The sequence below is a fragment of the Tuber melanosporum genome, assembly GCF_000151645.1.
Source record: "Tuber melanosporum whole genome shotgun sequence assembly, scaffold_35, strain Mel28".
Taxonomy (NCBI): domain Eukaryota; kingdom Fungi; phylum Ascomycota; class Pezizomycetes; order Pezizales; family Tuberaceae; genus Tuber; species Tuber melanosporum.
The window spans coordinates 636,756-704,903 of record NW_003299030.1 but is presented as its reverse complement, the minus strand read 5'-3'; the positions used below and the strand labels follow the sequence as shown (position 1 = coordinate 704,903).

At 48.6% G+C, this 68,148-nt stretch overlaps 10 protein-coding genes; 3 read left to right on the top strand and 7 right to left on the bottom strand.

The window, feature by feature from the left end:
* The window catches only part of GSTUM_00007387001 (uncharacterized protein), a gene marked incomplete at its 5' end in the record, with an annotated part of 3,970 nt that extends 1,601 nt beyond the window's left edge, over window positions 1-2,369 (bottom strand). The window contains 3 exons of the mRNA XM_002839382.2: window positions 1-1,833; window positions 1,891-2,269; window positions 2,327-2,369. The exon at window positions 1-1,833 is cut by the window's left edge and continues 790 nt beyond it. Of these exons, the coding sequence (XP_002839428.1) occupies window positions 1-1,833; window positions 1,891-2,269; window positions 2,327-2,369 (2,255 nt within the window). The remainder of the gene's footprint in view (window positions 1,834-1,890; window positions 2,270-2,326) is intronic.
* Window positions 2,370-7,507: 5,138 nt separating this feature from the next.
* Window positions 7,508-9,984, bottom strand: GSTUM_00007386001 (uncharacterized protein). XM_002839381.2 has 9 exons: window positions 9,685-9,984; window positions 9,568-9,595; window positions 9,102-9,447; window positions 8,555-9,037; window positions 8,384-8,472; window positions 8,115-8,243; window positions 8,037-8,056; window positions 7,835-7,959; window positions 7,508-7,786 (listed from the first exon to the last, which is right to left on the bottom strand). Exons 1-9 carry the CDS (start codon window positions 9,789-9,791, stop codon window positions 7,635-7,637), a joined length of 1,479 nt encoding a protein of 492 aa, XP_002839427.1. The 5' UTR covers window positions 9,792-9,984; the 3' UTR covers window positions 7,508-7,634.
* A 5,627-nt stretch (window positions 9,985-15,611) lies between these two features.
* Window positions 15,612-19,102, top strand: GSTUM_00007385001 (uncharacterized protein). XM_002839380.2 has 3 exons: window positions 15,612-15,777; window positions 15,985-17,504; window positions 17,718-19,102. Exons 2-3 carry the CDS (start codon window positions 16,489-16,491, stop codon window positions 18,835-18,837), a joined length of 2,136 nt encoding a protein of 711 aa, XP_002839426.1. The 5' UTR covers window positions 15,612-15,777; window positions 15,985-16,488; the 3' UTR covers window positions 18,838-19,102.
* A 7,352-nt stretch (window positions 19,103-26,454) lies between these two features.
* GSTUM_00007384001 (uncharacterized protein) lies at window positions 26,455-29,115 on the top strand (the record flags this gene model as incomplete). XM_002839379.2 has 3 exons in its annotated part: window positions 26,455-26,584; window positions 26,681-26,811; window positions 26,904-29,115. Exon 3 carries the CDS (start codon window positions 27,151-27,153, stop codon window positions 29,113-29,115), a length of 1,965 nt encoding a protein of 654 aa, XP_002839425.1. The 5' UTR covers window positions 26,455-26,584; window positions 26,681-26,811; window positions 26,904-27,150.
* Window positions 29,116-33,095: 3,980 nt separating this feature from the next.
* Window positions 33,096-33,652, bottom strand: GSTUM_00007383001 (uncharacterized protein; the record flags this gene model as incomplete). XM_002839378.2 has 1 exon in its annotated part: window positions 33,096-33,652. One exon carries the CDS (start codon window positions 33,650-33,652, stop codon window positions 33,470-33,472), a length of 183 nt encoding a protein of 60 aa, XP_002839424.1. The 3' UTR covers window positions 33,096-33,469.
* Window positions 33,653-37,913: 4,261 nt separating this feature from the next.
* On the bottom strand, window positions 37,914-40,146 carry GSTUM_00007381001 (uncharacterized protein; the record flags this gene model as incomplete). XM_002839377.2 has 4 exons in its annotated part: window positions 37,914-38,599; window positions 38,658-39,150; window positions 39,223-40,063; window positions 40,126-40,146. The coding sequence occupies 4 exons, from the start codon at window positions 40,144-40,146 to the stop codon at window positions 38,026-38,028; spliced, it is 1,929 nt and encodes a 642-aa protein (XP_002839423.1). The 3' UTR covers window positions 37,914-38,025.
* Window positions 40,147-41,382: 1,236 nt separating this feature from the next.
* GSTUM_00007380001 (uncharacterized protein) lies at window positions 41,383-43,614 on the bottom strand. XM_002839376.2 has 5 exons: window positions 43,477-43,614; window positions 42,715-43,409; window positions 42,415-42,635; window positions 42,164-42,357; window positions 41,383-42,109 (listed from the first exon to the last, which is right to left on the bottom strand). Exons 2-5 carry the CDS (start codon window positions 42,941-42,943, stop codon window positions 41,710-41,712), a joined length of 1,044 nt encoding a protein of 347 aa, XP_002839422.1. The 5' UTR covers window positions 42,944-43,409; window positions 43,477-43,614; the 3' UTR covers window positions 41,383-41,709.
* Window positions 43,615-47,209: 3,595 nt separating this feature from the next.
* On the top strand, window positions 47,210-48,439 carry GSTUM_00007379001 (uncharacterized protein). XM_002839375.2 has 3 exons: window positions 47,210-47,355; window positions 47,424-47,508; window positions 47,581-48,439. Exons 1-3 carry the CDS (start codon window positions 47,274-47,276, stop codon window positions 48,368-48,370), a joined length of 957 nt encoding a protein of 318 aa, XP_002839421.1. The 5' UTR covers window positions 47,210-47,273; the 3' UTR covers window positions 48,371-48,439.
* A 188-nt stretch (window positions 48,440-48,627) lies between these two features.
* GSTUM_00007378001 (uncharacterized protein) lies at window positions 48,628-50,117 on the bottom strand. XM_002839374.2 has 4 exons: window positions 49,781-50,117; window positions 49,096-49,704; window positions 48,969-49,036; window positions 48,628-48,933 (listed from the first exon to the last, which is right to left on the bottom strand). The coding sequence occupies exons 1-4, from the start codon at window positions 49,809-49,811 to the stop codon at window positions 48,898-48,900; spliced, it is 744 nt and encodes a 247-aa protein (XP_002839420.1). The 5' UTR covers window positions 49,812-50,117; the 3' UTR covers window positions 48,628-48,897.
* A 573-nt stretch (window positions 50,118-50,690) lies between these two features.
* GSTUM_00007377001 (uncharacterized protein) lies at window positions 50,691-55,206 on the bottom strand. XM_002839373.2 has 6 exons: window positions 54,501-55,206; window positions 52,388-53,934; window positions 51,977-52,330; window positions 51,650-51,907; window positions 51,477-51,588; window positions 50,691-51,422 (listed from the first exon to the last, which is right to left on the bottom strand). The coding sequence occupies exons 1-6, from the start codon at window positions 54,569-54,571 to the stop codon at window positions 51,335-51,337; spliced, it is 2,430 nt and encodes an 809-aa protein (XP_002839419.1). The 5' UTR covers window positions 54,572-55,206; the 3' UTR covers window positions 50,691-51,334.
* Window positions 55,207-68,148: the final 12,942 nt, after the last annotated feature.

Genomic DNA, 68,148 nt, shown 5'->3' with positions numbered 1-68,148 from the left:
CCAGTCTCCATACCACTTGGGTCCCACATAGCACTGAGAGATGCCGAACTGCCCGCTCTGCTCCGGCTTCCGAAGTGGCCCTCGGATGAAGTTGAGCTGGCACGGCTCTGGTGTCGGGAGCGAGTATCACGTTGTGATCTTCCCCTCGAAGACCCCTGTTTGAAGGCAAGATCTATCGCGGTATCTCCATTTCTAGTCTGCAAGTTGGGATTCGCATTGTGACGCAAAAGCCTTCTGTAAATCTCAAGGTGACGGTGCAGTGCAGCAAAATGTAAAGGTGTGTATCCATTAGCATCAGCAGCTTGGACCGACGCCCCCCTCGCCAAGAGGGCGGCAGCAAACCGCCCCATATTAAGCATAGACGCCAAATGAAGCATGGTTTGGCCCGCCTTGTTCGTCAGATCGAGGCGGAAGGGATAAGGGCTCTCATCGAGATCCATTGCGTCCAAGAATTTCAGCAGAGTCCCCTCAAGTCCGTGGCGTCCAAAGCCACTCTCGCCCGCTAAACGTCGGAGGTATTGGTGATGCTGCTGGGAGCCGCTAGTCCCATCTTGCGAGGCACGTGGGGATCCCTGGCTGAAGGCGGACCCTGTATCACCCTCAATAATACTCCGTGCAATATCCTGGGGGTTAGACATCGTCCCCCGCATTTTCATTCCAACAATTTGCAGCGCAAGCTCCATCAAAGACTTGTCAGCATCATTAATGTACGTAAAGAATCGAACTTTGTCCGCGCCTGTCCCAAGTTGAACATTCCTGATTGACACAACTACTGGCCCGGGGGAAGCATTGGGAGGCAATAAGCAGACCATGGTTGTTGGGCTAAAGAAAAAGTTGTAACTTGCTGGTGTCCCACCAAAAAGGACTGTTAACCCTGGTACAAAACTCCGCCCTAGTACAGTCACTTCGATTCCGCCTCTACATGTCCCTTCCTGGGGGACCAGTCGGCTAACTTCTGGAAGCTGGCTGGCCTCAGACTCTGGAGGGACAGCCTGGAAATTGTGTGTTTGGACATGCCTCACTTGACTCTGTGGATGCATAGGAACTCGAGATGCAGCCTGCTGAGCCCGTAGGAAGGCTTCTTGTGGAGATGGGCTAGGGGCACGGCTAGGGCGGGCAGATTGGGGTGAGGCGAATTGACTTCTGTTATCAAGTCCATTGAAATTGGTACTCGGGGTTGAATCGAACTGGAATCCCGCATGATCACTCATCCCAGATGGAGTCATAGGCTCGTCGGCCCAAAATGCTTGGGGGGATTGGGCTACCGAGAAAGGGTTGAGAGCAGGTGCTTGAAGTTGGGTTGGCTGGTTGTTCGCGATCAGGGGCCCATTCTGTTGTTGGAACGAAGGGCATGGGTTGTCCATTCGAGTCATAGTCAAACCAACTGGCACTTTAGGAACGGAGTTCATTCTCCTCTTTTTGGTGGAGGGGTTTCCGCTGGGCAGCTGAGGTGGAGGCGACTGCTGATGTGATCCAGTGGATGCCATGGGGGACGTGGGAGACATATTGCGGCCAAAAGGAGGGGGAGGGGAAAACGAGCTTTGTGAGAAAAGTGGCGACTGAGGGGTCGACCCGTGAGCCCCGGAGCCCATGGCACCGAAGCTTTGCTGGTTGTCGTGGGATGAAATGCTGCCTACGGGAGTGCCGAAAATGTTTGGAGGTAGTTGATTCTGGGGAGGCTGATATCCAGTTCCTACAAGTTTGATATCCTGAGATCCGCCATTTATCGAAGGGGTCGAAGCACTGGACTTGTGGTCATCTGTAATCAGTATGGAGCTAGTGATTTGCTGTGCAATCACTACATCTTCATGGTTCTTGATGGTAAAGATAACCCTTCAAAAATATGTCAGCCCTCCTAGCTAAACTGTAAATGAGATGTGCAAATCTCACCTAAATCCCTCCTTTTCGCCCTGGTGCCGACAATAGCAGGCAAGCCTCATGTGAAGTTCCATAATCATGCCATCTTCCCACGAACCCAACACACCACTTCCATCCATGCCACCATTCAGAGATTGAATTCCAGAAGTTGGCAACCATTCCCGGACTTCATGGTTATTAAATACTACAGCCCTCTTCGGCTCGTCCATCATCCATTCCTCTTCCTCTTTGATTTGCTTGGGCTTCTTCCTTGCGGCCCGTTTCCTCTCCCTTGAAATACACCCCACACATATCTTCACTTCACCACCCATCAAAGGGCTCTCCTCGTCTGACGGAGATTCGTCAGACCTCGGGATTGAGTCCTTGTTATCAGAATCCTCCCCACTTGACCCTTCGGCTCCTTCGGCCCGCTGCGGTTCCGTCTTAAATGGTTGTGATCCTTCGCCACGAGCCCGGGCCAAGGCTCTCTGGAGCAACTCCGGTTTCCTCATAGCGCTGGCACAAACTAGGCTTGCATGTAGCTCCAATATGTCGGGTGATTTCTTCACAGATGGCTTTGCGTATAACTTTGGTTTCGAGATACAATGACGAGGAAGGTGTAGTTTAGTCACTGATTTCGGAAAAGGAGACAGGTGTAGCTTAACGAGAATCTGAGTTTCGACTCGAGACTTTGCAGGAATTTGATCGACACTAAGGGTCAATGGCAGCTGAACTTGTTGTACTCCGAAAGGTTGAATAGGTTCAAATGAAAGTCCAGTTTGCTGAGGAAGTGCGAGATACCCAAAATTTGTAAAACCAAACGATCCTGAAGCTGGACTAGTTGCCACCTTTCTCTGTCTTAAACGTTAGCCCTCCGAAAACGTCTAGAAAAAACCACTTGATGCCCGCATTATCCTGTCGATCAAGCATCAAAGGAAATGTGCAGCACAAATATATCACATACCGCTGGGGGTGAGATGTTGGCCGGCCTAGATCCTTCATCTGATGCATCCCGCGAATTATCAAAGCTTCCCCCGGGAAGAGCTCGTTTCCTCCTATTGACCCTATTCGGTGAAGGCCGCGCCGGAGTGACCCCATTACTATTGTTATCGAGCCCTTTGTCACCCGCATAATTCATCCCCGAACGCCAGTTGGTGATAGACTGTGCACCTGCTGAGAAGGTATGTTGAAAAGGTTGCAGCTGCGGACTAAGACTTCCGTGAAGTGGAGAACAAGGTTGAAATTTTGAATTTGGGTTAGGCGAAACCAATTGACTCGTAGTGTTAAGTGGTGAACTAGCCGCACTCTCAAAGTCGAAAAATTCTGTCATCGTCTTGCCAAACTGTTGGCACCCTTCCCCATATCCTTGAGTTGCCATTTCGTCCGTAAAACCCATCAAATCTATTCCCGATTCGCCTTTGGTATTAGATACATTGTCCAGCTCAAGGTCCATCATTTTGACATCCCCTTCGGGAAAAATAGCTTCGGGGGTTGGTACGCTGGATCCCGGCGAGGGCCCGTCGGAGTCTCGACTCCCTCCTGAAAATCGGGAAGGGGATTTGTGCAGTGTGGGTGAAGGTTCGACTCTTGGGGGCGTGGGAGGCTGTCGGATACCAGGGGCCTCGAAAGGATGGGTGGAATTCAGTTCTAGCTGTCCAGCCGAATATATAGAACTTTGGCAATCCAGGTATAACTCGCCGGGGTCTAAAGATTCTGGAGGCGGCGTCAAACCGTGCGGGAAATCGTTGGCCCAAAGCGGCTCTAACGGCACTAGTGAGTGTTTGAAGGTAGGGGAAGCAGGTTGATCAGACGAAGGCGAGTCACAATGGGGGTATGCGAGGGAAGCGGCTGATTCGGTGTCGTCCCTCATCACCGACAATAGCCTAGGGAAAAGGGTAGATTTTTTTTCTGATCGGGGGTTAATTCTCTCGTCTACCAGCGGAAAATAAATGTGGAGCAAAGGCTCAGGAAGGTCCCCCCCAAAAGCTAGCTACAAGCACAATCAGATATTTGCCCGTTAGCAACCAATGTGCCCGCGTGATTTCAACACCAAGGAGATCTCTCGCTCCTGGAGCCAGCAGTGAGGCGGACCAGGTTCCTCACCTAGAGAAAAACAAGATCTAGCCCCGCCCTGTTGCCTTCTGTAGTTCGGAAAGCAAGAGACAACTGAGATTAACCTATGGTTGTTGCGTAGGGAGCCAAAGCTATTGGCGAGAAGGGAGGGTAAAGCTATCGTATGAATTGTATTGAGGAGAGGTACGGGTGGTGTCGGATGAGAACCTTTGGGTGGAGCAGGAGCGTAGGAGTGGGAACAGGGCTCGTCACGGGAAAAAAAAAAAAGTTCTGCGAGTATTTCTTTCCCGTTGGCGGCGGAGGCAGTCAATGGCTTGTGCTGGAACCGGAAGAGGGCAAGAAGGCTGAGAAAACAAACAATTAGTAAAATTTGCCGTGCACTTTTGATGGGTCAAGAGAACTCAACCCTTACAAAGAATCGGCACACTGGTTTATCCCTTGTGTGCTCTCTTGTCGCGGTGGAATGGGGTTGAAGATGGTAGATGGGCGGGTTCCTCTACCGTATCTTTTTTCTGCCTGAGCTGACCGCGGACTACAGAGAACCAACGGTCTTTTGATGCTCAGGGCGAGATCTGATTTGGTGGGGTGGAAGGGAAACGAGGGAAATGAAAGATTGTGAGAGGCTGCGTGCTTGGTACCGGTATTTCTCTTTGCAGCAGTTATCCCGTTACCCCTGCCCGGGTTTGTGATGCAAAAGCGAGTGAAGCACGAATACAACATTAGTCTATGTACAGTACTCGAGTACCGTACTCGAAGGAGAGTGGAGGAGGGCTTGCCGCAGTGTGTCCATCAGTCGTCGCCCTCATTCTGTAGTGTACACCTTGCCGTACTGTGCTGTGCGTACACTACAATCCCAGCACATTGAACACATCGAGAAGCTGCTCACTAGGATATGGTAAAGTACCGTACGGCACGGCAGTCGGTCAGTCACGCTAGTTGTGAGCCATGGTCAAATAATGGGCGATAGAATACACCTTATACGCCCCCTATGCATACCCTGTGCTCAAGATGCACAATCTGTCTCGCACTCTTGCACGCAATATGCTTTCTCAAATACGCAGCCAATAAAGCGCCTGACTGTCTCAGCTTGAACTTTCCTCTCCGGCTACCATATCGGATACAGACCGGTGAATCACGATATCTTGTGGTGGAAGCCCAACTCCTAATACTACGGTACCGGTACCGCAGCAATCCCTTAGTGTGTATTTATCGCTCTCCAGTTCCCTGAATATCCCGAGATTAGGAATAGTTCAAGTGTGGCAATCATATGAGTAGATGCTTCTACTGGTCACGTCACAACAAGAGCTCCCCGTCCATACTACTCATACTCGTACTTGTACCTTTGGTAAAAAAGATCTTGGGCTAACGTAATGCCATTGGTCGCGCTAAAGAGCTCCGAAATCTGCACACAGATTAAATTTAAGCGATAAGATCTCACCTAGTCTACCTATTTCTCGGTCCAAGAGAAGACGAACGCCCGTATGATACTAGCGGCTTTTCCCGATGCACCATAAACGTAATCATGAAGGGAGGAGAGAGGGGAGAGAAAGGGAGTCGCGATGCACCACCACAACCTTCACCAACCACACACATTCAAAAAAGCAACCCCCCATTTCCGAAGACCAGCCGGCCAGAACTTCTCAGCTACCGTACTCGAGTAAGTAGGAAGCATCCACTCGCATGCGTGCATGCATGCATCATTCAAGCGAGGCGAAAATCCCGAAGATGCGTGTATACGATACCGTACTGGCCGGACTACCTTCTTGATAAGGAATGTCTTCTTCCTCTTGTGCTTCTCCCCCTTCCTCCAACCACCTTTACATATGAGTTACCTTAACAATTTAGCGTGCTTGACCGGGAAGCGGATCAGACGGGGAAGTGAAAATCAGTTAAAATGCGCCAAGAAAGTACTGTAGGAATCTGAAAATCTCAATTGACACCCAACACCGGGAAGACGAGATACAAAGATGTAGGAGATATTCCTGGTAGCACATTATGCTCGATTGCCCTCTTTTGATCCGAATTCGGGAGTTTGGGTCTGTCGAAATCTCCGAAGTCAGAATTTGAGCAAAATTCAAATAAGTTACAAAGCGATACACTTTCCCTCTCCCTAAAAAAAAAAGCCTCCCGGTCTGAATGGAGGGGTGAGCCAGAATGTCGCTGTGCTCAGATATACGCCCATCTTTGCCAGTCCTTTGCCAGTCCCTTCTCTTGCTCACCCCATCAGGAACGGATGGATCGGAATGGTAAGAAACCTCTGGATGATAGTCGGAGAACTTTGCCAAGGAAACTTTGTTCTACCGGTATCTGGAGCACAAGTACTCGTACTAGTGCTCCAACCCCCAATGGATTTTCAACCACCACTCCAATAAGAATTGCGGCTCTATTACATGATAGAGAGTGGAAACCCTCTGCATATCGGTGGAGAATATCTCAAGCCTTCAGAGTTGGTCAAATCAGGTAACTTACGAGCCAGGCAATGCCCTGGAGACGTTATCCGCCATTAACTCCCTATGAAAGAGCAGTTAACGGAGTCCTGCCAAGATATCAATCGGGGATTAATATCACGCTTGGTATCATACTGTATCATAAAACGATATATTGTTACTAAGCCAGGTGTGTCCCCCCTCCCCCTCCCCGCCGCTTTCTGTGGTGTGCTCGAGTAGTGCGAGTCCTAGGAATATTTTGACAAACTTGTCTACGAAAGAGAGATCCCGCAATCCTTAGCGGGACTGCGTATGAAGATCAAACGGGTTCTTATCATATCTTATCATGCATAAAAAAAAAGCAGAATCTTGGGCGCTACTGCATCCAGACTATCGATAAACTTTTGATAAAAAAGGAAAGTGTTCGTCGATACCGGTGGTATCATGGAGGTCTTTTTTTTGCTCATTCGAGCTCTACCGGCATCATAGATGGATACCGGTATTAAAACTAAAACGTTTGCATCAGAGATAAGCGGCAGATCCCGCTCACTTACGGTAGTGGGGGGGGCTTCGGTATGATACCATGGTGTGGACCAAGCCACTGCGGTAAACATTATATTACCTGCATCATCCTTAGCTTACATTATTTTATTTTCCGCAGTGGACGTAAGCTGGATCATGTTAACCTAACTCTTTTCGTAGATATAGGGCAAAAGGTCGGAAAGAGAAGACTATTCGAGACTGTTGATTTCCTCATGTGGGATTTTATGCTGTAGCTTAACTGCTCTTAAAGTTTTTAGTGACAGATGATGCTGTGCCATTATTCCTCTTGTCTTCATCAGTGTAGTACGGTTTCTGTGATTCTGCAAAGTTCAAGGTACAATACCGGCACACGCATCATATGGTACCAGCCAAGGTCGGTTCAAAGTTGCTAGTCTTCCAGGAGACCAGAGACACAGAGTCCTTCCCCCTACGTCCCTCTGGGGGTGGGATTGGGTGGAGGACGTTATCGTTAATAATGAAGTGGACTGAAGCAGCTCGTATTATAGTGTACTACCGGTATGATAGATACGGCATCACCACCAGGCATAAAAGCCAATAAAAGCAAAAATAGCTAGTTGGTCACCAAACGGTTTCTTGTGAGTACAAGGGATAGCGACGGGTGTGCTATTGCTAATAAACCCATCGCATTATGGAGAAGTAGACCTATGAACTTTTCAGCAATGCGAAGGAGTGGCCTCGTAAATAACAATGATCCAATACTCTCTCTCTCCACATTCAGCTTTTCTCCTCATCCGCTCGCGATCCCGTATTTCCCACGAGCGCTGCATCAGTTGCAATGGGCGGGCCAGTAAACTCTTTTCGTCCGCGGATGAAATACCAAGCAGCCGAAATCGTAGTGAACCCAGCGAACACAACCGATGCATAATCTATGGACTCAGCTCTGCAGTGAAAAACACTTGATATGGCCTACTTACTCATTGCTGGAGCCTCCACGGGTATAGATACCGGCATACAGAATAATACAATAGCGAGACAGATCCAACATATCGTTAAGATGTTAATTGCTACGCCAAACTTGCCAAGTGAGTAAGGGGCATCTCTGACCAACTTACGGCCTCGGAGGAGCGAGATTAGGATCGGTAGGCCATATGAGGTGCTCAGGCAAATGGTGGCCACCCCAGTGAATGAGTTAAAGGCTGCCGTGCTACAACTAGTCAATTCCAGAGCATTACTTCCAGTAAAAGGGTATCAAACTCTAACGTGCCTGCCAAAGTATATCAAACCTAATAAACAGCAAACCATGGTTGAGAGGAACAAACCCCACAACGGGATGTCATACCTGGTATCCACCTTCGACCATCTGCCATTAATGATTGTTAGAAACTCCCAGAGCTTTTGCCATCGGAAGAACTGCGGGGGTCCTCCAGAAGTCTTACAGCCTTGAGCCCGGGATGGCACCATCTGCAAGAAGAATATTACATTAGTTACAAAAAGTCCTAAATAATGAAATAGCTATTGGAAACCTCTCTGATTTTACCTCTGGCAAATGCATAAGTGCATCTGCTTGCCGCTGTCAAAGCACCGATCCCCGCAAAGAACAATATTCCAAGAACTGCACTTCAGATTAGCGCTGGGCGCCATAAAGTTTGAAGTCCATGGATCCATGTGACTATGCATTCTAAGGAAGTTCATACTCAAAAACAAAAGCCCAAACCCCCCACTTGCACTTCCAGTAACAGTCTTGAACAATAATCCAATTGGCTGTCCGTTTGGAACTTCTAATAGTAGCTTCACGTCCGGCAAAACGAACAATATTGGAACCAAATAGACAACCCCTGTCATACCCGCGGCTGCGACTGAAAGTACCATAGCTCTTGGGACTTCGCGCTGAGGTTGCTGAACCTCTTCACACATTGAGGCAACCATACCGTACCCCGTAAGTGTATAGGCGGCCTGAAGTAGCCCCACAAAGAACGCCCATCCATCGGGCCATCCACTAGCAGATGCATCAAAGTGCGAAAAAACAAATTCTCCACTCCTAGTAGTGTCGGCCATCGAAAGAAGGGTGACAAGAATTATCACTACACTCGCCGCGGTCCAGTAGATGCATATCTTATTGATGAGGTCCAGATACTTTGCGCCCAATATATTGACGAGGGCACATATCAACATTACACCTATGAGAAATTAGTAAGACCACATCCTAGAACTCACGACTACTCAGATCAAGTTTACTCGTACACCAAAACATCAGGATAGTTTGCCATTCGTTGGGCGCCCAGTCATCCCTCCACAACGCAATAGCGCTCAAGATTAACTGCCCTCCCGAGAAGTTTATGCTTGTTGTGACCGTCCAGTTTCCAACTAGCGTTAACCAGCCTGTAATCCACGATGCTATAGGTGCATATTTCCTCGTTGAGAGCATCGCCGACCAGTAGTAAACCCCACCCGCAGTAGGAAGCACGGAACATATCTCAGCGAGCGAAGCGGCGATTCCGAGTGAGATCAGAGAAACTAACACCCATCCCCAGATAATAGTTACCGATTGGCCGTCTGTGAGGGTGATGTACATTGTCGCACTTAATCCCTAAAAGTACTCGGCATCAGCAAAATCCATAGCTTTATCCGACGGAAACCTACGAATGGAACAGCTGCGAAATGCTCAAGATTCACAATTAATATGGAGTTCTTCATTTAAGCTATCGACGATAAACAAACCCATGATTGCGAATGACCTATGGTGGGCGCTGTCAGCAAAACGGTTCCCTCAAGATCCTGTCCGAATATCGGGTGTGCTGGATGCGAGATGTCATAGGGGGCATACAGTCCCAGAATCGATATCATGCTGAGATTTCGCGGCAGTTCTGCCTTGTACCCCATCTTCGCCAGCGCTGTATCCGCTGAGTTATCGACATTTTGACTAGCGATCATCCTGAACTCGCAGTCCGGATTATGACTTCAGCCTTATTTGAACCTCAAAATAAAATTATAAAGCGGTTGATATGAAAGCTCCCCTCTGGCTGGGCACCGGGGGGAATGGAGTGGAGCCGCGATTTAGGGTCGTGAAGTGGAAATTTCTTCACCGAAAGGGTTTTGGTGAAGGTGATTGTGGACCGGGGCGGGTTGTCATTTTGTACCTCCAGCTTGGGGTTTGTCTCTAACCTTGTTTATCGACTCCCCATATTTGCTTCCGCAGGATTGATACGCGATAGCTGGTCGTTTGGCCATGGGGCCAGTGAACACAGTGCCGATTCTGGAAGGTGCTAAGAACGTCGGTGACCTGGAGAAGGGAAGGTGGGAAAACACTCCCATATGTTTGTGTTCGTCTACCATTGACATCCTATTACTTTACCATGACCAAATACCGGCACCTAACCCTTGTACTGTACCAGTCTGTCGAATTCCACCAATCTTGAACCTGATAAAGAGTTGAGGGGACGTCCGGTTGCTGGCCCAAACCTTCATTTTGGCCCCGATCGTGGGGGCTTGCAGAAAAACTCTATCATACCGGTAGCTTTGGTTGTGTTTTTTTGATACAAAAACTCAATATAGTAATCAGGTTGCAAGATGGTGCTCACTTGGCCGAAACCATGTATCGGTCACCTAACCCGATTCTGGTGGGTCTGTGAGAGATCGGACCATGTGACCAATAGGTAATTCAGGCGACGAGTAGGAGGGATCGAAATGAAGGTTTCTGAAATATTGATCTAACCAATATTTCCCCGGCCTGTAACAATGAAAGGCTCTAACACAACTACCAGCACCACGCAAATAGCAACATAGGAAGCAGATCTTGAAATAAACACTGCGATAACCCAAACTTCTCAATGCCCTCACAAATCCATCAATGAGGCTTCTCTCACCTGTTTGCTGAGAGCAGGCTAGGCTCCGAGCATTCCTTGACCTGCCGTCACTCAGAAGTGTGCGGCAAACCAACTCACGAGACCCCAGTCGAGGAGCCGGATACATCGCCGAAGCGCTGTCAAGAAGTTTCTTGAGTTACTTGTCTAGCATGACCGGCAAACCACACTGGTGTATTGTTGCTGAGGCAACCGCAATACTATGGTAGGGTATTACAATTGGAAGAAAGGAAGGAAGAAGGTCGAAATGGTCCATGCATCGATAAGAATATTGAGTACGCCCAACAGTGACCAAATTTTGCTGAGGAATCAGAGGGGGGCTGGTATTATCTGCCTTCAATAGGAGGCCCACCTTTCTGATACAAGTAGCATAATATAATATTCAGCAATCGAATCCCAAAACCAAGTGGCCTTTTGATAAAGATAATAGATATTTACTATTGGTATGAGCTGTGATCCGTTATGATTTCTGCCCGATTATTATTATTATTATTTTCACCCCATGTGCCACTTCCAAGCTCTGGTAGAGTCCTGATAGAGTCCTTTAACCAGAATTCTGCGGCTGCTACTGACCTTTTGACCTTGGTACCGTATGTAACTTACCATTGCACCTCCACAAGTGACAATGGACACTGCAAAAAACGCTAGGACGTGTAATAAGGTCTGCCCTTTCTGGCAAGTTCCGAGCTGAATAGCAATACTCATAGTGAACAACTCATGAGGAATCACTCGATATAAATCTCGCCTCCGGAGTAAAGTGCACTTAGGTATTTCTCTACCAGTATGCGGTGTCTTACGGCCCCGGATGGCTAGATCTGCAAACAATAAAGTTCTCAGATTGGTATCTGGGCACGGTAATCGGAATGGTGGGTACTTTCGATCCGATAATACATAAACTTCGGAGATACCGCATGCGCAGCCGACGACCTAAGCAGGGGGTAAAGGGTTTTCGAAAAAAGAATTTTTGCTAAAAATGGAACTTTGATAAGGTTGATATGCTTCTAGACGTTAGCGCCTCGGAGGTATCTTTGCTACAAACCATCTTACTTCCCTTGGACTTGCAGCTTGTCCAACGGTTGTTAGTAACTCGGATGAAGGAATAACGAATAATCCACGGATTCTAAATTTTCTACCTCTCAGTATATAGCACTTTGGTGCCATGCCTCGTTGATTTGTCTACCATGAAAGCCAAACAAGGGTAGTATCGAAGCGATACACGTCAATCTTCATTGGTAATCACTCGTTACCACAAAACAGGGCAAACACACAATGCGGTAACCCGACATCCATCCATCTCTCAGGAGACCCAGATTGGTCCTGCCTTGTTTCTCGGCACTACCCGCGGTGACAGGTTGGCTAGGCGTATGCGGGTTTCCCGACTCATGCCCCCTCTAGAATGCCTGAATCTAGATTGACCCGTTTGACGCCAGGGTTGCCAGGAATACCGGTATGGTATCTCTAGCACGAGTATTTGTGTGCCCCATTTTACTTCCCGGTGAACCTTTGGGTGGTGCTCCCCCCTTGAGGTTTGCCCTCCGTGGGATAGGAGGGCTTAGGCACTTTTCCAGGCGGTTTTCTAAGAGAACAAGTCTCTTCTTAAGATATATTAAATGTTCATGAACCGAACTTCTTGGGTTGGTTATCCATAAATTCGCGCAAAAGAGTCTTGTGATGGAGCCCTTTACCCCGAAGGCAATTGGAAGAGAGATATGAACTTTTCGTGACATTATTAGGTCTAGTGGTCCAAACCGAAGCTCACACGAACGAATGAGAAACTTCTGGAGCTGCGCAGGTGGCCCCACTCGGCTGACAAGGCGTATATCTACGGTATACTATGGAATATTATATCTCTTGAAGACTCAATGATTTCTCTGGGGCTTGAGTGGTACTGTACTCCAAGTTACCTTAGTGCTCGAGTGAGTTCCCATGACACTTCATTCCCCGTAGATGGACCTAGTTGGCACTGGTGGACCTAGGCAACCCGAAAACTCTAACATGATGGAGCTTTGCTAGAATGCAAAGAGAGCTTACTATGTAATCTACCTAGTTCTTAATCTTACCTCATGCTACTTGGCCTAGGTTATTTGAGAACCGGTTTGCGCCCCATTCCTGCAACTGTTGATGCCTTAGGGCGTGAAAGGCGAAACCCGGGAAGCAGTTATAAGTGGACGCCTTGATTCCTATACTTGATTTCTGAACGGCGTGCATCCGTGATCCACAGAGAAGCAAACAAGTGCAATACGTCTTGTGAGTCGGTGAGCGCATAGCTCCCACCCTCACACTCTTGCAAAAGCAAACACGGGATCCCTTTATCTGGGGGACTATTCGGATCGAATCACAAAACACCAAAACAAACGCCCATTCATAGAAGAGGGTGCGAGAGAAGTCGGGATTCTTGGCCCATGGAATGGGGACATCACAATTAGTGCGGGATGTGGGGTATGGTGCAACTTTGAAAAAGATAGAAGTTCCTTCCTTACGCTCTCTCTCCATCACCTCCAGTTCCTCGGGTGGATGAGCCAGGATGGAAAATCTCACTGCGATAAGCGGTAACCCTCATTTATTAGAGTGCGGGGAAGGAAACTCTTGCTGCCGGACGATCATTCTTTGCTCACCGGTATGTTTGACAATTATTTCATGTAACGTTTGACCGCATGGCACGTGCAGAGAACTCGTGCGGCTCTGCTGCTGCAGCACGAATATTCGAGTACACCGTCGTGGTGTTGAAGAGGGGGGGTAAGATTCACTGTCTGCACGCCATCCCATACCCAGTCGTGCCAGTCTTATCTTGATGCGCTAGGTCCACGCTGAGAGCTGGGTAAATTGGAAGTACGGATGCGGTACTGGTACGAGGACGGTTAAGTGCGTGCGTTGGCCTTTGAGTTAATCTGTCACGACTGACAACAATGTAGGCTAACTTAATCATAATACCATAGAAGTAACGGAAGGGGATCACAAGCTAGAGTTCGTCTCATATATCGATCTATTAATGGTATTGGCATTGTTCCTACAGGATCCTGCTTCGTCCTTACCATTTGTACGGTACAAGTATCGTGGGGGGAAAGTATCCCGTGAGCGTTGATGTTCATAGGATAGCGTGGAGGTTAGCGGTCGGATTAGGCCAGTAAGTGGGGGGATGCTCGGTCGGGATGAGCGCAGGTGGAAGTTCGGCAAAAAGGTTCCTGGATGCCTGTTACAGGGGCATCATAGGGGGAGTGATATGGTCGTTGCTACTTTCAAAATTCGGGGACCGACCAAGAGGAAGCTTTTGGGTTCGGCTGGTTTAAAGCCTTTCCGGTGCCGGTATACGAGTACAGTACTCGAGTACTGTCATAAGCTGCTTTCACTGTGAAATAGCGATTCTAGGTGGTTCTGGGATGGAATGCCTGGGAGCGGGGCCAGTACGAGTATTTGGAACTGGGTAGGATAGGAGGGTAGACTACCGGTAGTCTGTACTGTAAGTGCTCATGATGTGGTATTATGATGATATCTATCCGCTATCGCCCCAAGAACCCCGCCCCAAGTTTTTCCATATCCCCGCACATCCGCCCTGAGTTGCGATGTGCCGTACCTTGCTTAGATCCAAGAACCTTTGCTCCACAGTTGCTTTTGTTTGGACAGTGTGTGCTGGACAAGCAATCCGAGTTACAATTCAGTATTGCCTGACGTAAACAAGAGTTTATGTGACATCCGGGCACACCTGGCAGGCTGTGTGTGCCTGGGTAAATAGATTGCCAAAAACTTCATCTATAGTGGTACCGTACTCGTACATCCTCCTTGCCTTCTGGATTTAGCGCATACCTGCCGTACCCCCCGCCCCTCTCCTTCCTCTGTTTTCTCCTCTTGGGAGAGCCCTTTCTTCACCCACGAGAAATTCTTATTACTTCACCTTCCGATCCGTGATATCGGTAGCACCTAGAGTGAGTACTTGTGCTGTGCTGTGCACTGCAGTATTATATCACCCTCGTACCTCATCCACCTTCAGACAGCCCGTATTTTGTCCCTCCAATCCGCAACAACGGCGAGTTCACAGTAATTTATCGGGCAGCAAAAGATTCAACTCTGCGGACATCGAGTAAAACCTGTTGGAGGGAGAAAGTTACATTACGCGGGAAGGGGCATTTGGAAGCCCATCACCGGCGTGGGGCAATAGCAGTGGAAGGGAGGAAGATCAAGCGAACAGAACGAGGGTGCTACCGAAGCAAACCAGCGGGTGGACGAACCAACAACATCTTCCTAGTTTCATTTTCCCCTTTACCAACCCCACCTGCAACCCTCATTGAACGACGGAGCTTAATTCTCTCCTTTATAATCATTATCTTTCACTTTATTTTTTTGCTTCCATATACAGGTATTTGGAGGAACCTTTTTTTGTTTTTCTAGATTCACGGTACAGTCAGTACGGTATTTGATCTTCTGCCTTTTCCCAGGCCAACAGGAATCCAGGAGTGAGCCAGGAGCAGCGGCCAGGAGTGCGCTGCCTACTTTGCTGTACCTAGTACAGTGCCAGCAACAAAGAAAAACTCCTCGATAAGGCCTTCTCCTATTTGACCGCTTGTGCGATAGATTGGTGGGACACGGGGATCTCGTGTTTTTTTCCAGCAGGTGTGTAAAACTACGTGCGTGGTCTTTATCAACCCATCAACCCCCGGGCTCGGGCTAGCGACCGTTTATTTTTCTCTCTCACCGATCTTAGAGATCGAGGGAATGTATTGGGTCGTGGATTTTGCTCCAACGATTCATCTGCCCTAGTTTTTTCTCCCCTTTTCTGTGCGCTTCTGCGCTCTCCGGGTCGATTTTGAATCCTCACCAACCTTACCCCCCAGTCCGTTCTTCATCACCGCCATGTCTCCGCGAGCTGCGCTGACCTAGTTTTTTTCTTCTTTACAACCAGCTTTGCTATTGCCGGGAAAGAAAAAAACGAAGCCCCTCGGCCTTTGGACATGAAGCCCTCCTCATCAACCTCTTCGTCAAAGTACCGCGTCCATTCTCCATCGGATACAGTGCCCCGCTCTCATTCGGCACGGAGCAGGGGATCGGGCTCGAGAAATATAGGGGTATGCTTGCTTATCTCTCTCACCTCCCCACTATTCTCTCGATTTGTGCTTTTTGTTCTATCATGTACCCTCTGCCCTATCGCCTGAACCTCGACTGCCACGGTGGGAGCGGCACGATCGCTCCCGCCGTTGCACAAGAGCTATCTGGATGAAGCAGGCCGGAAGTGAGATAGTGGAGTTCTAAAGAAAGTTTTCGGTTTGTTCTAGGACCCACGAGACCAGCAAGTAGCTACTTACTCACCTTCGAGTACTCCCGCATCGGATTATAATTTATACGACGCTCGGGGGTATCCCGTTCAGCCTTATTTGGAGCACCACCCTTCATATCCGAGCCTTCACTCATACCCGCCTCCACCTCCGCATAGCCATGGGGTCCTTCCTCCTCACCAACACCCCTCATACCCAACCTCTCACCCCGTGCAACCCCAGGCGTATCACCCCACGTACCCGAGCTATGACTCACAACAAGCGCCTCTGGCCCACCCACAGCACCCGTCGTATTCCAGCTCTCAATCCCTAACCCCATATTCGAGTGGCAATTCGCATGCCCAATCTTCCCACTCCCACCATCCTTCGCATGATAGCGACCTGTCTCAATATTCGCTTTCGGGTTACAAACTTAGATACCGGATCGAACAGGAGGGTCAAAATCTAGTGGTTTTACCATCAGAGGATGATCACCCTTCCTCTTCATCCTCATCCCGGTCTTCTATGCCCATATCTGTCTCCCCATCACCCTCGCCTCCACTACAGCTATGTCTTCCGGCTGCCGCTGTTCCTCAACATAATGTTCGGGCAATTAGGGCACCTCCCCGCGAATGGCCGCCCATTCGTTACCAGACGGAACTTTCCGCGACAGAGGCTAAGAAATTCATCGGCGATGGAGCTCCTAAGTTTTGTGGAGAGTTGCGAGAGATTACAAACGGTCCAAGGGGTTATTACTATCTCTTCGCATTTGCCGGGGATGAGTGGGATGAGGAGTCAGACACTGCTCTTTTCCAGAGTGATTCGTTTTGTGATATGAGCTCTAGTCCAGAGGGCAGGCAAACTGATGCCCTGGAGCGGCCAGCTATGGCACACGCATTTGGGATATACCCGGGAACTATAACACTATCTTGCTATGTTACTAGTTTCGGTAGCACCCTGCAGGGACACGAAGTGGCTGCACGAGGGAAGGTTCGGAAGCTAACAATGTTATATGTTCTTGACCGATTACGGATTTTACAGGTGAAGGGGATCGAGGAGGACCTTGGGCAGCTTCACATGCACCTTTACGACTACTTGCTCCACGATACTCATAGATATGATTCAAAAAACCATGTATCTCTCGACAACCAGATTTCAGACCTCGTTGCAGCTTTGTGCCGGCCCAGCTGGGTAAATTTCTCGAGTTCCGAAAACCAGACTATTGCGCGATTTCTGTCAGATCCTAACCCGGGCGTCGCCAATAGCTTTTTCCACCAGCTACTACTTTCCATAGAATTGTACCTAAGAATCAATGCTAGGCATCAAACTAACTTGGCTGCGAAGCCACTGCCGGATATGCCAGAGAAGATTAGATGGGATTTAATGCTTGCCCAGCGATGGCTCGAAAATGTGGAGGTAGAGGCACCGAAAAAGGTCAAAGACGGTAAGGGGAAGCGAGAACAGAAGTCCAGCGTTGGGTTCAAATTTCCGCACAAAAAGACCCAGGTCGAAGCCTTACGGAACTTTGCATGGACTTTGAAGTGAGTCTCAGAATATTTTCTTGATAAAACTGTTTACCATCTACGTCTCATTGGCGGTTGGGCCATAGGAACCCTTCCCTCATTCAAATCCGCAGATCTTTGCTCCCTCCATCAACAGCTTTTCCGGTTCCGACCGGGCTATTTATTCGGTTCCCCAATCTTCCAATTTTCCCGCTTTGCCATTGAAGCTAGTAGCCAGTGCTAATAATGTAGGTGGCCGAACATGCATGAAGTTGAATATACACTTTCAGAGGGTGAAGATCCCAACGAGGTTCTCGAAGATAGGAGCATCAATTGTATGTCCTGGTTCACCGGCTTGCTTCTCCCAGGCAAGTCCATGCCATGGATTCTGATGAATGCCCTCACGGATTGCGATCCGGATGTGCCCGAAACGTTCCATAATCTTTCGCAGACGACACCTAATGTCGGATTTCAGTACAGGGGCCACACTTATTGGTCGTGGGAGTGCATAGTCGGCAAGGTTTTGGGGGCAGCCGCAGGTGTGGCACAAATCGCTGGTTGGATTGGTCCATGTTCTGCATCGGCCGATCTTAGTCGCTCGGAAATGGCTATCATCAATCAGATGCCTCCACGAGGGAATAAAATCACGCCAAGCAACGTTCGAGGCATGGCCCTAAATAGTGATCCTTTAGGTGCATGCCAGACAACATATCCTGTCGACGACTATGTACTCCTCACTCCAAGCACCGATGACCCGGTGGAAGACATCAGGATCGAGCGTCTAAATTTCTCACCAGCAGCAAGTAGCCCGAAAAAAGGAGTGCCCCGCATTACAGAGAATGGTCATCAAGCTGCGGAGGAGAGCCCCGTCTTGACGTTTGACGCATCAATCACCTTTGCGATTACCGTGGAACGTCGAACGAGGTCATGGAAGGTGTCTTTACGACATAACACTCCGTTCATCGCGGCTTATCCGTGTCAAAACGGGCCACACGTCTTGTTTTGCGAGTACCAACACCGGGTTATATACGCGGATAAATTGGTGGAAATCCAGAACTGGGGACCTTCAGGCGGCGTGGAGGATTCAGAAGTCGATGACGAGGGCGGGCAGCCTGAGAACACTTCTACCGGAGTAGAGGAAGTGTTGGTTGTCGAAGCCTTCGGAGTGCCCGACAACGAAGTCTTCGTTAGGGCTTGGTGCTCATTCTGGGGATTGCCTGCGATTACTGCTGATGTTAACAAGACATGTATGGCTTGCGCGATACGGGAAGCCTACGCAGCCCTCGTAAGTGTTGTAATACTCACCAATAAATCAAGTATCTCTGTGGAAGTAGAGGAGGTGGATAGGTTGATGGAGAACCTCCAAGTCTGAGTCTTGAATCTTTCAGAAATTCACGGGTTTTTTCATTTTCATTCTTCTATTCTTTTTATATTTCCCTTTTTTTTATACCTCTATTTATTTAGTCGATTTATGTGGGTTGGGTGGGTTCTAGCATTGCTGGGCGTGGGTGATTACGATAAAGAACACATGCATGGAGAACTGTATGTCTAGTGTGTTTATGGCGATGATGTTTATGTATTCGTTTCTCTTTAATAGCATGAACGGGGCTTCCTCGCCCCCAAGCTCAGCACACGCACACAAGGCTATGAGAAAAGAAATTGTAAAAGCGAAATTACGATACGGTACCGGTATTGAGGATTTTCCTGCGATAAGCTTGGTCGTTACCGGCTGTCTACTTTTGGAACTGATATGGGATTCGTGTAATCTTTGCTAGAACTGCCGTAAGGTGTGCGCCTTGTGCTTTTAGGAGAAAAAAAAGAAGGAAAGGAAAAGCTGGTCAGGGAATTTACTGGTGTAAGATGGATCACGGGACACTGATCACATAAGCTACCAAGCTGCAGTCTACGAGAAAAGGAATAGTATCGCATTTCTGGGCGTGGCGGCTCTCCGGGAACGGTAGGACATTAGCCCAAGCTCGGTGGCTCACTACCGCAGTGTCCGCTTCCCCAGGGGTTCTTGGGTCAATTGAATTCTGTGGAGCTAGGAGAAGCAGCGAGGTTTCCGCTGTAGACTTTCTGGCTCCCTGGGCGTAGCCGGTGTTCCGCCATACTAGGCAGGGCGATACTGCTCCAGTCTATCATATTAAACCTAGTTAGGAAATTGGCTTCCCCACCTTTCACGAACTTGATTTTGGATGCTGTTTTATAGGGGATAGACTGCTGCGCCTATGGAGTCATCAAAGATCATCCAGTGTCCGTACCTGTAACTTTCGTTGATTTGGAATTTCTGCGGGATTCTTAACTCCTAGATTCCTGTATAATCCAAGATGGCTTGCCGGTGCATAACGACCAGTTACGTCGATGACTTTCGTGACATGACTTATCTCATAGGTCTCTGTCCCGTATCTATAGACCCCTCTGTACTGTACTCGTAGGAGAAGGTTGTTGGTATCATAGGCTGGTATGATATCATAGTTAATACCATTACTGGGGTACCAACCGATCAAGTTTACTGAATCAACTAGCTAACCTGTACTCAATCCGGCATGGCAATCCTCGGCGCGGACCACCCTGTAGCAACAGGCCTAGCCAAGGTGCAGACGGACATCGGAAAGAAGAGGGACTATCGTAGTCCTCTAATGCAGTTTGTTTTGTCCATCTGGTGTCCCCTTTCCTACCTACTAACGAATATCAATAGTCCAAATAGTTTGGGATCTTCCCACCCCCACTGATACGTCCAAGCGAGCCCGTATGATACCAACAGCCCGTTCCCCTCCAATAAATCAACCGGCCTGGGCTCTCCCCAGCAACAACCACATATTACTTAGTTAATCTCTATATTATTACACAGCAGTCCGGAAAACGGACAAGGAAAGTGTCCGGAGAGGATTTTGTGTGTGCCAAGATAATCTTATAGAATAGGTATGATGAGGAAAAAACACTGGGGAATTTTGTGTGCCAAGTATTACCTGGGTAAGAGTGGTATTTAACTTACTAGTGGTAAGAGAAGAATAGACTGGACCAACACTCACAACTGACTTAGTGTGCGAACTGCTGTAACTTGGGCCTATGGGTACATATATGTTCTAGCTGTCTGAGTCGTAGTATCACTGAAGGGTAAAATTTAGTGTTTTTCTCTTACTCTTACTTTATGGGAAAATGTATCATACTGTGCTCGAAGGTTAAGTTACTATCATGATGCGTTATTATGTGAAGAGGATCAATCACTACATACCCTCAGATATGATACCAAAATGCTCTTCCAATATCTATTGATATTTTCTTTACTTTAAACCCTTTTACTATTGATTTTATGTTAAGTCGCTTGATAGCTCTGTTATAGTAATTATTAGGTACTTATCCTATTTTGTTAGTTTCCCCCAAGCTGGTAGATCTGGAGAAATTTGTCCTTCGTTTCAATTATTTCCCACCCTATTACGTCTTCGATTGGCAATATATCAGCCTCTATTAATCTGTTGACTTATACCCTGCTGTACACAGGGGCGGCCACTTGTAGTTCCAAACTATCCTACGACCCCACCGTCATCTGCGAATTCCCCGAAGAAGCTCTCCACACACCAGCACTCCTTCCGAAGGACGCCTAAGATCACGCGCACGTTAGACCTTGGATAGATTTACTTTCTTCCCGTATCGTACAGGATTTTCAGAAGTATGGTACTTGCAGCTCCTACGGCGACAGACATGGAGGGCGTGGAGAAGAGGGCGGGGTTGGATTCTGGATGGGTTTAAAGGGCAGTTTTGTATTCTGGGGGAGGAGGGGTGCGGGGGATTGCGGAAGAAGTGGGGAGTCTTGGGTTAAGAGTCTGGAGGATATTAAGCCCCTCTGGGAGACTAGGAGAGGGAGTTGATGAAGGCGTTGTATAGGAAGTATAATAGTGGGTAACTTCCATGATGCTCTGGTTTTCCATAGGCGGTGGGATAGCCGAAATCGGGCCGCGTTTTCGGGAGAGGGTTTGACAGCGGTTATTGTTGTGCCCGGCTCGGCTCCCGTTGTCGGGGTGGTACTGTACTCGTACAACATTACTATGGTGGTTGTGCTAATCATACCGCTGCGCAGAGCAAGGCGGCGAAGGCTTTGCCCTTAGTGCTGGAAGGGCAATTTTTTAGAGCCTCTGACATTATCGGTATGCTCACTGCCTAAGAGCCTTATGACACGTTGAGTCACTTGTGAAACCGAATAGGTGGTTGAGAATGACTCGGGGGTTTACGGGGATTGGACGATGGATCCGATGTGTAGTTTGATACATTTCAGCTACATAGGAGTGCAATACAGTGCGAGTACTACACTTCCACCACTACTGGTGTTGCTAGGCCCGGAGTGAAATTTGATTACCGACAGGCTGAACCCGAAGTGCAGATAATCAAAGCTGTGGCGCCATCGCCCGACAGTCTATGATAGCCTAGTTGTATGATACCGAGAACTTTAACCCATCATACGATATCACTCGGTAAACCTAAATCTTGGCATCTGCTCCGCTAAACCCCCACCCCGGGGCAAAAAGCCAGAATATTTAAACGTTCGAGAGTATGATAGTATCACAGTTCCCTGTTCATCCCATCCATGCCCGTGACAGCGAATCACAAACCTAACAATGGCAGTCACCTAGCCCGAGATAGTGACAAAACCTTAACGGGAAACAAAGGGGGCACTCAGCACTCTACTCTATAGAACCAAGATAAGAACAAAGAAGTGCTGCACCGCATATATCCCACTACCACCCCCACTGATACTACGTATCATACTGTATTTCCTCTCAGATGAGTTGCTACCTACCTAACAAACAACAACGACCCGAATCGACGGGGTTTTTATCGTAAGATATTCTCATCTCCAACACGTCCACTCCAAACCCACATCAATCAATTAGTCGGCGAATATCACCTACAAAGTGGCAATGTCAGAACCCCGTTACAACCTCCGTAGCACACCTGCTCCCACTACCCGTGGCGCAGAAACATTTAAGCTTGTCAGCCGCAGGAAAGCTCCAAAGACGGCACGAGCAAAGGGGGCCAAAGGGGCGACTAAGGAGGCGCTGGCCCAAAAGGAACCTCCAAGGCGCGCGACAAAGGAGAAGATGGAAGTTCGGGTGGTTGTGGTTGCTAAAGCTAAGCAGCCGAAGAGAGGTTCCAGGGCATATAAGATCCCGAAGCTGATGAAGGAATTAAGTTCTGACAATTCCTTGAACCTGCTATCCGATTCTAAAAGTATTTCAAGTGGTGGCGGCCAGGGTGGCGGTTCTAGTGAGGATGGTTCTAGTGGAGAGGATTGGGGGGGGGGGGATGAGGGGAATGAGGATGGGGAGAATGAGGATAAGGATGAGGAGGGTGAGGGTGAGGGTGAGGGTGAGGGTGAGGGTGAGGGTGAGGTTGAGGATGAGGAGGATGGGGGTGGGGATGGGGAGAACGAGGACGAGGGTGAACAAGAGGGGGAGGAGGAAGATGAGCAGGAATATGGACCTCTATTATCTGCGGCTGGGGATGCGATTTTTCGTCTTACACCTACCATTATCAAAGATGCTTTAACGCTTTCTTCGTCCGCTAGGGATGCTGTCCTCAGGCTTGGACGAAAGGACCCTTCCTGGGGGGAAATTATGAGGGGGAGTGGGGGGGCCAAGAAGACCGCTCCTAAGAGACTGGATATCGACCATGTGCCTGTTGATATCAACGTTAAGGGAAGTCCAATTCCTCGGGCTAGTTCGGAAGAGAGTGGCGGTGTGGCTGCGAGGAAAATTCAGGACAGGAGTGGGTATCGAGATGGATTTGGGGGGTGAGTGATCATTGGCTTCTTAACTCCCATTTCTCAGGTAATACAGCGCTGACAGAAACGCCAGAGCACGTTGGGAAGAAGTCGCGCCAGTCCGACGGAATCTCTCCAAGGACCTCTTAGTAGCAAGGACACCTCCAGGAGCTCGGAGGAAGTTAAAGACTAGGCACAAGCGTACAGCAGAAGAAATTACCACGACGAAAAGCAACTTCATACATGCTGTGATCTTCTGGATCCTCCTTTACTTCGCCTCCTCCAACAAGCGAGTTCGTCAAGGCGTCTACGGAACCTTCATCTTACTCACCGAGCACCAAGTCCTCCAAAATATCCTAGAAAGCGCCACATCCGCCCTTCACACCGCCGTTACACCAATCTCGGAAACAGGAATCCAACTATTCACCCCGCAAAAAGCCCTGCTGGAAAGCCGTGTACGAACCTCTTCCGCTGCGGCGGCAGCCGCAAGCCTCGACCTGGAGAAGATCATCCGCGCATCGCAGGCGTTCAACAACCTCGCCCGTCCCATAGTCATTGGGCTGATAGTGGGGGAGCTAGAGGCGGAAGCGAGCGCCCGCTCGCACTGGGCGCCGAACAGCATGCGTGCCAAGATCTACGATCTCTCTGCCGCGTTCGAGGACGCGTTCGAGGACCTCTGCATCCTCACCGAGGCCTTCAAGGGCACCATCCGCCGAGTGCGTGAGCGATACACCCTCCTCGCGAGCATGCTTTGTGATCAGGCATCCGCGGAAATGCTGTCCGGGCTGAGACTCAGCGGGCGCAATCTGCAGATGCTGAAGGCGAGGGGGCAACGCAATAAATACTCGGGTTTCACCGTGCAGGTAAAGTACGAGTTTGCCAGGTCAGCTCTTCTTCGCGAGTTCAACGGGTTGAGGACTCTGTCGAAGAAGGCGCTCAAGTCTTCCTCTATAGCCATGGAGAAGATCCTGGAGGCGCGGAATCCTGACATAATGGTTATTGAGAAGGTTGTTGAGATTGCGGAGCCTTTGGTCGCAGGACTGGAAGCGCTGGATAAGGAGGTTTATAGCGTTGTGATGTTGTTCCTTCATCAGGAGTTTGTGGTTGAAGACTATGGTCGTTGGGTGAATCTTGATGAATTGTTCTTAAAGGAGAAATTAGAAGTTCTGTTTGCTGCTTTAGGGGTGTTGGATGGGCTGGAGAGATTGAGGAGTGCTCCTGAGGAGTAGTTGGCGTTTGCTAAGCTTTTCCTCTGCCTCTTGTTCTACCGTACCTATGGGCTCGAATTAGTGTTTCGTTCCAAGTGTATGATAAGTTGGGCTTGGTTATTTGCGTGGACGATGCTGTGTCTGTTTCGGCATCAAAGCCAAGAAATTGTGGATATAAAAGTAGGCGCTGCCCCTTGATCCACTGTTGAGTTACTCGAGTACGGTATTAGTGCTACATTGTTTTAGTTTTTTTATCTTGCGCAATGCCGTGCGTCATTGAATCTCACTCGACGCCCAAAACAAAAAGCCCGCGTTCCACAGATATCTTAGAGAGACAAATAGGGTAGTTCGCTAGATATTCGGACTCGGATTGAGCCTGACCTTGCAACCCGTATCATAGCTGTAGGTTATCTGAAAAGGAAAACTGAGGGTAATTTGAGACTGTCTTAGATGGAAGCAACTTCGCAACCCAACCTCGGTATATTCCGTCCATTTCCCGGATCTTGATTTGCTGGACGGGCGCTAGCGGAAATGCATAACCTGTACCAATATTCTTCTTTCTTTGAGGGGGGGGGGACGGTGATAAATGTTGCACTTGTACTATATTACTGTGATTCGCGAACGGTAAACACGGTTCGGTACCGCACAGCAGGAGAGCCTAGGCTCACTTGGCACCACTGGATATTATGGGAACTAACTACTATGTACTAGTACAGTATGATAGAGAGCCAGCAAAGGCAAGGAGGGTGCCGCAGAAGGCGAGGGGGCCCTCACGCGGAAAGAGTTCCAACATGTGAACAATCGGCGAACGGCATCTGAGACCCCACTTTCCCGCAATACAGGCGGAATGTCCTGGCTGTAGTCTTGAGTTCTTACAATAATTAACGATAGTGTGGTTGTGACGGTGATTTTCTTGGAAAAACTACGACTAAGGTGCCTAACAAGATTGGATCTTTTCTTTAATCCCAAGTTATATCCTCCCCAGAACTTGACCTCAATTTCTACAATTATTGCAACCATGCCTCGTGGGAGGCCCCCCTGATTCTCCAAACCGACCACATTGACCATCTGACCAGATGCCTGTAATTTTTTTTTTTTTCTGATCCCTAAGAGCAAGCCATTGGAGCCTGAGGATTACTAGGTGATAAGGAAATGTTTCAGTTGCCCCTCCTATAGCAATGAAATATTATCTTTGGGAACTCAGCCTTTGCTAACGACGAATTATACTCGAGTAGTACATCTAGGGCATGAGACGGTACAGGCAGTTGCCTTTGAGCTGTCACGGAGCAAATCAGGCGGATACTGATAGTGTTGTGAAAGGCCCACGCAGGGGCAAACTCGTAACTTAGGCAAAAATCCAGGCAGTTTGTTCGAGTTTATTGTGTGGATGAGAAATGATATAAGAGAGGGTGAGGGAACACAACTTGGTCTCAGCCGGGGACTGCCGCCCAAAGGCACAGCTCCATAATGCGGAATGCTAAATTTTTAATGCGGCTGAAACATTTTATTTTTCGACCAAGAGAAGATGCGGGGGGTGGCTAAGAGGATTTTCCTGTTATGAACTGGACCCCCCACGGTACTGCAGTCCCATCCTTCCCCTATTTTTATTTTATTTTTTTATAACTTTTCCATAGGCTTCATTCGGAATCTTGCAGACTCTGATGTCTTTCTGTTCGAAAGAGCTCACAATACGGTATGTGGGGCTGGGTGGATAACGGACTGACGTTATTTTACTGTAATTTTTGTTTTTATTTTTGAGAGAAATGGTGGAATGTTATTGCCACAAATGGGCTATTAGCCGAATTACCAAGAAAGCGTCGATCGGTGCCCAATCATTTTCCCTCTATGATATCTCACAGAACACTTCCATCTGAGACCTATGACCCCTACCGGGACGAGGCTGAGGACTTGGGGGGGGGGGGTAGCTTTATACTTGTACTACACCACTGCCAATTCTAAAGAAACAGGCTCAGAGCAAGTCTCCCCAGACCACTCCAACTCTCATGTTTTTTTTCGAGATATCATACTTTAGAAGAAGCCTCGAAGAGCCGCCAAAACAAAACTCGCTTCACCTTGGCTATATAAATACGGGCGAAATCACTACTGTCACTCGTATGGAAGATGATTTTTGTTTCGACATAGGACTATAACTCGTATATAACCCTTTCTTCCTAAAGATTAATTGCTGTTTTTCCTTAACTTTCCCTAATTATTTCTCGGGCGTTAATTCACCTATAACAAAATGGCAGGCGTTGAAATCACTATCGAGAGCGTAGGCGATATCACGCCTGGAACAATTTTTCTTGGTCACTCAACTCTTCCGTCCGATTCGCAAACGAAGCGCAGGCCATTTTTGGCACTGTGGAAGGTCGGGAACCAGGTAATATCATTGTGAGTGGGGGTGTCTTCCCTGGTCAAGTCACCAATTCCGGTCTCGACCACTGACTAACACGAACAATTTCGATTGAATAGACCTCTAACCAGTTTAAAAAACGGGGGTGGCAGCGCGCAGGCAGCTGCTGAGAAATTCGGACGCACTGAAGCTAGTTTTTACCCCATAGCTCCGGAAAGCAATCAACCCTATCTCCCAGTCGCCGCAAGAGAGAATTTTCGGGGCTTTATAGATCTCCTAACACCCGTAACCATCGGGCAATCCTCCCTCGGGAGGAAGAAGTCGAAAGCAACCAAAATCTCCAAGGAGGACTTGCGAAACGTTATAATGGCACACGTAGGCCTAGTCCAGTGCGGACAAGAGGAGGCGCTCCTGGCCGGACAAGGGGAACCACCGGAAATGCTCTTGATAGATAAGAGAACACACGATAACATGCGCCAGATGGCTCTGGGCATGCTCCAGTCCAGCGAGGATGGCCTTCTACATGCGAGACGCACCCAAGAAGTTACAAAGAGTCTAGTTGAGGCATTTGATAGACCCCCCGCTGCCAAACTAGTATTACCACGTCTGCAAAATCCTGCTCCTTCCCTGAGTTCCTCTTTTGTGGATCAACCACCTCCTCCTCCTCCTCATCCAAGGCCTCCGCAAGCTGACACGCGTAGACAACCTGGGCAACAGAGTTCAGGCCAGCAACAGCAGCAACAGCAACCCCAACAACCTCTGAATAGCCAGTCTGGACCAGCCAGTTGCAGGCCCCGCGCCCCCCCCGGAGGCCCGAGGAATTCTGATGATGGTGGCGGTGATGATGGGTCTTCTGGAATCCGCCGCCCCTGGGGTTCTTACAGTTTCTACACCGCACCAACCGGGACTGGGAAACGCAACAGAACCACAACCCGCGGGTCCGGGTCGAGCGGAACCCAAGGAGTACAGCATCAAAAAGAGCATCAGCAAGAAGAGTGCCAGCAAGAGGAGGAGCATCATCATGACAAGGATAGCAACAATGAGGAGGACGAGATTGTTGAATGGACCAGAGACGACTGGGAATGGGTGGAAAAGCAGCCCGGCGAAGACTCCGACTCCACCTCCTCGATCTCTGAATGGGACTTGGCCGATTGGGAGAAGCTTGAGGGTATAATTCCTGGAAACACTCCAACGGAGAAATGCGGCCAATGCCACACCACTGCAACAGCCTCTCCTGGAGATGTTAACCGGACACCCACTTGTCAATCCACATACTCACTCTCGGAGCGCGATCAAAGCGATTGTAACAGTGAAGCACCTCAAGGTAAAAAAACCGTAACCCCCCACCCACTCCTCAACCCTCCACTCCAAGAGGGCCAAGAAGAACCACCATCTAAGGACACGAGCGATGAGCATGACAGAAGATCCAACAAATCTAGTCCCGATCAATACCAACAACACCAGCGTAACTTCCTCCCCGCCTCATTCTCAACCCAACCACAATGGGCTCAGTCCCAATTTACAAACTTCACCCACGCCCTCCGGAGAATCACAGCGCGCGTACAGCCCCAGCAAGAAGCTACCTCTCTCCCCCCAGCCGGCAGCAGCACCGGCAGCAGCACCGGCAGCGAAGGCGAGGACACCCATCCTCCTGGCATCACCCCCCGGGGTGTCGCAACCACACAAGCTACGCAAACCACACCAGAGCAAGACCCCACGATGGAATTCGGAATTGCTAGTCCGGAAACTAGCGATATTCCAGCGGTTGGACCGAGCGAGCCTGCGGATGCGCGGGGGGAGTGGGCCGCGCTCTTAGAATCCCATCCGAACTCCGCGGCCGTGGAGAAGGGGAGGGGGGAGGTGGAGGGGAACAAACAGAAGGTAGTAGAAGAGGAATATAAGAAGGTATACCAAGAACTACAAAGAATACTATCGAATGCCTGTAGATCCTGGCTCCGGACGTTGGGCGCGTCTGAGGACTCGTTCAGAGCCCTACAGCCCAAGGACGAGGTGTCCTTTGGGGCTTACAGGAGTTCCTTCAGCCCTCTAATATCGGAGGATTCAGCGCAGGAGGATAACTCAATTGGCAGGTTTTTGGCGGCGCTCGATAGGGGTCAGTCTTTGCAGGAGGATATTGCGGCGGAGATGGCGGCAGCCGGTGGGCAACTTAGTGGGGGGCTGTTGATGGAATATGTTGATGTTGCCCGCGAGATATGTCAGCCGCATGATGACAGCAACAGGGAGATTGATGAGTTGTGTTCTCGGGCCGAGATAGCCCTCGGGAGTGGTAGTTCTGCTACTGCTGCCGCTACTGCTGAGAGTAGTAATTGACGATCCCGTCTGTAGTTTTTTTCCTAGTTTTTCTCTTTCTTTTATCGTCATGGTCTACTCCTTTAAACCCTCGATCCTATGATTCTCCATGATTTAACGACTTCACGATAACTTATGTTTCCGTTCTTCTCTCTTGTTACGAACCTCCACGATGTCACTGGATCAGTGCATTATCCTACTATCACGCACTTTTTTCTTCTTTTTCCCCCCAAGTTATAGATCAGGATTTATGCTTGTACTTTCTATTCCTTGATCACTACTCCCTAAAGCTACGCGCCATAGATACCGTACCCGGATGCACAGAAGTGATTATTACATCCGAAAGCCCTTTCTATAGCCCCTTAAATAACACTCCACCGTTTCACCCTTACTGAAGCCGTCGAGTGACCCCTCATGACCCACCTTACCTCTCACACAAATGAAAGGATTAATCTCAAAAAATACAGGGAGCTATCTTACCTGTACTAGGCAACCCCACCCGCGTCACTCGCTCCCTCGAGTGAAACGACGACCAGCAACATGTTTGCCTTTACTGGAGGGGCATTTTTCGCCGCCTTAGTCACAATCCCACTCCTCACAAATCTCCCTCACACACACTCTGTTCTCAGACTGGGGTTGGCTTGGCATTTAAACATCACCTGGGCCCGGGGGTTTGTGCAAGACGCGAGTGGACCAGAAACGCACTCGAGCAGCTAGCTTGGAGGGGGGGAGGTGAGCCCACGTGGTGTTAAATCTTTGAGTATGATAGTGCCGCACCCGGCTGCTGGGCTTGTCCCCAAAAATCGGAAAACATAGCCCTTATCTCCATCGAGATCTCTATGGGATCAGCAGGAAATAGTTTTCCGAATCTTTTTTTTTTTTTTCTGACACACTTCAGCGCTGTATTAGTAGTGAGCCAGTAGTCTCTATCTTGCGGGTCTGCGAAGAAATTCAGTCGGGGGGTGGAGAGAAGGTGGTGAGGAGTTTTTGTGGGATGAGGCGGGCCTTAGGACCTTCTAGTATCGGTAATAACTTCCAAGCCTTTCACTTTGAGCTCCCCGCGTCGACTCGAGACCGAGTTCCCCCCACCTCTCCTCCCCGTTTACCATGAAACTGCAGCCTGTTCCTCAAATCGTTGATCTGCTTTTTCCAACCCCCCCCCCCCTAAAAAACAAAATCCACCAGTACTCGAGCGCAGTGCTGTAATCCCTCATGGACTTTTCCCAATCGCGTATTCTGACGTAATCCCCGGCGACCCCGGGAGGGCAAGTACTGCACGATCGGCACTCCCGCAAAGATATAAAAATCGCCATTCAGTGTCACAGTCGAGAAAACATACCCTACACAGATGCAATATGGAACTATTCGTATTTGTCCTCTTGCGCCTCTTGCACCTCTCACCCCTTTCTGTTCAGCAGGCCTTCCGCTATTTCCGGAGTTCACTATACCGGTATTTCTCTAAACGCGGATGGGGGGGAACGTAGAGTATTCCTTTTTCCCCAGACCCAAGTCGCAGAAAGTATATTGTCCAAGAAGCATGGCTTAACAGGGGATTATTGAAAATGAGGAGGGGGGTTGATCTCTAGAGCCTTTCTATTTATCATATTCTACTGGTAGGATTTTTTTGTTCTACAGTGATATCCGGAGCCTAGCTCCCTCCAAACCACCACACAAACGCCCTATAACACCATATCAGCTCACATGGCCCATACTGCCCTCCTCTAGAGGTAGGCCGAAACACATGGATATAAGATCTCTAGCGATTTCACCAGCTGCACCACGAATCCAACAGGTTTCAAGCATTAAGGCAACTGCTTTCCAACCAATAAGGGAGACCGCAGCATCGCCAAAGAAAAGTGACATTTTAGTAACAGGTAGTAAGTTATAGCCTCATCTGGAATTTGAGCGATCAAGTCCACTGGGGACTATTCCAATTGGTATCCCAGTAAGCGACAGCGCTTTCCCGGAGCCGCCCCAGCTTTGTGAAGGGAACGAAATAACCAATCGATTGATCAATGCCATAGACTAATTCACAAAGTGGAATTGTTCGTAAAGGGGGTATGCTCTTTGTGTAGTGAATTCCTTTGTCAAGAAGGAACTGACTGTTAAAAAAATTGGGAATACTCGAGCTATATGCTACGAGTGCGGCTGGTACAGTAGGTAAATAAGTCACGTGGGTCTGACGAGAAAAATTGTCAGCCTTCTCCGCAAAGTATGATATATCTGGATAAGGCACGTGACCATCCTCCACGCTTGAACCTCGCACAGCTATCCAACTTCAACCATCCGCGCGAGTGAAGTCCATGTATTCCCTACTCTAGGAAGTGCGCGAGGTAGAGAGGGAGCACAGCGAAGAAAAAAAAGAGAGCTCCCAAGCCCCCTTCCCCCGCCGAGAGGCAACCCCCCCCCCACCCCAAGACCAGACCTCTACCAGAGGAGGCTGTCCTAACGACATATCATGATAGCACTTTTCTCGATTATCATTCCAGTTTTTACGGTATCATATATAAGGTAATAGGGATGATATGAATTTCGGAAGACTAAAGACTCTGCGTCAAATTTCTAACGAAAAGTGACAATTCCGGATGTAACCAAGGCCGTAACCCCCAGCAGTTTATTTCCAGTACCGATATTATGATACTCCCAAAGGAGGGGTAAGCTAACCTTTTTAGGGGGGACATTATTGTCTTGGTTACATTCGCTTTTTTCGCTACTCGTAGAAATTTGGCGCGCGGAGTTTGGGCTCCTGTAACTACATCACTTATTTTCTTGAGCGATGTGAGTCTCAAAGCCCTACAGGGGCCCGAGGGTCTCAATGGTGAGTGAGCGTGAGGTGCGGATACTATATACTGTACTTTCGGGAAACGCAAGTATATCCCGACCCCAAAATTGTGTTGCATTTCAGAGGAACAGTTGCAATGGGGGTGGGGGGTATCAGTAATCGGGGAGGAAAGGCCGACATGGCGGCGCTGGGGAAGCGTTTTGAGCCTCACGTATTCCAGCTGGACAAGGGGGAGAATGTTCACCGTCCCATCCCCCGACACTACTAACAAGCCGTATATAGAAGAGCGTTGCGAATATCACGATATTCATCCTCAAATCCTATCGTAAAAAACCCGTCAAGGGCAATCGCACCTAGCCTCCACGTCGGACTTCGCGAGTTCGCCGGCCGCCGGCTCAATCGAACAGACAAGTGGCGATTGCCGGGGGTGGACTTACCAATGGAGTGATATGCTATGATCCCAAGAAAATGCTCGTGCAATGCCAGGATGTCAGGATACAGCCTCACCGCTGGAGGGGGGGGGGCTTGCGTGCACAGTTCTTCCCGAGGTGGAGAATTCAGGAGCGCCTCGAACGGGTGCGACCAGGTTGGCCGAGGCAGTTTCCCGAAACGGTAACCTTCCCATTCCTCCTTCCCATTTCTCCGTCGTCGACTTGAGGGTTTTCAGAAACTTTTTACCCACCCATTCATTTTATCTAATTGATTCCGGACCCTTGACTTATAAAGCAGGTTCTGTGTGCCAAAGCGTCTGAAATCGACACCTCCCAACTACCAAAGTCAACAGCGAACGGGGCTCCTGACGACGAGAAAAACTCTGGGTAGTCCCCTTTGACCCTATGGAGCCTATTTTTTTAATTTTATATAAAGTGAGTATTAAGTTAGTTGAGATCTGTATATTTTGAGGTTGCACTGAAATTTACGCCAAGTGGCGACCTTTTGTGTGTGTTTACTAAGCAAAGGGAAAAAATAAAAATAAAATTGAAAGGGTCGGCCTTTGGCATTCAACACTCGGCATTCGGCATTACCACTACCATAATATTATTATGTACGATATCAAACAGCGCTTCTGGCGAGAATAATAAACCGGATAGTCCCCGCAAGCAATCGGTAAGTCCGAGACATCAAAAACGTGAGGTTAGAAATCGGCTCGCAAAGTCTCGATTATCCAGGAACTTGTTTCCCGAGCCCCAAAGGCTTTTTGAGAAGTGGTGGACTGGGGATATATATGATATCACGTTCGATATTCACCGTTACAGCCTGTAGGTACTATACATAACCCGGTGCTCGCCACCGCAATACCTGAGATTTCCAATATCATATGATGCCATTGTATGAAGTCCAGGCTTGCCACCGCATCCTTCCTTTGGTTTATGATATGCCCGAGAGGGAGGATGAGGGTGGGGAAGGAGCCAACGCATAACCTCGCATGAAAAGCTCGCCCCGCCAGAGGGCACTTTATGCTTCTTATGCACTCATCCTTCCTCGAGGCTCCAGTTCTCCACCCCCGGAGAGGAATCGATTTGGAAACCTAGGGGGAGGAGCAAAAAGACCTGTCGGGACCGCGACAGCATACTACAGTATTAGGGCATGGCTCTAGTGGTAGGAGTGACTCGCTCTGTCGTTTTTTTCATTTTCTCTAGAGGTCGGGAAAGGTAAATTGAAGGGAAAGAAGCTAAGTAAGGAAGGACTAGATTTCACGTTTTGTTTAGGGTGTCGTCTCGTGTGGAGGAGGGGGGGGTAAATACGCCCAAGATTTGGTATATATACGTGCCCCATCCAAAACGTGCACAAGGAATAATGAGATAGAATCGATCGAAAGATTGCAGCCGGCTGCACATTCCGAGCCATTTGGCACGAACCATATGACAGGGACTATTTCCAATGGAGTATCTATCCATGCTAGGGTCCGAGGGGCTTTTTTCTTCCCCCCCTTCCTTCTCTGACTGCGAAACCCTGTCACCTAGGCAGATATAGACACACAACTCATCAGCGGATACGCTTGGCGTGCGGAAAACCTTCCTATTCACCATACACATGTGTGATAATATGATACCTATGGAAAATACGAATAGGCAGATAATCCAATACGAACAGAAGCACAGCCCTTCATTCCTTCCTTCCTTGCTCCGCTTCTATGATACGTAGAAAACAAAAGCGATACAAAAAAAAAAAAAGAACAATCCATCCCCTCACCCGCCCAGCCATCCTTACAAAGTTATCATACCCCTACAAAACAGAAAAGCACTTCGTCATGCTAGATCACTCGATTCCTATCGCAAGCTACACTGGGCTGGAGCGACAAAGAGGATTAATTCTTGAAACTAGTTTTTTCCGAGTGATCCCGGTAGACCGTCCCTATATATTGCGGAGAGAACCAAACCTCAAAGGCATTTAAAGATCCGCTTGATCTATTTGCATTCCAATTCATCCCGTTCCATCCACCCTATTATTCAATTCCGGACATTCACACTTTGGAAAGTCGGCCAGCGGACTTTTCATAAACCATTTGCTTTGACACCGAATCGTATTGCCAAAGAAAAGAAAGAAAGAAAGAAAGAAAACCTCTTAATGTAAAGCTTGTACTGTACTGCACAACAGGTCCTAGCTTAGTGTAAAAAATCATACTCCTTCCACCAGTGAGACCGCTCCACCTGGGCACTGTACCTGTTCTCCACCGATACTGTGGACATGATCCTGCCAGAGGCCTATATACAGTCACTCGGCAGAAGTGTTTCTTGAAACCGGTCTCAGATGACTAAGCTGCCTCGCCAAAATGCCACCTTTCAACGAAGTGTAAAGTTGATCATGACCATTCACTCTATTGCGACCGTGACCATTCACAAATCTACACCCACCGAAGCCTCCTTTACCTAATTAATTAATTTATTAATTTCCTCTACCTTTTTTACCAATGGTGAAGCATTCTGGAAATATGAAGTATGCCGCAAAAAAAAGACACTCACCTAAAACCACCTGGAGAGAAATGAGCCTTGCAGAGAAGGGCATGATAATCACCTTTTTCTACTGCCTCTGGAATATTGCACTGGTGGCTCAAATTATTAGATGCCCATGGACAACAGTTAAGAGCTTTCTTGTTCGAGCATGTGAACGCCAATCTCTTGAAAATCTCCCTTGCCCCAGTCGCACCCACATTTTGAGTAGTCAACAGTTTCGCACAATTATACAGGCAGCCAAGTCCAACCAGAAATTAACCAGATGCGCCTTCAGGGTTCGCTATGCACCCAGTGTTTCTCTTGATACTGGTAACTCTTTGTGCTACCCAGAGTGACTGGATATGATTGCCTACTAAATTTGCCTGCATAGTGGGCCAGGTACTCAGAGAAGCAAACATTAAAAAATGGATAGCCAAGTTAAGATCTAGGCTAAAGCCTGATCATGTGGCTAAGAGATTGAGATGGGCTACAGCTCATAGGGACTGGACAGCTGAGGATTTTGAAAGGGTGATTTGGAGTGATGAGTGCAGTGTGGAGAAATCTAAGGATCCAAAGCAACAATGGGTATTCAGAGAACCTGCAGAGAAGTGGTTGGCTGATTGTGTCCACCCAAAGGAGAAGGATAAGGGAATCTTGCTTATTGTTTGGGGGTGCTTTTGGGGTAAAAGAAAAGATCCATTAGTTCTTATTACTCAAACTATTAATAAGACCAGGTATATTAGACTTTTGAGAAGATATCTTTTTCCTGTTATTCATCAAATGATTTCCTTTGGTATACAACTTGAAGATGTTCTTTTTCAGCAAGATAATGCTCCTGTTCACAAGGCATATAGTGTTATGGATTGGTTGGAGAGAAACAGTATTGAGGTTGTGGACCACCCCCCTTATTCTCCTGATTTAAATCCTATTGAGCATGTATGTGTTGAGCTTAAAAAGCGATTGCACCAGCAGTATCCAAGGATTGCAGATACTCCAGGAGGAAAAGAGGCTGTTAGGAGAAGACTTGCACATGTATTACCATTGGTTTGGGAGACAATTCCTGAGGAGTTTTTTGAGAAGTTGTGGAAATCAATGCCTGATAGGATGGCTGCAGTTTTAGAAGCAAGGGGAGGTTATACAAAATATTAGCTAGTTTAATTTATGGCAGGTCAATTGACCGCTGAATGTTGAGAGGTGCCAGTGGTTGTTGATCATGAACTTGAACTCATTTGCACGCACGCCCATTGACAACCTCACCGGCACTGCCCCACCATATGGCGCAACTGCAATTAAACATTGTCTCAGATCAAGAACACTTCTGCCGAGTGAGTGTATATATAACCAAGGATACAGTCCCACGACAAGGAACAAAAGACACCTCCACAAGACTCCAACTTATATACCAAGAACGTACAAGCGGACTCCCAAAGAACCAGAGCATTAAATAATAGCAAGAGAACCCATGCATAAACGGCGTTCAGGCCATTGCGAGAAGAAGGAAGAACGGGGCCCACATACCGTAACACCGGCTAACCTCCAGGAACGATAGATTTGGAGGGGGGAACACCTCTTCCCTCGCAGTTTTCCGAGATCGGTAATTTAGTTGTCGTCGTCACACCACCGATATTCCATTTTTCAGAAATAGAGATCGTATTTTGTATTCTCGTTGTTCTATTGAAGAGGAAGCAAATCAAGTGTGTAGAACAGAAGAAGGGAGAGTTAGGATGAAGTGTGTTAAGGGGAGACGGTGACGCGGCAATTGGCTAACTAGTGTACAGTACATGCAACTATGATTTCCAACACCATTACACCCGTGACTTTCAAGCCACCCATACAAGCACAAGATGCAGCCGATATCGTACAGTGCTCGTACGCGATGCATGAGCGAGAAATCCTACCGTGGTCCATATCAGTCAACCGACCGGGTCGGGAAGCAAGAGGGGGGAGGTATGATAATATGTAAGGGACGGGTTTTTTTTTTTTTTTTTTGTTGGGATACCAAGTTAGGCTCTGGCAACGCCGCCTTCTATCATGTCCTGCCATGTCACAAATATAATACAAGTGCCGTACAATATTTCTCCCCGCCGGGGTATTCCATTCACCTATCGGGATACTATATCAAGAAAGTACTCGTGCTTCCGACTCATCGACGTGCGTAAAACCTAAAAAAGCATGTGCAACTTATAATACTAGGGGGGTCCTTTCCTCTTCCTTTCCCACCTACAGTACCGTACTACCGATATCATAAGAGTGCCAAGGAATGGGATAATCTGGTGCAATGCTCGGTCAAGTCTTGTAAAAATAGCGGCAGATTGTAAGACGTTCCCAATATTCCAGTGCGAGGAGCAATCGTGGAATGATAATAAGTACAAAGTGCCAGGAAAGGATGTTTCGTACGGAAAACGGTGATAATTTGCTGGTTCGCTACGCTACCACTGCCTTGTAGGAAAAAACATCTTGCCTGGCGCCTACCTGTAGGCTGCATAATATGTTAACTAAAATTTCGGTAGTGGGGGTACTGTACTGTACTGTACTGTACAAGTGCAACACACTGAGAAAGATGGCCCCGGTGAGGATGTCTATCTATCTATCCATCTCCTCCCGTCTCGGTCAGCTTTGAACTACCGTAATAATGTATGGATCAGGTGCTTGGCCAATTCAACACATCTATCAAAAAAAAAAAAAAAAAACCAGGCTCTTTCTAAGTATTAGAAGGCTTGTTGTGTTCTCAAAAGAGCCGACTGCGGTGTATACATACGCCACTAATACTGATCAAAATCAACATCAACACCCTAGAGTACAAGTACAGTACTCCATCCCCCCATGCCCGACCCCTGTATCGTAGCAAAATCGGAAATTGTCAGCCCCAAATAGTCGGTCGGTTCCTTACTCAGCCTTGAGATAGGGTGTGTGTAATGACATCTATCCATGTGATAGCAACTACCGTGATCCAATCCTCCACTACCGGTACCACCGCCATCAATTTCACCGAGTTATGCTGAACTACAAACCAAGCTCCAAAAAGCCCTAGCTCAAAGGTACTCCCCGGCATTACGAGTAAAGAAGACACGACCTCCGACAAGTGAACCCCGCCCAATGGGATACAAATGTCAACTCTTTATCCCTACAACTATGATAGACATACTACTGCAACTAGCCAACCAGCTACCGTACATGAACTGCTATCAAGTCTAACTCAGCATTCCCCACCTCACCTCACTTCTTCTTCCCACCAGTCTTATCACCAACAACAACGAACTTGCCCACAACCCCCTTCTTCTCCAGAAACTCCACAACAGCCTTCTTGTGACTCCCTTGGAGCACAATCTCCATGACCGGAGTCTTAGGGCTACTCCCACTCAGCAACCCAACACTCGCGCTCCCAGCGCAAGCCCTCTGTAGCACCTCCGCCGCTCCCTTGGCGTCTATCCCGAACGGCTCCAATCCACTAACCTTCGTCACAGTCTTCTTGCCCTGTCGCGATTCCATTATGATGGAGACTTTCGGCGGCGCACCGGATTTGGGCTTACTCGATTCATCAGCGGAGGGGTGTAGAACGCGATAGTATGGTGAGCAGGCCTTTAAGAGCTTCTCGCCGAGGTAGTCCCGCTTTGTCACGCCGGCTTTGAGCGCTTCCCGGTCCTCGGGGAGGTTCGGGTTCAGGAGGATGTTAGAGATATTAGCATTGATCTTCACTACGCGTTTGTTTGTAGTGCTTATTAGGTTTTCCTTTTCAATATATTTATTCATAATGGCTTTTACCTCAGTGGAGGTGTAGAAGTCTTTTGTCCTGGGCTTTTTATTAGCAGGTACTCCACTTGCGGAGGCTATGTAGGTGGGGGATATACCCTGCCCCCACTTCATAGAATACCGTGGTGGCTTTTCCATTTGGTTTGAAGAGCTCCAGTATCCTTATTGGACTAGGAGCAGTGGATCCACTCGCAGGCCCAGTACTGGTCTCATTCTTGGACTCTTTGGGCGGTACGGGAAGAGCATATGGGGTGAAATCTTTAACGTCGTCGTGGTCCCAATCCACATCCATCACCACTACCTCTCCTCCGTTCCTGGTCTTAACCTTGATATATCCTTCCTTATCTAGCAGTTTCAAGAACTTTGCAGAATTCTTATGGCCAGATTTCTTCATCTGTAGAGACGGATGGGGAGCGGTATTTTGCAGCGGGTTGTGTGGAGGAAAGCTTGATGCTGGCGGGAGATACGGCAGTACGAGTGTAGATATAAACTGCGAGGAAGTGAGTGGGAAACTCAACGAAGTGAATTTTCCGGTGTCGAAATGATCAAACATTCCAAACATTGCTGCCGCATGGAATGCTTCATCAATCTCTAGACATCAATTAGCATCCAGTATCAAATAAACAAAATGAGCAAATGCCACGCAATTCAAACAAAGCAAACCTTTCACTGAAAGCTCCCTTATATCCTCCTGCCCGTCACCCGCATCATTGTTGCCAACCTCCACCTCCTTCCCTTTCCCCTTCCCACCGACATCTTCCAAACTCACCCCACCAACCCCCTCCTCCAAGCACTCAACCTCACCCTCATCACCCAACCGCTCAGGGATTGCCCCTTCACCCCCCAATTTCCAAATCTCATCGCCAACCCAATGCAATACCCTCACCGCCTTCCCCTTCTCCCCAGTAACCGCCTCGAGCGCACTAACATCCACCTCACAAACCCCCACAACCACTGGCACACCCGGTCTCTCCAAACACGCAATCCCTACAATCCTCCCGACCTTCGCCTCCACCGGAAACGGCCCGACGAGTCCTGGAATCATCAAATCCGCACCATCGCACAACCTCTCCATCACCGGTGCGTGCGTATGTACCACCGGCACGATACCGGGGTTCCGCCAGAGGGAGTACACAGTGGGGAACATCCCCTCCGAGCCCATCTTTATCCAAAGCGGGAGTGGAGGCTTATCGCTCGTTAAGTAGATTACCCCGGTGATGGGCTTCAGGTCTGGTCCGTGGGTTGTAGAGATTTTCGCGGAATTGGAGGGGTCGGGGAGGAGGGCATTGCGTAGGGCAATTTCGCCAGCATTGGGGGGCGGTGGGCGGGATACTGCTGCTCCTGCTTCTGCATTCTCGATTGTAGCCTCACCCGATGCCTCCGTATCCGCTGGTGGCGGTGGTGGTGCTGGCGGGGGAGGTGGAGGCGTTAAATTGAAGTCTTTGATGATCTGATTTGCGAGCTTGCGGCGGTCGGTGGATCGAAGGGGGGAGAGCTGTTTAACCTGTCACCAATCAAGACCGTTAGCTCCTCACGATCGCGGGGAGAGGGGGCGGGGTAATTCACATTTGGCTTCTTTTTGAACATTTTCAATCTTATTTTCTATTTTATGTCGTTGTTTGTCTGAAGAATCCTTCGAATTTGGTGATGGATTGAGCGGGGGGGAGGTATGGATCCTCAGTGCTAGAGCTTGCATCATGGCAAAGTAAGGTGGGATGCGGGACGACACGTGACCTGCGTCACCAGAGTAACTTTGTCGTTTGCTGCCAGTGGGTCAGGGTTCGTGAAAGCAAGGATTTAAGGATTGGCCTTGAAAGGGTATCACACCAGTACGAGAAGAAATCGACACAACAGAGGGAGAGACACCCAGATAGACTAGCTAATCTTGCCCACAATACCATTCTCCAAGTAGCCTCGGAGACCCAACATCTTTTCAATCTATCATACAATCAATCTACAAACAAAGGATCCATGGAAAGTCTAGGTTTCAGAGACAATAAGTCTACACACTCGAGCAGAGCACCAATAAATTATCCATAACAAGTGGAATCCCAAACTAAGTTACAGACAGGATTTCTCACACGGCGAGACGCTAGTAGTCCCGTAAAGCCTGATCGTTATCCTCATTCCCTCATCTCGGTATCGGCATCGCAGTTGCCCAAACCACATTCATTACTCCACAGCGCCATACCAAACTCCGCACCACACCAAAACCCACCCAAATAAAAACTCTGAAACGTATAATCCCCCCCTCCCACACTCACAAAAATCACATCCTCTCACTCGCCTCGCAACAACAACCCGAGGCGACCCAACATCATCATCACCATATGGTGCGGTAACCAACGACAACACTTTGTCGGGAAATTCCCAGACTTCACATAGACCGCCAATACTCTACCGTATATATCCCGTCCCGCCCTCAGGCCCTACCACCAATCGCCCGTAGTACGCATACCCTCACACATCAAAACACGAAAGAAACGCTTCGACCCGGTTACTTGCATCGCATCATACGTACTCTTACACCCCTCCACGATCATAGAAATGCGCTAACCTCCGGGACCTCCCAACATAACGCGGTTTTCAATTATGCATCCCGGCCATTCGGTCAACCGTCGGAGCGTTGTACTTTGGGAACCTGGCCAAGGATTCGTTTGTAAGGGCAAGGGACCGAAGATACATGAGCTTTGATTATCCTAGTCGACTTACCAATCAGTGGGAACGAGAGGAGAAAGCAAAGGGAGGTGTTATTTTCTCTCGATTCTTGCAAAGCGCTCTACTCTTGGCCACTCTTGCGAAAATGAATTATGAAAGCGAGTCTTTAAGAAATGAACTGTTCAGGAAAAGAGATGCCAAATAACTAGCAATAAATCAAGGTGACAAAAAAAAAAAAAAAGCGAAACTCAGGTCCAAGAAACCTGACCAAACCCTACCTCTGCCCTGCTCCGCCAAAGTATCATAAAATCAATGAGAAAAAAGAAAAAGGTACAAAAATCTCTCTAACAGTTCTAAAAGCACGGAAATTTAAGCTAAGTAGTTAAGCCCCAACCCGAGCTATAGATGATATTCAAAATACAGGGACGAAAACCCAGCAACAGCAAAATGAATTCTCTGAAAGAAAAAAGACAAAACCCCCCAACTCCAATTCTAACCAGTTCCGGTATCATTATACGAGCTCTCTACCTCGGAGAGCAATCCTTGTCTCTCATCCTCTACCTGCGCTCCTACTACCTCTAACTCGTCCTTCTTCGGCGGCCATCGGTAGAATTGTAGCCCAACAATGGCATCCATGATAACCACGCTCCAGGCCCCCAGGAAGAACGGGAGTGTTCTGCTCCACCATTCGTCCGCGACACTGCCATCCGGGCCTGCAAGCCCACCGCCTCCGTAGGCGGGATAGTCGTTCCAGCCAAGCGGGTTAATGATCAGACTCGCGGAATAGAAGAAATTTCCCGAGAAAGCAGCCATGAAGAGGATTGGTGAGAGGCCGTCAGTTGATTTGCGGGAATGGTTCTTCAAGATTTGGGGGATTCGGGAGGAGAAATATCTGTGTCGGGGTTAGGGTCGATACCTGGAGGAATTCAGGGCTTAGACTACTAACAGTATGCAACTTGTCCAGCTCAAGATCTGGCCTATATCAACCTCTGCGAGAGGGGCCTGGGTTCCTATAGGTGCGGCGTGTGCGCGGGATGAAAGCAATGCCAATGACCCAAAGACTATGGTCCGAAAGCTACGGTTGTCACAATGTGTTCTTGCTACTCTTACTCTATCCCTCAATCCATCGAGGTTAGGATTCTGCGATGTCCGTCAGATGGGTACAGCCCTGGAAACATTGGAGCTAGTAATGCAAACCTGATTGGTCCCATAGCTGTATAGAGACGGGGTCCGGGTATTATCCTCCCCAACCTCGCTCTCACTTTTCTTAATCACAGGAGCACGTCGATCGAGTCTTTCTGACCCAAATCCGTAATAGTAAAGTTGGAACACCAAGACCGTGTCTATGAGAATGTAATACGCGGCTATAGCAATCTGAAAAGGCTGTTGATGGAGGAGTACCGCACCCGTGAAATTGCCTGTTTCAAAAAATTAGGGGCCAATTCCCTCAACCCTCCTTGGAATCAACTTTCGGCCAAACATATAGGAACTGCTTACATATATCACCAGCCAGCCAAATCGCCATAAATGCCCACGACAAGCCTTCCGCCGACTGGTTGAGGTAGTTTTTATGTACCTGCGGTATCTGGGCGCACAGCCAAGACATCATTGATAACGTTCCGAAAACGGTTGAGACGAAACTTATAGCTGAAGGGATACATGTCCCGAAGACGGAGGAAATAGTAGTAAGGAAAGCCCCTCGGGGCTCACAATGGGGCGGTAACATAGCTGCCTGAAAGCCACAAATTTCTCGAAATCCAACCAAGCTGTATCGGTAACAGTTACGATCGACGATAAATTCTCGCACCGTGTATTGCACCAGGTCCCTCCGACAATATGGTAACCAAACACCCGAACCGACTAGCTATATAGCGAGCAAATTATAGATTCAAGTCCCGGCGGCACTGAACAGGGAAAACACTTGTGATGCCCCAAATGTAGATTTTCAAACCGCCGGTGCAGATAGAGGTGAAAAGGAAGCCGAAATTTCCAGAGGTAGTCAAATACCGTGAAGATGAAAAATAGAAAGGAGCGAGCGACGAAAAACCACCGTGAACCGACAACAGGCGGCGCTGAACCCCGCGGATAATGTTCGATCCGACAGGATCCGATCTAACAAAGAGGGGCAAACAGCCCAAGCCTAACTCACAGTTGCAAAGATGCAAAGTGCAAGATCCAGGCTCTCTCGGAGGCTAAATCCATCACAGTGTTAGAATCCAAACTTTTGAAAGCGCGCTAAAACATAGAAAGGGATTCTACCGGTGTTTTCTATTCCCTGGTAGAAAAGGGCCCTAGTTTCTGGGGACCTGGTTTACGTAAAACCTCGAACATGAGACAGGGTCTTCTTCACTTCAGAAGAGGAAATAGCACACGGGGCTCAAAAATTCTCTTTTTTGACTAACGAGCAGGGGATTAGCTCATGATACCGGTATGGAGACGCTGGAGACGCGGTGGGGGGAAGTCTCACGAGACAACCCCGACGACTTGATTCCCGGGAGTTACGGTAAGGACACGCACCCCAAGAGTCTCAACTCTAGAAACCCTGGGCAGGGTCCCGAGAATGTCAAGCTGTCTCGTGGCGCGAGACCACTGAGGCGAAGACGAGCGGATACAAACTACAGGAGGCGTAGTCGCACTGCTTCTACACCGATCCTGTGCACGTCTCACCACCGAGACGAAAGGGATTACGGAGTCTTGGATGCAGAACAAGATCAATACGAGTAGAGAGCACAATAAGTGGGAGGAGGGTAGAAATAAAAATGTATGGTATGAATAGGAGAAAGGGGGAGAGGGAGGGATGGGAAGATGGGCTGCGAGCAAGGGGGAGCGGAGGATTACTTGTAGATAGTCAATCAAACAGCATATCGCAGATAAGAAACTGGTCAATATCTCACCCTGTAAACTCTACTCGAGTAGGCAGCCTTCAGGAATCATCATCACGACAAAGTTCCCTATGGTAATAAGGAGAGAGCTCAGCTGCATGGCTAAATGTGGACATGGATAGCGTGTACTGTAGTCGTACAGTATGGGCGCGAATGTGTTGGTGTGTGAGGGTGGAAATTGGGAGTGTGTCTGCCGGTATCTGGCTCCCAGCTCCACTGATAAGGGACTCCGAAGGTCACCCATGCTACTGCTGTAAGCGAATATTGAATCACCACGAACATACCCATCACCGCCCCCCCCTTTTATTTTTTTGCAGGATCCCACAGAAGAAATATTCGTACAGTAAGTTGGCCTCAAATCCCGTTCTTCTCTCGTGTACGAAATTCTCCGGTCCATATCATACCACACTGGTTTTGTAGACTAGAAAGAGCGCAAGCTCGGTTTGCACGACAGAAATCCATCATGTTTGTGGTTTTTAACCGAGAGCGATCTCCCTCCCACCTCCCTTCGGTAGACTACGAGTACGAGTACTGGTACCCGCACTGTACCTATTCCTCGGAGATCAGTTGACAAACCATTTCAAGCGCAAAGAGTAAAGCCTAGTCTGAAAGATTATCTATCTCCCTGCTAGTCGCGATCGAGTTACGGTTTCTGCTTTTAGACCACGAGCGAATGATTGGTGCGGGGCATCCCGGTCCGGCCGATCGACCTCGTGCCTCGCTCCGAATCCCCCCCCCCGCATCCAAGATTATGGAAGGCTCGATGGCACAAACATCCCCCCACACTCGACGATGTCTTGGACACTTTTGAAGAATCTTGGAAGGAGGATATGACGAACGACTGATCAAACGGGCCACCAGTTGAGATATCGCGAACTGGACCGAATCTACAGTACCGTACTCGAGTATTGTTGTTACCAGAGCACCGGGACCTCAGGGCGGTGCGGTTCAAGGATGTGCTCCATGGGGTCATCCATTACTCAGGCGGCTTACTCAGATGGAATAGTCTACCGGTAAGCTTCAGGTCCCATTGTCGGGGTGCTTGTTGCAGCCCACGAGACCATCCCTATCGATGTGCGAAAGGCCTTGAAGGGTGAACAGTTCCATAGCTCATTGTTTGATGATAGCAGTACGCTAGGTAAACACGCTACCACGGGTATCGGAGTAGCTAACTTAAAACACCTCGCGGTCATGCGAGCATTCCAATAATGAAAATTTTATCACACTTGGCGCACATCGCGGTCTTCTGATTACGGCAGTGGGAGGGAGAATCTCGATGAGAGCCAGACCATCACTGTACGAGTTCTCGTAAACCGTGATTCCTAGAAAACAAGCGAAGGTGTGCGAATTTGGCATGTGCCAATGGAGTCAAACGGTAGGGAGTATCTGAAATATCTCTCCATTTCAAAACTCTTGGGCTCGTGCATTCTCCAAAGATACTTGCGCAAATACGATGCTGTGCTCTAGTGGTAGAAGAAAGAGCCTTTGAATAGTGGCCTACCGCATTCGTCAGATTAGTGGCACAAGAGGTGGCGATAAAATGGCACTCGAGTACGGTACTGTACTCATATTCAACGCTACAGGCAACACCGACAGTCCTGGAGGCTATGCTCTCGTGAAACCCTGAGATACAAGTACGGTACGGCATGATACCGGGAACAGCAACAAAAGTGCTACACAAAACACCACAGCAACACCGAAAATATTAGCGTACTGTCACTTGCCTTTGTGGTAAGGTTTGCAGACAGGATTGAACATAGTATACTCGAGTACTCGCAGTTTAGACTTAAAGATGAATTTCCTCACTTGCACTATGATATCGAACTATATGGTGACAAAGGAAAAAACCTCCTAGTCTGTACTCGAGTATATCATATATCCATGACTAGTCACATGAAGCAGCACCATACCAAGGAAACATTTATTGGTGATACATTGTCTTGTGTGTTCATCACCTACAGTACAAGGACCAGTCCAAAGAATCACTCACTATTCAGTGTGATACTCAAGCACAGCACCGGCGTGACGAGTTACAAGGAGCCGTGACGAATACCATGCCGTGACGGATAAGGATTAATACCGGTATTATGATATGATAGTAGGCTTATTTTTTTTGTTACCCTACTTTGACGGGTTTACTTTGTTTGCCCGCAAAACACCCCTTTTCGTCACGGCCTGGGAACTTGTGATACCATTCGTCACGGTCTCGTTGCAGACAGTAATGATCGACCAAGCCAAGTATTAATTTTGCCGTTGCAGTGTAGATCACAAGTATTTAAAATAAATAATTCCCTCGCGACTGCCCCGCCCATCGAACAATCCCCCGAATCTGGCGGCTCTCAATCCTGAAGCTTATCTCGATAAGGCCTTATCCAACCGTTATCTTTACGCAGCCACCCGACACCGACATGGTGATTGTCGACTTGTCAGATTGTGTTCTGGTGCTCCGACGATCAGTCCTTCAAAGGGTGCGTGAAACGTTTATTGCGAGGGCGCGCAGCTTGAGCACTGCATGGCACAGCACTTTATGCGGCCCAGATTGTTGAAACATACTCGAGTATGATGGGAAGGTCTTGGGAAGGCACACGGCATGATCGAGAATCCCGTGCCCATCGTTGCCAATACAGATCCACCTCGGCGGCATCTTGGCACGGACAAACAATTGCACCAATGAGCAATTTTTGTTATGGTGGATTGACCATTACGAGTACCGGTACTGGTGAGCCAGTACCGGTATTACGCAGTATGGTACTGCACACTCCCGAAAAATCCTCATAACCCTCACAACCACTACCGGTACGGCATCCGCACATTCAATCGTGGCTGCTCTTTGGCTGGTGCTGACATGCCATGGCAGCCACAGCTACAGATGTGAGCCGGTGCGGATGTGAGGAATTTTCGGGAGTGTATGAGTACTCGAGTTCCGGTGCTGTGCATTTCCCCGGAATCCCGCGTCCGGCGGAATTCCGGTACCATATGCCTACGCAAGTTGCCACGACTTACGGAGGAGAGGCCGGAAATAAGCCTCCCGGGCTTACTGTGCTCACGGCTTTACGAGAGCACCTCTATAAGTATGTACTGTATAACTACAACAACAGCCAAGAAATCCACTCAATTACACCCCGACGATACCTTCTGCAACTGACTGAATTCCACCCAAAAAGTTATTACATGATGGTTAATATCACTTCTATTCGGTCTGCCAATGCAGATTTTGCCAGCCTGCCGCTGGCAAAGGGGTTGGTTGCGGTGTTTGGTTGGTTTATTCCTTCCGGAGTCTTTAGGAGCTGTTCGCATACTGACCGGCATCAATTGAGAGAGCAGTTGGAGCTACAGCTGGCATCGGTGAGAGTGCTCTGAGAACCTTCGTATCGAATACAGTGGATCCGACCGTTTACTTTGTTGGCCGGTATGCGAGCTTCACATCAAATTCGCACTTCGTCCCACTCAAATTATGCTAACTTCCTATCATGCATGCTAGTTCCGAATCCGCTGGCAGCAAGATAACAGCAGACCTACAAGCCCTTAACCCATCTTCCAAAATCCAATTCCTCCAGGCAGACACAACCCTCCTATCCACAGTTGACAAGGTCACCAACCAAATTGCCGCCTCGGAAAAGAAATTGAACCTCCTCTTCATGTCCCCGGGCTACATGACGATGCAAAGCCGCGATGAATCACCGGAAGGCATCGACCGCAAAATGGCCATCTCCTACTACGCCCGCATGCGCTTCGCCCTGAACCTCCTGCCCCTCCTGTCGACCTCTGAGCCGGCTCGGGTGATCAGTGTGCTGGGTCCTGGCACTGAGGGCGCCCTCGACATGAAAGACCTCGGCCTTGCGGCACCAGGGTCTTTCAGCTTAGCGGCTGTAGCGAGGCACACAGTAACAATGACTTCACTGACGTTCGAGCACTTGTCCAGACAGTACCCTAACATCGGTTGGATTCATGCAACGCCTGGATTCGTTATCACAGGACTAACTAGAGGGTTGCCTGCCCCGCTAAGAATACTGTCGAAGATCACGGAGCCGCTGCTGAAATTCGCCAGTACACCTATTGGCGACTCGGGGCAGGGATTCTTCTACTTGAGTACGCAGGAGAAGTTTGCGAAGGGATTGTGGTTGGTCGATTGGAAGGGGGAGAGTGTCGACAGCCGGGTTGAAGAGGGGAAGAACCGGTGGGCTAAGAGTGGGGCTCAGTGGTGGGGGGATAGCAAGGTGGAAGCGGTGTGGAGGCATACCGAGGAGGTTATGGCCAGTGTCAAGAAGTAGATTCGGTTTTAATGGCGTTGGTATTGATTTTGTTTACAGTCTATGCTCATATTTGTTTTAGCAACCCGACGATGTATCGGGACCCGTTAAGACTTAATCAGTTGATCAACAACATGAACATGCCACCGCAATGTCCAAACCTCTCTTTTACTCCCAGCCCGGCTTTCCATTCGAGTGACCGATTATGTGTAGTGAGAGTTCCCCCATCATCCCAAGGGGATTCCTCTACCCAAGGTAAGAGGCTGAGTAAAAAAATACTCTATCAAAAAAGAATAAAAATCTATTATAACACCTTTATCTTTACGAGTATCCCCATACATAGAAATACATGAACTTAGAGATATCAAGAAGGGTGGCGTTTAGCCATCAAACGGATGAGGAGAGCCATGAGCAAAGGAGAAAATGAAACGCTGGAAACGGCATAGCACCACACAAGAAATAACTCTAATGACCACCTAGCCAAACCAAGTATCGCAAGAGAAATGCAAAGGGGAAAGGAAAGACCGGACCGCATTGCCCCCATAAAACTATTCACAAGAATGCCCTGCTGGGGCCAAGACCATCTAGCATTTATCATAACATCTAACATCTAATCAACCCTAGCCCTAGCCCTAGCCCGAGCAGCCTCCCTCTCCTTGAGCCTTCGCTCCTCCGACTCGACCATATCTACACTAGAAGTTAGCTATCGTACGATGATCCAACAACCAGACAAAGGAAAAACAAACCTTTCCATAGATCCTCGCCGGAGTAACTCTCGTGGTGTATCCTCTTCTCAATCATATGCCTATGCTTCGGGTCCTCGGGGTCGACAACGAGCACCGTCTCAAACTTCCCCTTGCCACTCCTAGCATCCGCCACCTCGAACCCGGCGCTGGCGATGAGCAGGGCGAGGGTGAGGCCCTGGGCGTACATCCTCGCCTGGACCAGCTTCTGGCTGGTGGTGAGGTACCTGTTGCGACTGACGAGCCCCAAGCTTACGGCCATACTGGCGACCCAGCCCGCCGTGACGATGGGGTACCGGTTCTCCCGGCCAAAGTCCTTGAACCTCTCCCAGCCCGTCCTGTTGGCCCTAGCCATGGCGAGGGCGCGCGCCGCCGAGTCCTTGTACTCGCGGAGCTCGGCGTGGCGTGAGGCCTCGTAGCCGCGGGAGTAGACGTCGGCATTGATGATGGCGGCGAAGGTGCCCGAGCTGCTGACGAAGAAGGCCTTCAGCGGGAGCGTGAGGCTACGGAATAATTGCCAGCGGCGGTTGAGGACCGCTGCGGCACCGAGACCAACTCCTAGCCCCACCAGACCGCCGGAGATTCCGCCCTTGAGGACGGCAGCGTAGTGCTCTTTGGATTTGTAAAAAAAAAAATAGTGAGTTAGAATTGCATTTGGAAATGGGACAACGGGGTAAGGTTGGCTCACCTCCTTCTTGCTCCTTCGTGAGAACCTTCATGCTGCGGTTTTTTTTGTTTTGAACAGGGGGGGGGGGCTCTTTTGTGATGCGATAGTTTGCCTAAAGAAGAGCGAAGGAAATGGGGGGGGAAGTTGTGAGTGGGAGGAAGTGCGGTTAACTTGGCTCGAAACGTGTTATCGCAATGACGACAATAGGTTTATCGGTCAGGACAAGGATGCTGGAAATCACAACAAACTCACAACTTGGTCGGATATCGAATCGCTTTCACAGCAGGAAGAGGAATTCCTTAGAGTATGAAGATGGTAATTATGATGGTGAAGAAGAAAAAAAACCGTCCCTGACGAGATATCGAAGGTTTCTATCTCCTTCTATTTTTCGAGCGCCGGGGAACTATCGGATGAGTGGCAACAATGTCACTGACTAATAGTGGCATGACCGAAAAGAAATATACACTCGAGTATCATAAGGGAGAAAAAGAACTCGGATGGAATCGGAATTACTGCTGCATCGGCACAGTATCATTCATAAGCAATACTTTTACTTGCATTGCCAAATTTTGCTCGCTTCTCCAGCTTCTCCAGCTTCTCCGGAACCTCGCAATGCTACTTGTACAAGTGCCTTACACCCGAATATCATATCATTTGTTCTGACAAGCGCCGTGCTTGTTCGAGTGAAAAGTGACTGTGACGTAGGCTCACCGACTCCGAAAACTTACCGGTATCGTCCAACCTGTCCAAATTTCCAATATCAAAGTCATCGTATAAGTGAGACTCATACAAATCGTGCGTCTAGGCCATTGGCGCGAAACCTTAACCTACTCGCAGGAAGAAATTTACCAGACCTCTAATGTTCGCAAAGAGTAATAATTTCTCTCCTCTACCAATACTATCCCGTGGCTACCAACAGCAGATAGGTAAGTAGGTAGTCTAGGTACTGTGCTGTACTAATGCCCAAGAGCCAAAAGGAGTCTTGGATTTTGGACATATATCATCCGTCCTACATGACTTGATTTAAAATGTGAAAAAAAAAAATAAGATCAGAAGAGTAAAGAATCACGGACTCAAACCGCCTCCCCCCCCCAAAAAAAAAGACGCAAAAACACAGGCGGATAAGGAAGCGGAATAACGAAAGAAAAAACTGTTTGCGCCCCAAGAAAACACCGCGATTCAGGATTACGACAATGAAAGGAGAATAAGGGGAAAAAAAGACACCGCGCCGTTGTCGAGCATGAGCAAGTGATCCATCAATAAATCGAAATCATCCACCCGTCACACAATTTGTCGCTGATAGGAATGAAATGAAGGGAGGTTTTCGGCGTCATGGCTGATCAATCAAGAGGGATAAACGGAAGGAGAAAAAGAAGAAAGGCCCATATTTTTTTTTCCCACCTGGGGAGTGGAAAAAGACGTTGAATAGAATTGAACAGGCAACAAGGATAATAAGTAAGGAAAGGAAGAGAGGGAACATCCAGTCGTGTCTATATGGTAACCCGTGGATCGGTGGGTGCATGGCGGTGGGGTGGCGGTCGTGGGGTTGGGTTATAGTTTGGGTTGGGCAGTTAGTTAGACTTCTATCGTGAAGTGTGAGATTTGTGAATAGTAGCTGCTGACGGCGAGTTCTAGGATGTAGGTATCGTTGAATACGTCATGTCTAATTCAGAGTTAGCATCTTGTGGGAAAGGATGGAAGGAGAAGAGGAAGGTACCCATCGAAACCACCCATTACGAATAACCTACTATCATGCAGTACCGCGCCATGATATCCCCGGCCGCTAGGTGGCATGCCGTAGACCTTTCTCTTGTCCCATTGCATCGTCACTATTAATATTAGTTCATGCTCTGCCTCAAGCCAATTTACTTTGCTGAGTGGAGAAAATACCAAGGTTCAATAACAAGACTTCACTAGAGTACTCCACACCATCATGCCCCCCAACAACGAATAGGTAGCTCCCAACGATCGTCGCGGTATGACTGAGGCGCGGATAACTAGTCTTGATGCTAACGCACTTCCAGACATTGGTTTCCAGGTCGAAAACCCACACATCCCGAAAGCACTCGTCACCGTCGCTCCCCCCAAACACAATCAATTTCGATCCCACCATATTCGCGGTATGGTACCCCCTCGCCGCCGGTCGTGCTTGGTGCTGCAGACTCTCTGTTCGGGTGGATGGGCGCCCATCGATGCTTAGGGAAGTTGTTGATCCACCAGGGCGGGGCGGGGCGGATATTAGTTTCCAAGAAGGCTTAGTCAAGTCCGAGACGTCTAGCCTCCATACATCGTTCAGGGCCCGGACGCCGTCGCCTCCGCCAAATACGTAGATCCCGTTCTTGTGCAGACAAGCGGTGTGGGCTCGCCGCCGGGAAGGTTGTTGGCCACCGGCTAACTTTGGCCTGGCGTAGCGGTTTGTCACGGTGTCGAAGACGTAGATATCATTGTAGTATGTTGGTCCATCTCCACCGCCAAATATCACTAACTTTTTGTTGACAGCTGTAGTAGTCATTGCTCTTAGTGGCGGTGGAATCTCACCGTAGACTGCGGGCTTGGACCAGGACATTGAATCTACACTTGATTAATTTGGGGTTTCCTGGGGAATATCAAATGCACTTGCAATCCTACCTGCGTCAAAAACATGGAGATCATTAAAACACGTTCGCACATCACATCCTCCGAAAACATATACGCTACTCCCTACTAATGTGCAGGTATGTGCTCTTAATGGCATGCTATCCTGTCCATGGGTTGGAGCCTTGTACCAATACATACCACTGGCAGGAGCTGGGGCCACGGAAGGTGCACTTCTGGGATCTGGGAGTGGAGGTTCAAGGCTGGGCGGGTGTCGTGGCCTATTCTTCGCACTGGCCGCATATGTTGCTAATGATACTTTGGATGACTCTTTTCGGTCTCGGGATGAAAGACTTTTCTGTGATCTAGATGTATTCACTGGAGTAGTTGTTGATGCAGGTGGGTTTTTGAAAGTGTATGAAGGAGCAGTAGCGACTGAAGACGTACTATCTGAACGAGCTACCATAGAATTCAATGCTGTTGCTGATATTGATCGAGTCTTCTGCCCTGGGGTAGATCCGGACGGGCTGGCCAATGAAGATAGCCGAGACCCTGGAGATCCCGGGGTTGTGACTGGGTTGGGGACCTCAAGTCCACCATTTTGCTTATTTCTAACAGAAAGGCTAGCATACTTTAGTGGCGAAGCGGTAGCAGAGCGCGCTGGCGGCACTGTTTGCGGTCTTGAGGACGATTGCCTCTCTGATGTTGAATTCGCAGACGTACTACTAGCAGAACCGCCCTTATCTGCCCAACTCTGCAAATCCAGGGGTGCTGGTACCATTTGTGTCTTAGAACCACGCCTCTTTGAGTGGGAAAACGAAATGGTTTGGGGTAATCCTGATGTACCTGATGTTGAGCTGCGGGACCTTGCAGATTTCAATGAAGACGATGTAGATGCCTCATCTGACGATGAGGTGTATCCCTGAACTGTCGAAGCTGCCGCTGACATCGATGACCCCCTCTTAGAGCCAGCCGCTGAGCCAGCCGGAATGCCCAATTGATCTGTCGCTAAAGCAACCCTCTGTTCCAATTCCTGCGCCAAAACAATGCTCCCCCCGCCATCGTCCTCCTTACTTCCCGGCGATGGAGGCCTAATAATCCTTCTAGAATCCGATATCTTCCTTGTTATTCCCGGCATCCTTCTCATTCCAACCTCAGCGGCAACTTTACTAGCCTGCCCATCCTCAGCCCGATACTCCAACACACCCACAGTCCCAAATCGATCGTCCTCCTCCCGCATTTCCTCATCAGACATGATTTTCCTGCTGGAAACCGATCTACCTGGCTCGAATACCGGGGCTGTGGGTAATTCCCTCATCTGCCCCTCCCTTGTCACACCCAACCCTGTTGTCGGTTGGGGAAACCCCCGCGCAACCATATCAGTGTAAGAATCATGCCTCGATAAGCTCCCCTTGCAGCTACTGCTTGCTGAGCTTGTGGATGCTATCGTAGCCATAGAAGCGGATGAGCTGAGCATTGGGGGTACCCTAATATGGTTTGTAGCCCCTGTGGCTGTAGCAGATGACGACCGGTTTCTCGACTTTGACCCATTACTGGTGCCTTTCGACGAAGATGTACCTTGCTGCAATGACGGACGCCTTCTGTGCAGAGTAGGGATCGCGAAGATGTCAGTAAGTGAGTCTGATAAACGCTTCTTGATTGTGTGAGTGTGAAAAGAGGAGACAGTAGTGATGCCAGTAGGTGTTGGAGGCGGCGTATCGGGGTTGAAGCGGGTCCCATAGTATGCGGGGCTGGAGGAAGGGATTGGCGAAAGAGTCGGACGGAAGCCCTCTACATCTCGAGCCATGGTGACCCGAGCAAAGGGGGAAGAGCAAAAGTGAGTGAGGGGGAGGAGTGTGATGATAGTGACGGTGGTGATTGTTGTCGATGGATAATTGTCGATTCAATCCCCCCAAGGACCACCGCTACCGGCTGTCTTCCACTCTGGACTCTCGCTCCAAAACGAACAAACTTGCTCCACTCCTCGCTCTCCTTATCCTGTCCGCGCACTGATACCGGTAGGCCGATGGATGCTTGCTCACTCACCACTGGCACTCACTCACTGACTCCTCTCTCCTCCTCCTCTTCTTCTCTCTGAAGCCACGCAATCAAGTATTGGGAACCGGACCTGCAAATGAAAAGTGGAGGAAAGGAAACTTGGACACACCTTCCATTCGAGTCAACCAACGCTGCTACTGCAGGAGATCCCATCCCCAGGAGAGCCGCATAATCAGCCATTCCCGCGCAGTGCTCTTCCACCTCTTGTCTATCTGTCCCTGGCAGGCTTCCAGAATTCCTTCCAGCCGGGATCAGCTATACGGAAGACAGTAAGGACGATTCTTGCACTGTTCCTGTGGGAACCCGAGAAAGGCTCGCAAATCACGGATAGGGCCAATTACACTTTAGGAGACACCAGACCTCACTCTATTGACTGTTCGCCAGAAAGGAAATCCCGCGTGGGTTTGATTGTGGCCCTGCAGGTCTGTGCTTGGGCAAGTGCAGCAGCCCCCGTTGGCAGCGACAGACGGTCGGAGTAGCAGCGGAGCAGCAAAGCGTTCGAGCGATGACAGCTGTCTGGGTCTCCGGGACGGTGATAATCTCCCGCCGTTTGGACCTTGGTACGAACTCCCCCTTTTTTTTTCTTTTCTCCTTTTACCCTCTTTACTGAGCGGGTTAGGGTGACTAGGGAAACGGGTGTGATAGGGAAAATGGTAACACGATACGGCGATGTTCGATTCCAATCCAAAAGCGGAGCTTCCAACCTCTTGCCCGGTTTCTTTCTTCTCCCTGCTATCGTATTCAAATCTCCCGATATGTTGGATGATAACCGTTGAGTCGTTAGTGTGCCGTCAGTTTGTCGCTCCGGGTTGCTTTGCTACAAGTTACTGACCTGGGGATTTTTGGCCTGCCCTGGATAGGAATCCTGCGGCTCCGTCCTGCAGCACGTTATTGTGTGTGATGTGTGGTGTGTGCGAGAGTTCCCCTTCCTTCCCTCACTTTCTTAGACCTTCCCTTCTCTCAATCTTTCTTACCCTTCCTCCCTCTGCCTACCCCCAATGCACCCCCTACCCCGGTACTTCTCTCCCGTAACCCTACGAAAAAGCTGGGAAGAGGTCACTCTCGGCAATGGAACAGAAAGTTCCTGTATGGTAGAAATGATGAGAAACAAAAAAAAAAAAAAAAAAAAGAGTTTCAAACACCGTAGTAAATAGGGTATAGTGATGAAAACAATAATAATTGGGACTCCCCGTTATCTCAAATGACAAAAGTCCATCCCCAGAATTGACCGATGAAATCGAACGGCCTGAGCGGGACCGCTAGTAATACCGGACTTTTTTTTTTTTTTTGGCGATTGAGACTTGACTTATTCGTAGTTGGAGCTACTTGCACTTCTTGAAGGAGCCATGGCACAGATAACCAGTCGATCCTTTCTCCTCCTCTCCCCCCTCTTCCCTCTCCTCCTTCTCTTCTCTCTTCCTCGAAACGGTTCAGAATACAGTTTCTTCCCCCTGAATCTTCGTCACCGTGATGAGTAAAGAGCGGAAGCCTGCCGGAAGCTTCCTCGAGCGGACAGGTAAAAAAAAAAAGTTAGTAAATAAATCGACAATGACAATTGTAATAATGAATCAATAAATCAATAAACCAATACTGTACTTAGGGACGATAATCGTAATCAATCCCCGGTGTCTGCGCCGCTCAACCCCCCCAAGTCTTCCCCCCCTTGGTGGTGGTGGCCCTTGCACCCGTTTCGGGTTTAGTACTTTTAGTCCGGCGGGACAAGCAGGCAAGCAATGACTTCCCCTACTTTCACTGGGGTTCGCGGTGAGAGGGAATGCCCCGCGTGGCGGTGCTGGAGCATTGACTTTGATTGATAATCTGGTACCGGCACCCGAGCACGGTACTCGAGCAGAACCAGTACGAGCACCGTACCGTGGGTTAAGTCTAATACGGTACGGTAGCGTCACTGTAAGATTGGGGTGGGGGGGTGGGGGGGTGGGATCATGTGTGCTTCGGTTTTATAGAGTACCGTAGTCGGGTTGAGCTGGGTTGGGTTGAAGGGGAGACGGCCATTGATAATTGCGGTGACTAGCTGTTGTAGTATAGTACTGGGATGGGAATCAAACCTTCGGGGAGAGGAGGATGATCTATTCTACTGTGCTGTGCTCGAGCATACGGTAGTCGAATGAGGTTGACAGTCTCATGTGCCATGCCGCGCTAGCAATTTGAATATCATATCACCACTACCGGAAGGTCCCCCTCCCTCTATAACCTACAAGTACTTCCACCCTAGCCCACCTCGACTACCGCATTCTACCTCCTAACTACGGTACTAATCCTCACTCCCTCCCTTTCCTTTTACAGCCTCACCTCATCTTACAGTACTCTACAAGCCAGTTCCATACAGTACTGTAACTACCAGTACTGTGCTCGAATACAAGAGGAATATGCTTGCTCATTGGAATTCACCGTCCGGGATAGGGGTACAACAAATTCAGCTCAGCCCACGGTTGAGGCAAAGAAGGGATACACGCCGCCTTGCTATGAAAGGCAACTATTATACAACGTCCTAGCATATATCTCCTGCATTCGAGCACTACGTACTTACGGTACTAGTCAGCGGCTGAAGAAACCCTCCACCTTCCTTGCTTACAATGATGACTTTTTTTTTTTTTTTTCCCTTCAAGAAATGAGGTCCGGTCCAACAACCCTCATCTGCTATGGATGAGCTCCAGAAACACATCTACCTCCCGTGAAGTGATGGGAGAATCACCATAGGAAGAGGGAGGTGAAGGGAAACGAGTCTCTCTTTCTGCTCCGACTTAAGTCTTACATTTATAGGGGCAAAATAAGGATGATGCATTTTGATATACGAACAAACCTGGAGCCATGACGTTAGCAATATATACCGGTAATCCTCAGGACTCCGTGCAGCATCATACTACCGGAGCACGGTACCGTATTCCAGGTAGAAGGTACGGTATTGTACATGGGATGAACCAGCGTTCGTTACGTGGAGAACAGACAAATACCACACAAATCAACAATTCCATGCTCTGCTTATTCCACCTGATTTTGTGATCCCTGTGGGATGGGATTTATATATACCGGTACGCGTCTCGACCTCGTACAGCATACCGGTGTGTTTAACGTTAATAATTCTATTGTGTAAGCTTAAGCTAGAAGGGAGATACCTACTCCAGGCACCGTGCTCAAGTCTCCGGATTGGAGTTGCTTTTTTTTTTTTCTTGGTGCACCAGAGTCCAGACCACCTCCAAAAGCAATGCAATGCCAGACTGGCCGCTTGTATGATTGGTAGACTGATCCCACGGAAGTTCCAATATCCCGTTCACCCCGGATAGTTACTTGTATAGTGATGGTGCCCATCGTGTTATTCCTGTTCAGAATCCCCCGTTAATCACATGTGGGAGCGATAAAATAAACCTCCTCGCAGAACGATATGCGGCGCCGTGGACCTAAAGAGTTCGTAAGATCATAGCGCTATCACTTTTATACATCACTCAACTTATCATCCTCACCCTCCGAATTACTGCCACTGGTATCCCATCCCCTACCCACGGCGCCTAGCAATAATCTCAACCCACCGGTCTACGCTCCATCCACAGCAAAGCCCAACCCAAACGGTATCGCTTAGGGCAGTACTTGTACTCGTACAGTACCGGTGCAGCTTCCACCGCTCAAACCAAGTCAAACCAAACTAGCCCTTCCAGTAAATTTCTAGAAAAGGAGAAAGAAAGAAAGAATTCAGCCCTTCACCTAACCCCGACCTAGTTATGCACATAAACGCTGGCACAACCGGCCGACTGACCGACCATGGGATACACAGACAAAGTTGCACGGTGCAAGCACGGTGTGGTGCCTGAACCTACAGTACAAGTACTGTACCATTCTCGAGTGCTGCATTTGCACTTACAAGGACAAGGAGTGCAGTTTGTTTTATGCAATGTCGGCACATCTCTGTGTGGCACAGATTTCTTCGGTAAATTAGAGAAGAGTCTGGCCGTTCAGGGAGGATGCTGGTGATGATGTACGAGTAGATGGAGGAGCGGGATCTTCTCCACTAGGAGAGTAATTTATTATAAACCGGCAGGTACAGTACAGTGCTAGCATCTACTCGTACAGTACTCGTATGTGTGATATGTGGGCTTTTCTTAAGAGGCTTCAACCCCGATCGACGGGTCGCCACTTATGCCAAGAAATGGTAGTCTCGGGTCCGTAGTGCTCTAGGAGTGGCTGGACTGGACTGTGCTGCACGGTGCTTGCTGATGGATGCGGTTGCTGTGTCGCCTCACGTATAGTGCTGAAGATGCTGTGAGTGGTCTGCGGTAACTGCAAGCACGGTATCGGACGCACAAAATCCTCCGGTAGCCCGGACCAACGTGAGGATATATGATACAGTATTCTTGGGGTGTTGGACATAATAAGGTGCGGTACCCTTTATAATAAGGTAATTAGAATCCTACTATCATACGGTACGCCACATGCCTAAGGGTAATACTCGTAAAGGAAGTGAAGAGAGCAAGCGGAAGAAACAAGACCTCCAAGCCTTTCGCCCGTTACCCTAGTCATCTCACCCTGTATACGGAGGTACAGCACCTAAGTTTGGTATGTTACACTCGCAGTGGGCATCGTGTTAGCAACCGGTGTAACATACAAAACTTAGGAGCTGTACCTCCGTAAACTGTGGACAGGGTATAAGTATCAAGAAGACGGCATATGGTAGTACTGTACTACGATAGTGATAAACGTTCGTGATAACGCTTACCCCCTTCCCCCCACCGGCGAGCCTCTTCTTTCCCTCTCTCTCGGTGCCCGGCAAATAGGTCACCATGTCGCAAGCCATATTTAAGCCGCATGGAACAACTGATGTTTCCTCACAGCAGCCTCTTTTGCCCAATCGCCCTTTCCCGTTGAAAGAAGGAGTCGGGGAGGTCCAGTCCAGTAAGGGGTGTTTAAACCTTTCCTCCCTTTCCCCCTTCCTCTTTTCTTTTCCCTTCCCTTCCTTCCATTCTAGTGGCTCGAGTTCAAATTGGCGATCCAAGCGCAAAAGACCTAGGCTCTGGGTGTTTGATTCAAGGCCCTTCCGGAGCCTTGCGACCTTACTCGAGTACAGTGCCAGCCACCTGACAATGACCCTCTTATTCCCCTCGGCCTGCTCAACAGCACACGGGAAAGCCGGTGCTTTGGCACAAACTCATGCGCGTTTCCTTGCCTGAAAATGCCCACCCTACCGTTCTCAACCAATGCTCACTCGACAAAAAAATTAGAGACTGTGATATAAAATTGAAGAGGAACTAATCCCAAGTAGTTCTATGGAGTTCATTTCTCTGTTCGTTGTTGATTTTCGCTGTGAGGAGGGTCGATTTCAGACACCCGGCACCGTACTGGTACAGGGAAGAAGAGCTCCTCTCCCCTTACTTGGCTCACTCTCGGGGTGCACAACAAAGAATCGGGTCACCTTCGTCTCGGCATCGTATCATCGAAACAGCATAACAGGAAACCTTAGGGGGGGGCTAGGGGAAAACCCTAGGGTCCACTCCAATCACCCGCATTTATGCGCCATCATTTTGGCACGGCAGATAAAATATTGTCAATTACCGTTACGAGTACCAATACTCATATGTGAAAATAGGGAGGCGAGGGTATTATGATACCAATGGCTGTATCCGGGCTGAAGCTGGAGTTGTTTCTTGGTACTTCCAAATCCTGGAGCGGAAATGTCATTCTTGGTGGGAATCTTCATCTATTCGAGCCCTATTCCGCTTCATAAGCTCCATCTTTTTTACTCGCTTCCGGAACTGCCGATGTTGGGCGCCCGTTTTCCTCTTCCATTTCTATCCCGAGGATCTTCCTGCAGTCGGCTGTGAGATTTGAAGGGGAAGGAAAAAGGAAGGGCTGGACGTTGTTGGATGATATCAACATCCTGTATGAGAATTTGATATCACTTGGCAGTTACAACCCATTCGGGCATTACGATTCCTGGGGGTTGTGGGCCCCGGCGTCTTCTTCCCGGGACAGGGGATTTTCCGATTCCCCAGACGCTTGGGAGAGCACAAGGTCTGGCAAGAGGTTACGGAACGGTTATTTGAGGTTAACCACCCAAATATATCCCTGTCAGTTCCTATTAATGATTTACCACCCCTGCACACTCGGGGGGTCCACAATTGAGGTCCTTATTATATTCAGGTATTATTGGATGGGAGCCCCATTACCTCCTTCCCATTGACGGCATCCCAGTCAACTCAACCCCTTCTCTACTTCACAAGCAAGCCATTCAGGAAGCAGCTGATCGATCCAGCGTCTTTCAACGGAGATTTTCCGGTCCCCAGAAAGTATGATAGTGTCGCGGATCGGAATCCTCGATCCTAGAAGCGCCAGTCAGCGGAGCAAAATGTGGAGCCACTGCGCTCACAGCTACAGTTGAAAAAAAAAAAAAACCATCTGCCGGAGCTAGTGCAGCATAAGGGCAGGCAATTTGGAACATCAGTGGAACCCGGCGCACACGACCTCATCTGGGATTTGCCAGTATCATATCAAAAGCTCACACTTCATTGCCTAGCCACTGCTTCCAAGACACCATAGGAGTGAATATTATACAACGACCAGCCGAAAAAGAACAGGGAAAAACACCCTCCCTCAATCATTCACTCTGTGCCAGTCAATCCCCCAGGGCAACCATTCAATGGGGCATTCATAAATCAGGCTAATATAGTAACTCTTTTCTCTTTCTCTTCTGCTTTTTCCTCTTCTTCCTTTTTCTCCTTCGGTTTTCAAATGATGCTCGCAAACTACACTTCCTCCCAGTTCTCCCGCTACCCGGACGGTTGTACGACAAAATGGGCCGATATCAGATAACCCGCCAGCCAGAATTTAAATCTAAAAATCCATCCACCAGTTTCCCCTTCTATCCTTTTCTTTCCTCTGCCCAAACATAATGGAATAAACATAAAAACGAAATAAAAATAAAACCCTTCTCGTTCCCACGTAGTGGCAGTAACACTAGTGGTAGCAGCTATTCCGTGCCGTCTCATTCCCAATTTCCACGTCCTGTAAATGGTCTCCTGTAGGTTCTTTGCAGTGTGCCGTGGGGTCAGATCCCTCCCCTCTTACTTGTTTCCGCCCGGGTGGTGATTTATAATAAGACTGCTGTGGCATGCTGTCCGTAGTAACTTGCATAAGAAGAAAAGCAAGAGTAGAGTAAAAAGGAATAAAAAATATCTGTTGGCCCGTCATTGCATATTCCAGACGGAGCGGTAGAGTGCCAAGTGTGTGTGAGAGAAAGCAAGAGTGGGCGGATGGACGAAGCAGGAAGGAGCAAAGGATGGAGGCAGAAAGAAGGAAAGAAGGAAGGGACAGGAGAGGAAGAAATTTTTCCCGCAGGTATGTGAGGCAGACACGTATGTGATAGTTATGATACGGGAACGCATTCCCCTCTAGCACGGCGATATCGTTCATAATATCCTCCTATCTCGTTCTCAAGTCCACAGCCTAGCCTAGCCAGTATCCTTCGAACACCACTCTCGTGTATTCCACCACTCTCACCAATACATACCCTCCGCAGCCCCTCAGACGGTTTCCTCCTCCTCCTCCTCCTTGTGGGACGCTACCGCTAATCCTCCAACTGCCAACTGCTTCCCCTAACGCCGAGCGGTTCATGTATGATAAGTCCACCTGCAGAAGGCCAGATTAGTGCGATCGTGCAGGATATATATCATCATACAGCGACCGTTTAATATCATATTATCATACCCACTTCTCCACAAACAAAAAAAAAAAACTCCCAAACAGAAAAACGCAAGGACAACATCCCCCCACCCCCCCAAAAAACCTATAGCTTGGGGGGCGTTCTCCGCTCGTCTTCCTTCCCTTTTCCGGAAATGTGTCTGACATGATACCAGCGAACGAATTGAAGTGTATCGTACATACCACGATCAATTGCTTGATACTTCTTTTTCCTCCTTCCTCCTCATCTTCTTCTCACCCACCAAAAAAAAAAAAAACCACTCCCCACACGAACAAACATTTCTGACCCAATAGCATGCACGCTTCACCAATTCCTTGATCGTCGTGGTCGTCCCTTCCACACCTGCTCCCCAACTATTCGGGAGCGCGTTCCCCCAGGCCTTTTCGGCGTAACGGTCTATCATCAATCACTTGAGTTGATTGGAGGGAGATTACGTGTACCTGCGCTCTGATTTTTTTTTTTCCGGATCTAGAATTCCTTTGGGGAGGTTGGCTTGGTCATGTTGTGTCACTCGGTATCATGTTTTAAAGGTGTTTTTTTTTTTTTTTATGATACTTGGGTATTTTTCAGAGGTTAGAGAGAGTGCGTGAAGGGGGTGGGGGGGAACGTATATTAGTTTTTCTATTTTTCATTTTTATTCCTTTTCCTTCGGGAGGAAGAGAAGTCCGTGAGTCCTGGTAGGTAGGAGGGCGGGTGATTAGTCGTGATTTGTAGTTTTGAGGAGTGTGGGGGTGTAATATGCTCACAGTTCCATCATAGATATGAATAGTCCGGTCGGTTATGGTAATGATAGGGAAATCGAAATTGTACCCATAAACCACCGAACGAACCGCCACGTCCCTACTCACTCAATCAATCATGTTATAATACGAGCACTGTAGTTAAACACGATACCCCCCAAACCTACCGAACAAACACAAACCCCCACAACAGAAATTCATCAGCATCAGAGTGATAAATCGTGACTGCGCACTTTTTTTTTAAAAATTTTTTTTTTTTTTGAGTTTTTTCCCAGTTCAGTTCCAGAGCTTCGAAGGTTGTTTTACCGATTATTATTATTATTATTATTTTCTTTTCAATTATTATCCATCGGTACTTGTATGATTACTACCATGATAGATACCCGTGGCGGGCATGATTACTTGTGCAGCTCGACATAGTTGGGCGAGGATTTTTTTATGGGTGATGTACAGTATATACGGTATGATACTACCGTACAGTGATCACGGTTGACGATTCGCGCGGCGGGTTTGAGTGCGTGCGTGCGGGAATATGGTAGGCCGGTCGGACACTTGATCCGGTTCGACGCTTTTTTTACTATGTAGTAATGGTACTGCGAACATAGATATCGCGCCTTGTAATAGATCCTGCAATGGCGATAGCGGTGCTGCACAGTTCAACCCAACCCAACCCAACCAAGACGAACAAAAAAAGAGCTCTCAGTATTCATCATTGTTGCAGAACGCTCTATTATTATTATTATTATTATTATCATAATCATCATTATACCATCTCCCTATCCGCATGTAACCTCGGTCAAAACCATTCAATCGTTTGTCCGGGACCCCCCCCCCCATCACGGTATCCCATCCTAATCAAACGCGAGCGGATACGTAGACAACAAACATCAGACCACAATAATATCACACGAATATCTAGCTATCGTACCAAAACTTTGCCTGCCTGACCCCCCCTCCCCATTCATTCATAGCATTTAAAAGTGTATCTATATTTTTCTATATTCAACCCTTTGACCCTTTTTCTCCCTGCACGCCGCATGCCGGGTTCCCAGGTGGTTGGTTGGCTTCGTTTGATAGTACTTGTACTTGTATCATGAGCTCGTTTCGATTCATGCGTGCAGGCGCCGAAGGGGGCGCACGTAAGGTATAACGCTACCGATTAATTGTATGACGAGAAAGGAGAAAGCAATGCAAAGCAGGACAGGACAGACAGAAGAAAACCCGGATCCTTTCTTTTCCTTTTCTTAGTCTCTTTCCCTCCTTCCTTCCTTCCTTCCTTCCTTCTTCGGGGAGGAAGGAAGGAGGGTGTGCGATAAGTTCTGTGTTATTACTCCCGGTATTTGTTGGTGAGGAATAAATAGCATACGAGTAGAGGGAGAGAGGAAGGAAAGGAAGGAAGGAAGAGCAGAACGGGTTGGGTGGGTTGGGTAAGTGATATATTAACCGTTGTACTCGTAATACCGGTAACCATATTGTGTGGCGGTTTTTGATATGACTGATAGAAGTGGGCTCAGTAAAGTGGAGGCGGACCAGGAAGGAAGGAAGGGCACGGTATCTGTACGGGTACAGTACGAACGGGGGTTGAGAGATTTTGCTTTTACCTTCGGCGCGGTAAACTAAGGTACAATTACTTGTACAGTGCAGCGCAGGGGTCAGGGATAAACTGATGGTTCGGTGCATAATTGAAATCTCAGTGACAGAGAAGGATACTCGAGCACGGTACCAGCACACCAGAGAAACCAGGAAGATATCTATCTACCCCCTCCTGCCCCAGCCAACGCTAAAGAATGGCTAATTGTTGGATGAGGTACTTGGACATGCCCCCCCCTCCAATTCGATACATCTACCAAATGCCGGTGATCCTTCACAGCTTCTTGTCGAGCAATGGAAGGTTTGAATCTGCAGACGAGCTAGTTGCGGCCTACTACCAATTTTGACCAAAATCATCAGCACCCCTGTTCCCCACATGTGCCACTTTTTTATGCCTGACCCTTGTAATTTAGTTGATCGAGATGACCACAAAAGCGATAGCGAGCACAGCACACCACTCGAGTAAAGGAACCTGTGCGGTACCGGTACCGGTAGTTGATAGTCTAGGAAGGGGGGCATCAATCGTACGTTTATTATGAGGTGCTCCAGATCCGAGGCAACCCCGTCGAGCTAGTGCTGGAGCAAGCAACCGAGTGATATTTATGACCCTAGTCTGGAAGTCAATCAGTCAATCAGTCAATCAATCACTCTGGTTAACACGGCTCCAAATCAGCCCTACACCATCCTTGCAAGTAGTGCACAGCGGTATGGTACCGGTATTCGTACTCTCTCCCTTCCCCCAATGCCAATTCACCCATTCATTCCAACCGCCCTATCCCTTAATCTGCTGGCAGATTCCGCAGCTTTTTAGCGCGGTTAATGGCCTTAGGTCAACCTTCAACCTAAGAGCTTTACCAAAGGTAGCATTGGCCGGGGATCTCTTTTCGTGACGTTACCCGTGCTTGCAGAAACATCTCCACGCTTGCCACACTTAAACCGTTTCTAATCCCGGAGTATACCAGTTCGAAAGTGACATACTCGAGCACTGTACGAGTACTAGTACTCGTACAGACGAAGGGTTCATATCAGCCCTCTTCCCTAATCGAAACAATAGGTGAGGAAAGGAAAGTCCCCACCCTACTACACCTCCATACAAATTCAGAAAAAATAAAGTCTCAACCCCCCTACTCGGGTACAGTACTCACCGTACCTACTCGAGTACCGTGCACTCGCCCCCCCCCCCTCGCCCCACTTCCAACTCGCTTAAGACCCAGATCTCGTTCGTCGGGAAAAGAGGAAGGGGGAAAAGTAAAGTGGAGAAAGTGAGAGGAAGGAGGGGGAGGGGGGTGTGGTATTACGATAGGGGAGGTACCGTAGGCAGGTAAAGGGAAAGGGGAAAGAGAACAAAACCGGGTTGCTGGCCCCGTTTTGGAATCTGCTCTCCGTGTCATACAAGCGTACAAATTGCTTCTGGTATCCACCACCGAGCAGGATAAGTCAAAGTTGAGTTTCTAAACGCGATGTTTGCTCCCGAAGCAAAGTGATTCGCCCAGGCACCTCAGTTGCGTGCGGGTGTATGCGTGAGCACACGCACGCACGTATGGGGTTGTCTGTGTGACTGGGAACGAAACGAAACCGGTTCGAGGGTACAGTGCAGCACAGTAGGGGGGGGGATGTGGTGATCCGGGATTTCGAATTTCAAATTGGGTTCAAGTTGATGGGGTGGTGAGTCTTTATCATGTACTGTACTCGTAATGTACGGTAGAAGTGGAAACGGGAGGAATGAGGGAAAGGAGGAAGGAGGTGAAACCGCTAAAAGGTGAGAAAAGAGGGTGATTATCGTGTGTGCTATGTGCCGTAAAGCACTGTATGACACTCCTCCTACCTTTTTGCTCAAGGCCAAATCTAAATGCGGTATTGGTCCTTGATCCTTCTTCATTTTCCTGCGGAAGTGGTAATTGCACGGTGGAGTTATCATATCATGCTGGCAAGTAAGCAAGTGAACACAAGTGAATAAATAAACAAAAAACGGTCGTCAAGCATACCGCACGGGTCAGGCAACTTGCTAAAAAAAGAAAAGATTCACTTAGCCGCTCTGTCTCGGCATCTGTTTTCGTTTCAGTCTTCCTCCTCCTCTGCTCTCGAAAATTGGTCGCTGCAGAAAGATTACCTTAAGCCAACTTGATCGCGTGTGACGCTTGGGGGGGGGGGTCAATTGACCTGGTACCGGTATGATAGCTCAATCCTTCACGACTTTTTTCCCATGTACCACTATACCAGCAAGCAAAGCAGGCAGACAGGCGCCGTACAGTACTCGAGTATGCAGGTCTGATAAACTCAAGTACCTCGCATCCTTAAACGTTAAAGGAAGGGAGGAATACCGGTACGGCGCTATCTGAAAACCAGCAGACCATCATACATTCGCACACATACGCACACACCCTGGATTTGGATTGAGTTATCTCTTATCATAACCTTGCGTGATATGTCCTGCGATACCGTTCACTCGACAGGTACTGTACTGTACTCGCACCGTACGGTAGCCCTTCCGGCACAGCGGGATATCTATTTAACCCGCTTGTAAAAAATAAAAAAAATAAAAAAAAACCCAATTTAGGCTTTAAGCAAGTACGGCATTCATTCCAATTCCAATCGAGCCTTCCGACCGACCGACCGATAGTTCAGTGGAAGCGACTTCGGCGAGCTGGTTAATAATTTATTATGGTGCAGCGCAGCGCAGTACTCGTACAGTAGCGTGGATCGTCCAGCGACGGACGGATCCGTGAGGTTCTTCGCGCTCGCGCGCGCATCTCGAGGAAGAATATCGAGTTTGGAACAAGTTATATGATTCAATTAATATCTAACTTTATGTTGCTCGGTGCCCCTGTATAAACAAAAAAAAAAAAAACGGCCAGCACGAAATGCAGGGAAAAGGTAAGCGTTACAGTAACACACAAATGTACAGTACCCGGGGAGAGAATTTTTTTTTCGTTGCAAGAACAGGGGATAGTTTAACCAGCAAAATGAGCCCTCCCCCCCCTTCCGCCCCGTCTCGCACGAAAACATCTCCCTTGAGTATATATCATTACTTGTACCGGTATCATAAGGCCGTTAAAAGGGATTACGGTAGGGGGGGGGGGGAAAGGAAGGTATAGTATGATATGTTACCCGGCACGGGTATGCAGAAATAAAGGGTTTCCTGTGCGTGCGAGGATTGATTCGAGCTCTTACCGTTCATGACAATTTATAGAGAGAGGATCATGACCAAGACCAGAAATTTTTTTTTTTAAAAAAAAATTTAAAATTTCAATAACTTGCGAAAAACCCACTGGAGGTTTCGCAACTGATGGGATAGGACAGTATCTCTCTTTTTAAAAAAGCAGTTAAACCACCACCACCACACTTTGCCAGTTCTGGAACGAGGAGGGAGGGCCACATCAAGTGCTCGATTTGCTCGAGCAATCCTCTCTCAACAGTGCAGAGAGATATTGTAGCCACCCGAAATCTATGAAACGCACAAATTCTAAACTGTCTGTCGGAAAATAACACCCATCATGAAAAACCCTCAGAATGTGGGTTTGATCTCGCGGCCTACCTGGCTCCTCGGAGATCTGGAAACCAAACTACTTGGATGATAACCCATGACTCGTAGCGTTGCCATCGCCTTTTTCCGCAGCCCGTCGATCCACGATCCCACTTTACCGTAGCTGTTGCCCTAGAAGCTGCGAGATCTTGAATCAAGCGAAGGGGCACCACTGACGAACTTGATGAATTGAAAGAAA

Excerpts from the sequence above, each read along its gene's own strand:
- GSTUM_00007385001 (XM_002839380.2), top strand. The coding sequence starts at position 16,489 with ATGCCCATATCTGTCTCCCCATCACCCTCGCCTCCACTACAGCTATGT. Across the intron at positions 17,505-17,717 it reads AACTTTGCATGGACTTTGAA|GTGGCCGAACATGCATGAAG; the intron begins GTGAGTCTCAGA and ends CTAATAATGTAG.
- GSTUM_00007379001 (XM_002839375.2), top strand. The coding sequence starts at position 47,274 with ATGGTTAATATCACTTCTATTCGGTCTGCCAATGCAGATTTTGCCAGC. Across the intron at positions 47,356-47,423 it reads GGGGTTGGTTGCGGTGTTTG|TTGGAGCTACAGCTGGCATC; the intron begins GTTGGTTTATTC and ends TTGAGAGAGCAG. Across the intron at positions 47,509-47,580 it reads ACCGTTTACTTTGTTGGCCG|TTCCGAATCCGCTGGCAGCA; the intron begins GTATGCGAGCTT and ends CATGCATGCTAG.
- GSTUM_00007380001 (XM_002839376.2), bottom strand. The coding sequence starts at position 42,943 with ATGTTACCGCCCCATTGTGAGCCCCGAGGGGCTTTCCTTACTACTATT. Across the intron at positions 42,636-42,714 it reads TTGGCTGGCTGGTGATATAT|GCAATTTCACGGGTGCGGTA; the intron begins GTAAGCAGTTCC and ends TTTTTGAAACAG. Across the intron at positions 42,110-42,163 it reads AGCTGGACAAGTTGCATACT|ATATTTCTCCTCCCGAATCC; the intron begins GTTAGTAGTCTA and ends ACCCCGACACAG.
- GSTUM_00007378001 (XM_002839374.2), bottom strand. The coding sequence starts at position 49,811 with ATGAAGGTTCTCACGAAGGAGCAAGAAGGAG. Across the intron at positions 49,705-49,780 it reads CACGAAGGAGCAAGAAGGAG|AGCACTACGCTGCCGTCCTC; the intron begins GTGAGCCAACCT and ends ACAAATCCAAAG. Across the intron at positions 48,934-48,968 it reads GGGCTAGGGCTAGGGCTAGG|ATGGTCTTGGCCCCAGCAGG; the intron begins GTTGATTAGATG and ends GATAAATGCTAG.
- GSTUM_00007377001 (XM_002839373.2), bottom strand. The coding sequence starts at position 54,571 with ATGGCTGATTATGCGGCTCTCCTGGGGATGGGATCTCCTGCAGTAGCA. Across the intron at positions 53,935-54,500 it reads TTGGTTGACTCGAATGGAAG|AAGGCGTCCGTCATTGCAGC; the intron begins GTGTGTCCAAGT and ends TACTCTGCACAG. Across the intron at positions 52,331-52,387 it reads TCTCCATGTTTTTGACGCAG|ATTCAATGTCCTGGTCCAAG; the intron begins GTAGGATTGCAA and ends AATCAAGTGTAG.
- GSTUM_00007386001 (XM_002839381.2), bottom strand. The coding sequence starts at position 9,791 with ATGATCGCTAGTCAAAATGTCGATAACTCAGCGGATACAGCGCTGGCG. Across the intron at positions 9,448-9,567 it reads CAATCATGGGTTTGTTTATC|GGATTAAGTGCGACAATGTA; the intron begins GTCGATAGCTTA and ends GAGTACTTTTAG. Across the intron at positions 7,787-7,834 it reads CGTGGAGGCTCCAGCAATGA|ATTATGCATCGGTTGTGTTC; the intron begins GTAAGTAGGCCA and ends CTGAGTCCATAG.